At 30.8% G+C, this 72089-nt stretch overlaps 3 protein-coding genes and 1 long non-coding RNA gene across 6 annotated transcripts; all 4 read right to left on the bottom strand.

Moving 5' to 3' along the window:
* Positions 1 to 15188: 15188 nt before the first annotated feature.
* Positions 15189 to 17562, bottom strand: LOC108487891 (phospholipase A1 PLIP1, chloroplastic-like). 2 transcript variants are annotated; one of them, XM_017792230.2, is made up of 3 exons: positions 17433 to 17562; positions 16911 to 17330; positions 15189 to 15711 (listed from the first exon to the last, which is right to left on the bottom strand). In XM_017792230.2, exons 2-3 carry the CDS (start codon positions 17298 to 17300, stop codon positions 15382 to 15384), a joined length of 720 nt encoding a protein of 239 aa, XP_017647719.2. In that variant the 5' UTR covers positions 17301 to 17330; positions 17433 to 17562; the 3' UTR covers positions 15189 to 15381. The 2 variants fall into 2 exon arrangements, with proteins under 2 accessions (XP_017647719.2, XP_052876568.1); XM_053020608.1 differs by lacking the exon at positions 17433 to 17562 and having other exon boundaries at positions 16911 to 17417.
* Positions 17563 to 26731: 9169 nt separating this feature from the next.
* On the bottom strand, positions 26732 to 27930 carry LOC108488856 (uncharacterized). Its single transcript, XR_008272699.1, has 3 exons — positions 27750 to 27930; positions 27060 to 27465; positions 26732 to 26956 (listed from the first exon to the last, which is right to left on the bottom strand). It is a non-coding gene; the product is annotated as an uncharacterized LOC108488856 (long non-coding RNA).
* An 18907-nt stretch (positions 27931 to 46837) lies between these two features.
* LOC108486920 (aspartyl protease AED3) lies at positions 46838 to 48752 on the bottom strand. Its single transcript, XM_017791083.2, has 3 exons — positions 48185 to 48752; positions 47533 to 48007; positions 46838 to 47443 (listed from the first exon to the last, which is right to left on the bottom strand). The coding sequence occupies exons 1-3, from the start codon at positions 48644 to 48646 to the stop codon at positions 47103 to 47105; spliced, it is 1278 nt and encodes a 425-aa protein (XP_017646572.1). The 5' UTR covers positions 48647 to 48752; the 3' UTR covers positions 46838 to 47102.
* A 10958-nt stretch (positions 48753 to 59710) lies between these two features.
* Positions 59711 to 64640, bottom strand: LOC108488778 (hydroxyproline O-arabinosyltransferase RDN2-like). Of its 2 annotated transcripts, none has more exons than XM_053020604.1 (9): positions 64410 to 64640; positions 62947 to 63539; positions 62689 to 62756; positions 62389 to 62590; positions 62009 to 62106; positions 61814 to 61913; positions 61657 to 61728; positions 61417 to 61530; positions 59711 to 59944 (listed from the first exon to the last, which is right to left on the bottom strand). In XM_053020604.1, the coding sequence occupies exons 2-9, from the start codon at positions 63364 to 63366 to the stop codon at positions 59885 to 59887; spliced, it is 1134 nt and encodes a 377-aa protein (XP_052876564.1). In that variant the 5' UTR covers positions 63367 to 63539; positions 64410 to 64640; the 3' UTR covers positions 59711 to 59884. The 2 variants fall into 2 exon arrangements, with proteins under 2 accessions (XP_052876564.1, XP_017648553.1); XM_017793064.2 differs by having other exon boundaries at positions 61844 to 61913.
* Positions 64641 to 72089: the final 7449 nt, after the last annotated feature.

The following is a 72089-nucleotide window of genomic DNA, read 5'->3' as shown; positions in this document are numbered from 1 at the left end:
ATGGCAATATTGGTTATGCATGACATATGTAAATCATGCCACTATTGTGATAATTGAGATATGATTCGCATCTTAAGCATGTCAATTGTATTAATTATAAATCTAATTTGCATGTTAAGCATGCCGACTATGTTGATTATAAATTCGATTTACATGTTAATCATGTCATTGAAAATATTACTCATATGTCATATCACATGCATGGGGTTAGGATGATTATTAAAGGAAGAAGACTCTGACAGTTTTACTGCAATGTTAGGCGGCTTGACCACAACGTTATTAAGTGGCTTGGCCACAACACTATTGAGTGGCTTGTCCACAACATTATTGTAACGCCCCAATTTTCGGGAATCCTGTGAATGTTGGAATAGGTTTAATTATGTTAGTGGGCCTCTAGAAGGCCCAAGCTTAAGATAGAACCCGATAATTTTAGTTAATTTTTGTTCCATAAGAAAAAGGGAGTGAAATTATGAAATAGGACCTATGTGAAAATGTTTGAAAATGCTATAGGCTAAATTGAAGTGGCCAAATAAATAGGAGTGCAAAATAGGAGGATTTGCATGACAAACCTCCCATTTTACATGAAGTGGCCAGCCATCATGTTGTTGTAGACAAAATGTGCACTTGATATCCATAATTTATGGTACAAATTGATACAAATTGATAATAAGTTAGGTAAATGTTCCATGATAATGGGTTAGGTAAATGTTTCATGATAATGGGTTAGGTAAATGTTTCATGATAAGAATTTCATGTCTTTTGTATTAAAGAATTAAATGGATGAAATATGAAGTTTTATTAAAAGAAAAAGGGTGAAAAGAGCAAAGTTTTGTCCATCTTTGTTCATCATAGCTGAAAGTTAGAGAAGAGAAAGGAGAGGAGAAAGCTCTTGAGTATTCAAATCATTAGGAGGAGGAAAATTGAAGGTAAGTTCTTGGTACCTTACTTCTATTTTGAGGTTCATGAGTTCTTCTTGATTCTACCTTAACTCTTGAAGTATATTTTGATTTTTAGTTGTGTTGTGAGCATTTAGTCATGAATTAAAATGAAGGAAATGGTTGTTGTTTCATGTTCTTTTGATGAAAAATGGAAGATAGGTGAAGTTGAGCCAAACAAATGAGCATGCATGTGCCTTAGATGTTAAAGGGAAAAATCAGCTAACATGTTGTGCTTTAAAATGATGAAATGGAGATTATACTTAAGTAAAATCATAGATATGTGATGATTGATTGGTGATATACATGTTTAAATAACATGCATGCAAGGTATGTGTGAAAGAGTGATTTGGTAATAAATCTGCTTGAGACAGCAGCAGTAACGTGACTTTGGAAAATCACCACAAATTGTGGGAGAAGAATTAGAAGCTGAATAAATTATGTAATTAAATCTTATTGAGTCTAGTTTCTAATGAAATAAACAAGAACATATTTTAAATTCTGTACAATGAGAAATTTGATTCGTAATGAAGAGTGGTCAGATTAGTCAAACAGTGAAACATGGGAAACTTTGAGAAAAATCTGGTATTGATTGACTAAACCAAAAATTCTAAAAATTTTATGGATAGAAGATATATGAGTCTATTTTCAGGGAAAATTAACGGAACTTGATTTGGAGTTTCGTAGCTCCAGTTATAAATGATTTAGTGACTGTTGCTCAGGAAGACAGCTTGCAGTGAAATTATGATTATGTGGTAAACATTGACAAAAATTTGTTAATGAGTTGCTTATTGATTTCTTATAAGCTTACTATGATCTGTAGGTGTGGTTGGCCGAACATTGTAAGGGGTTAATACGTAGTTTGTATTTGAATAGTTAGATTAACGTGTTAGTAATCCAATTGTAGGCGGTTCGTGTGTGGATCAGCATATCGTCGCAAACAGGTGTGTAACTAACACCCTCTTTCTTAGTCTAGATCGGCAAAAGCCAAAAAGCCGAAATGTCGAAAACCGGTATTTTGTAGATTTGCGAGTGTGCGAATGCTCGTGAGGTAAATAGATTAATGTTTTTGGTAAGCTGCAAAATTTGGATTGCAAAGTGCATGATTTCTGTGCCCTCGATATTTTTGGGCTTAATGGGCTAAAATTGGAATGATGGGCCAACGGGCCCAATTCGGTAAGAACCCTCGGTACGTGATTCTGTAGTACGTGAAAGGTAGGAATATGCATGAAAATCCCTAAAATAGATAAATTACTGAAATACCTTTAAAAGTGGAAAATTTACAGTTTTACCCCTAGTAGATAAATTACCGAAATACCCCTAGGGTTAAATTGACCTAAATGCATGTTTGATTGTTGCTATTTATCGCATGCCATGTTGTTATTATCGATGCATGGGATGGGATATTGACGGAGGAAGTACTGAAAGTGGCTTGTCCACGTCTTGGAGGCTTTGCCTCAATTCTTCGATAATCGAGCAATCTTGCCGCAACTGTGGAGTGTTGGGCTGGGTGGGTTGAGCTATCCCCACATGGAGTGTATGGCTGGTACAGGTGGAGTGTAGTGGTTGGTGGGTTGAGTAGTCTCCCCAAATGGGCTTGCATATGTTATTGATGTTGCATGTATTTTGAAATGGGCCTATGGGCCATCTTCATTATCTGAATAAGGGCTAAGGCCCGGTTTATTGTAATCTGAAAAGGGCTCGCCCAGACCATTGTTACTGAATGGGCTTAGGCCCAATAGGCTTGAGTGACTTGGGCTTTGAATGGGTTTTCCTTACACACCGAGTTTCCCAAACTCACCCTTTTATTTTCATCCACACAGAAATCCCCAACCATAGTGGGCTTGGAGTCATGAGGGAATTTGGAGTGGCCACCTGTTCTGAAAGTTTGATTTTCTTCTGGTGAACTGGACATCCTTTTATTTACGTTTGAAGTTTTGGGTTTTTAAATGTAATAAGGCCGCTTATTTATTTTTGATGGTTTTTTTATATGTATTACTAAGATAGGTAATACTTATTTTAACTGTTGAAATTGGATAGCTTTAGGGCGCGTTTTCAAAAACAACAGTTGATTTCAAAATAACACGACAACAAGCAAAGCTTCCGCAATGAAAGTATTTTCCAAAATTAATCACTTTTCCTAAAAATGACTTAATCAAATCGGTTTCCTAGAAATATCCATGACGTTAAAGTGTGGCAATGGCGGTATGCATGTCTAGGATTGGATCCGAAGGACCTTGGTATAAGCAATCCGATGGACTCACCACCTCTTTCCGGTTTCCTACCGGTGCACGACTTCCATTCACTTTAACCTTTAATGAATTAATCTTTTGAACATCAAGTACGATTTTCTGGACTTAGAATGGAAATTTTTTTTTTACGTTTTTGATGTGGCATGCCGGATCCAGCCATAACTTCTGGGCCGGGTTTGGGGAGCTACAATTATTGAGTGGCTTGACCACAACAATGCAGCTTCACTGCGATATTGAGTGGCTTGGTCACAACGTGGTGTGTTATTGGATGGACGAGTTTTGGGGAACTCTTTATTGGTGTGTAATGGAGTTGGGTAGGAATGTTTTTGAAAAACTTGCATTGATTTCTAAAAAAAGTTCTACGTTGACTTTCTCATGCACCTTGATGTATGTGAGATGATGATGAATATAAGTTTTGCTATATTCATGAAATGTATGGCTTAAATACTGTTCTCTTTTATGTTAAATTCACACTGGGCTTTAAAAGCTCATCCTGTAATAGCCTGCTTTTCAGTGGTTTCGAGACCACAAATTTGACGAGTAAATTCGTATAGTTAGTATTTAAATTATATGAGGCAATAATAATTTTTAGATTGAATTTGGACTTGAGGAATTTTAACTAATTGAATTAAAAGTTAGTATAAGTGGTTCAGTTCAAAAGTCAAGTGGTTTATAAAAATAAGGTATTGGGACCTTGTTTCCATAATTTATGGTTGTAAATATTTTTATTAAATATTTATAGAATCGTACCATAGGTGTATTGAAGTCTGATCCGAAAATTTTTAGTGATTCGATAGTAAATTAAGGTAAAAGGATTAAATTGTAAAAGAGGCAAAAGTGAATTACTATAGATTTAAAATACTATAGGGACCAAAATGGTGGTTAAACATTGGTCAAAAAGTCCAAGCGGTGATGACATGATTAAATCTACTAACTTTCGGGTTATTTATTCATTAAGTCCTAATTAGTTTAAGATTAAATTGAAATAAAGTTTGTTTAGTTGGAACTTAAAATAATTGAAGGACCAATTGGGTAATCAAACCCTCCTTAAACGGCCAAATGGTAGGAATGATGTGGAATTCTCTAGATTGGGGTAAATTGCACTTAAATCCTAATTAATTAAGGATTTACTAATTAGTCCATTTTTTGGTATTGTTGGAAATGGTGGTTTCGGTGCTACAACTCTAATGTGTTGGTCCATAAATATTAAATAATTAATATTTACGAGGTCATTAATGTCGTTTTAAAATTTAGTTATGAAATTTTATCGTTTAGATAGTTAATTAACTAAAAATAACTAAATCGTAAAAATTGCAAAAGTTTATTATATTAATCGAAGGTACTTAATGAAAATTTGAAGGTAAATTAAGGGATCTAATAAGTAAATATACCATGTGTGTATCAAGTGGACGGTAATGGGCTTGAAATTATGAGATTTTATTTGTTTTAAAAGGGTAAATATATAATGTATTATAATACATAAAAAGATATGAATTGAGTTGTCTTTCTCCTAGTTTCTTCTAGAGGAATACATAAAAAGATATGAATTGAGTTGTCTTTCTCCTAGTTTCTTCTAGAGGAAGCCAATACTCCATTTTTAAGGCTTGGGAGCTTCGACCAAGATTTAGTTCCTTGATTTGGTGAGTAAATCTTGTTTGTTTTTAGCAATTTTTATGTTTTTGAGCTCATATTAGTTTAATCTAGCTAACCCGAGGACTAATTTGTAAAAATGTAAAATGTTTTGGATTATGCCATTAATGAGTTTGAGTTTTTCTTTAAGTTTATTGAAAAATTATTAAGCTTGGTTGTTAAATAGGATTATTTTGTGAAGTAGTTTTTGTTAATTTTAATGTTAAAGGACTAAAATGTTAAAGGGATAAAATTATGAGGACTTGATATGAAATAATAATAAATATGGGTTGTAATATGGTCCCAAAAAATTTGACTAAGCTTGAATTCAATTGAAAATGGTTAAATTGCATAATTTGGACTTAAGGACTAAATTGCATAAAAAGTAAAATGTTAGGGGAAATTTTATAAAAATGTCTAAAAGGATTTAGTTGCATAAAAATAATTAATTTTAATGATGGAATTAGTTAATTCAATGAAATTTTTATTCTAGATCAAGAATGGGTTGAAAATCAAGGCATAGAGAAGTTATTGAATAATCCTTGTACTTTTGTTATTGTTGCAGTTTAGTCAGGTAAGTTTGTTCTGTTTAATTTTAGTACATTTTTAAATGTATTATATGAACCTAATTACATAGTGTTGGATTGTATTGATGTGTGTAATTGAATATGGAAATAATGAATTGATGTAATGTCGATTACTGATTGAGATACTCTAAACCATTATTGCAAATCAGTCATGTAAGTTCATTTATATAAGTATGTTATAGATAATTTCCTTAACACTTGTTTTACTTTAGTAATTGTAGTGTTTCGTGATTACTGAATGTTTGATTTAACGGAGGTCAATAGTGAAATTGAAATGTATTGAGTGTATTGAATTAGCTCTTTGTGCCTACCAGGCTTTATACCAGTGTACTGTAATGTATTGGGCCTTATGCCTAGCAGGTTTTATGCCGGTGTACTGTAATGTATCGAGCCTTGTGCCTAGCAGGCTTCATACTGGTGTATCTATCGAGCTTAATGCCTAGCAGGCTTCGTGCCGGTGTAATTGTCGGGCTTAATGCCCTAGTAGGCTTCTGGTCGGTATAATAATCTGTACTGGATATTGGTGATTGGAGATCTTACTAAACGATAACTTGGAATATGATTTTAATTGTTGTAGTGTGCAATACTCACCTATTGTGAGCTGTGATTGACAGAAATTTTGCTAATAACCTTGTGACAGGAACTTTACTCTTTAATCTTGTCATTTGATTTATTGTGTTTAAATTCGAAAGATTATCGTTTTATCTATGAACTTACTAAGCTTTATAAAAGCTTGCTCTTGTATTTGTCTTGCTTCATTGTAGATAATGTTTTATGGATAATCAGGCAGTCGAATCAACTCAAAGAATCACACTATCCAGGGATCTTTTGGTAGATTTTGGATTCTATTTGGCTTATATGGCATGTAATAGGAGAAATTGATTAGTTTGTAAATGTTTATAAGTACTTGTTGGTGTTGTTGTTAATGTGCATATGATGATGTGATATAAGTAATTAAGTGAGATGTTCACATTTGATTCTATGGTAAAGCATTAGAGGTCAAGCATAAGATGCTAAGTTTGGCTTGAATTTTGGTATAACATTTTGGGATACAAAATAAGTTAGTTTAATGTGTTTGTAGCTTGTATACTTAATTAAGAAAATGAATTGTGTAAATACTTGAAATATTGTGTCATTGATGACACATTGGTTAGACTTTAGGATGATTGTTTTGGCATGTTTTGGGTGTCATGAAATTGCATTTTAAAGTCTTATAATTATGTGTTGAGAATTGGTTTAGGTGTCTAAGCATTTGGATGTGAATTAAGTATGTTTTGGGTCATTTTTGGGTACAAACAGCCTGAGACATTGGTCATCACACAGTTGTGTTTTACACAAGGGTGTGTGCCCTGAACATGTTAGGTGCAGTTTTCACACGGGCTGACACTTGGTCTGCAACACGACCGTGTGAGGGTATTTTGAATGCTAAACGGGCTAGCATACGACCTGCAACACGACCGTGTGGATTTATTTCAAAAGGTACATGGTCTATCACATGGTTGGCTACACGACCATGTTCCTGCACCACACGGCCTGTGCTGTGTCACACAACTTGGCCACACGTGTGACCCCTGTTTTGAAAATTTTTAATTTTCCCTGAACTTTCTAATTTGTTTCGAATTGGTCCCTGATTGTTTCTAAATTAATTTTAAGGCATCGTAGGCTCTATTTAATGCCTGTAAATGTATGTATTGCTTCAATTTGAATTATTAAGAAATTCTATTAATTAATTTGACAACTTGATTCTATTTGTTTTAGGTTGTTCTGTAAAGTACGATAATACGCTGTAACCTTAAATCTGATGATGAAATAGAGTTATGGGTGTGAAACATCCCTTTAAATTTTCCTACTTTTCAAATAAACCACAAGGTTAGGACCTGGATACAACTATCGGAGGAGTTTCTCGTATGTTTTCATACATAAGTATTTTAAATTAAGTTTAATACTTACTTTGGGACTGTAATAAGTTTGTTTATGGATTGTGGCATGGGACATTACTTTGGAAATTTTTATTCTGTTCTGCATGATTTGATTGCATGACATTAAGTTTTAATAACTACATAAATTAGTGTTTAATAAGATTATGCATGAAACTTGGTTTTTATTAAAACCTGCCAAAAATACTCTTTTCTGCTGCAACAACGAAATTAAGTTTTAGACAAATATATGACTTTTTTTTAGGTTTAAATTATCTATTGATGTTTTATCAAATCTACATGAAATATTGATTTTAACAAAATATGGTTTTAGTAAAAATTTCATTGAGATTTTTATAAAAATCATCAATATTACATTTTCCATTCCAATTATGAGAAATGAGTTTTAATAAAATTAGACTTAGTTTTCAAAATTATTAATGTTTACAAATGAGATTTTAAAACATTTGATTTATGAAGTTAATATGTTTTTCAAATAATGACGAATAACCAAATTCCTAGTTTTGAATAAATAAATGAATGATTTTGAAATATGATTGAAATTATGAAAGTTATTAATAGTGATCAAACTTTTACAAAATACCGAAATCATTGATTTCTAAAATTTCTCATGTTTTTGAGAAATTAAGTTGAACATTCGATTTCACTAATTTTGAAGGATTTACGCAAATGGTTTAAAAAGTATGTTTGAAAACTACGAAAAATTTTCTGGGTCATTTTGATCCAATGTGGCTTTCTAAATTCGGTCATAACGACTAGGCCGGGTTTGGGAGGTTACACATCATCTCCAAGTATGCGAAAAGCTTGAACTGGTGACTGCTTAATGACTATCAACTGACCCCCGAGTTATGCTTTAACCCGTGATTGCATAACGACCATTTGTGTTATTTTGAAAATTATTTTTTTTCAACATTTTTGGCTAATTTAGCCAATTTAATGACCATTGTTTGGGTTATGATTAAATTTTCAAATTTTAAAGAATAAATAGATTAAAAATGACCAAATTAGAATATAAAGAATAAACCTGCAATCTACGCATAGTATAAAAACTAATAGCAAAATTTGAGATAAAAGTACTATAGATGCCCTTGTATTAGGAGTCGAATTGCATTTTGCTTCTCTACTAAAAAATAGGCAAATTAGTGCTTGACATTAAATTAAAAAGCATACTAGTCCTTCTGTTAAAAATTCTATCTATTTTTACTGTTAAAATATGGTCCTTGTACACCAAAATAAGGTACACATGGCACGCCATGTGTAACTTTTTGGTTACTTTGTTAGCCATATCAGTTTTTAATAGTAGAAATAGATTTTTAACAGAAATGACTAGTTTTCTTTAATCTAACGTATATGGATTAATTTTTCTATTTTTTGAGTAAAGGAAAAAAATATAATATGACTCTAATCTGAGGACCTTCATGTTACTTTTACCCAAAATTTGACTTTTTTTAAAGAAAATGTTTAAATTTATTTGTTATCAATGGTTTGTGTATTTATACAATTATTTAAACTTTTACAAAATAAAAAAAACTAAAACAAAGGCATTTTTTCGTGTTTCTATATTCCTTTTTATAAAATTTTACTATGGTAGGATTTGAACTTAAAACACATTATTTTCAAATTCCTTTTGTCAATTTGACACTTAATTTTTTAACTAACTTTGGCTATTAATATATCAAAAAGAGTCAAATTATTTTTAACAAAAATGCTAGCTAAAATATTAATTGATAACAATGTTGGCATGACAATTCACGTGGTAGTCCATATTTACTTCATGCTAACACAACATTATTTATCTGTATGCCACATTAATAATTAATTTAAAATTATAAAAGTATTTAAAAAAATCACAATTCACAGTTCAAAAAATTATATAAAGTTCATAAATATTCAAAAAAATTAGCACGAACTACATGTGGATTACCATGCGGGTTATCACATTAAAAAAAAAATTATTAGTAAGTATTTTTGTTAAAAAAAGCAATTAGGCTCATTTTAAAAGGTTGCTGGTCAATTTCGTCTTTTTAAAAATATTAAGAGATCAAATTTAACTAAAAAAACCATATTTACAAAAATATAAATATTAAAAACTAAATCTTGTTATAAAATAAATAGAGATGTAGAGAATAAAGAACAAAGAAAATATGAAAGCAATACAGAATGTACTTTATTGATCAAAAGGGATGATTACAATGCTTCATCAGAGTCTCTATTTATAGGCATAAGAAGTATAAAAGAAATAAAGATCTAATTCTAATAACTATTAAAATTTAAAGTGCATTAAAACTTTATCTTAATCATGATGGACATCCACTTAATAACATATTCATAACACTACTCCCCCTTGAATGTCCATTGATAGATAATGTGCATAGTTAAAACCTTATTAAGAAAAATCCTATGAGATAAAAACCTAATGAAGGAAAAAGAATACACAATCTATAATACGCATAATATGCTGCCTCATTAAAAACCTTACTAGGAAAACCCAATGAGACAAAACCTCGATTAAGGGAAAAAGAGTGTAACGCGTATTTACTACCCCTCATGAAAACATCATATATTTTCTCATATTCTACATATTCAATCTTGAATACTAATTTTTCAAATGACTATTTGAATGTATTTGCTAAGCATTTATATTACCATTCTTTTAAAAGTCATGAGTGAGGGAAATTTGGGAAAATATATTTTGATTTCTTCAGGATATTCAACAATAATCATAACAACCTTTAATCATGATTCTTTTATAAAAACACAAATAGGTATTTTGGATAATTTTATAATCCTCCTTCAACTACTATTCACTAAGTCAAATTTACCACATATGTTCAAATTATTTCAATTCATATAAATGAACAATTTCTCGAGAATTTCAATATGCTTCTAGCATCCTAAATTCTTTAAGGATTTTAATATAAACTTTACTATATAGTGATTCATAAAAGGTTGTAACAATAACCATTAGACCAAGTTAAATCTTTTATGAATTGTTAATTTAATAATATATATAAAGGTTATTGCATCCACCACAAAAAAAATATTATATCTTTTCATAATCAATGCTAGGACTAAGCGAAAAATTTCATATTTTTATTCCGCTTTTGCAAAACTATTTCAATTGCACCCTCACTGGCTTTATACCTTTAGATATTTGGACTATTGGTCCAAAACCTCCACGAATTTAATTGTACTTGAGTTGCGTCTTTCTATTTTGATCAATTTATTCCATATTTATATTTCTCAATAGATTAGTTCAAGATCTTTCTTTTATTTCATTATTTCAATAATAACATTGCATGCAAATCATTGTCAACCACATTTATTATTCGGTTTCACATTTTCTCGAATTGACGTAACTTATCGAGATCTCTTATTTTCATTATTTTAAAATTCAGTTTCAGGTACCTGAATCTCTTTTGAAGTTTTACTTATTAGTTATGTCTTAGGTCTCTTTTGGAGCACTCGCCTCCACTATATGACCATCTAGAAGAATTTTCATCTTTGGAACCGATCAATCTATTATTTATTCTAACTGATTGTCCTATTGGGACTTTGATTCAAATTAAAATATTAGATGATATATAACACTTGGTTTTTGTCATTAAGTTGGGAAATACATCTAACAGTTAACTTGTAATGAGTTTTCCTTATTGAACTTCTGGTTCAAATTACTCTCCCTCTAACTTATTACAAGTTATTATTTCTCTCCCCCTAATGTCGGGAAAACTATCGAATCAAAATTGTAATCACAAATCATGTCATAATTGAATATCGAATACATTCAAAACATTTAATAATATAAAGAAACTTGTACTTAATATATATTCTCAACTTTCTTTGAGTATTCACTCATCTTTTTATATTGTGGTGGAGCAATTGGAACATATATGCAAATACAAAAATTCAAAGATGAGAAATGTTTAGCTCTTGATCAAAAACCAATTGTAATGGGGAGTATTTATAATTGATTGGCTTGTGCGTACAACATGTAAATCAACATAATTTCATGTTGAAATAGGAAGTTTAATTTTCATAAGTAGTTTAGGCATTAATCAGAGGTGTTCAATCAATAATTTCTCTAAACCATTATACGCAAACTTTTACAAAAGTTTTTCCAACTCAATCAATAAAATATTGAGATATAAACTCATCAGTATTAGAAAGATGAATTGTCTTAATTGCATGATCTGAAATTAATTATTTAAACAAACAATCTTGCAAATGACAAATTGCAAATTGATAACACATATGTGATTATTTTGTAGATGCATCTACCAAAATCATATAATATCAAAACTATCCACATGGTGGAAGAATGGACCCATATTCGTTTCAGAAATGCAAGAAATTAAATCTTAACTTTAGCTAGTGAGTTTCTAATAATTAATTTTTATTGAGAACAAGCAACTATGAGACTTCTTTTAAATTAAAGAATCTTCTGATTCTTTAATGAATGTTTATATGAATTCTTAATTATTTTTCGCATTATATATGATCTAGGATGGTCTAATTGGTCACACCAAGTAGTAAATGCATTTGTATTAGTAAACTTCTGGTTTACTTTAACATGTGTTTCAATTGTACTAAATTGTAACAAATTAATAATTTTACTATTATTCTTTTACTTTGTATCCACATATAAGTGCTATTGTGACATTTACTAGTGGAAATGTCTAAATCAATGTGAATGTTATAATATCACTAAGTCAACAAAATATATATAATTTCCAAACAATTATATGCAATATTCGCTTTAAGGAATATGCCAAAATATTCAAATATCTATAATAAAAAATTTAACTTTAGGTGCATCCAACCATAACGAGCTTTAGATAGAATTATCATATTTAATTGCTTATAAATAGATCTTTCACAATTAAATATTTTGCTTCCACCCTTAATGAGGATGATGATAAAAGAATATCACAAAGATTATAAAATAAATATAAATTAATAACACAATCCTCTCTTTTCATCCTTTCAAAATAAATATTTATAGAAATAGTGATTCATATGAAATATAATATTTTCCTCATTCACAATCTCAATATAAGATCCATTATAAATATATTTGAAAACTAATGGATTAATCATCACAAGATATTAATATATTAGCTCTTCTAGAGCTTTCGACTAATTTTGTACTATCAAATATTAGAACAATATTTGTTTGTTTTAGTACCAAATAAGATAAATACTTTCTATTTATAATGATAGAATTTATTACTATATTCTCATATCCTTCCTCAAAGAATATTAACAAAACAAAATATTTAGGCATATGCCACATATGTGGCCAATAATCTTTCATATCACATTGATAACATAAGTTGTCTTTATCCTTTAAAGAGTTATCTTGAAAACTCTCATTGTTCTCTTATTTTTTACTATGTTTCTACTTTTAGTGGTCCATGATTATATTTTTAATTTTCTTTATGTTTGCATTCACTTCAAAGAATGCAACAAATCTGGTAGGACAGACTTCTAAATGTCTCTATTGATTCTTTATTTCATAATCACCATCGCAAAACATGCGTGGATTTCAAATTAAAATATATCTATTCATGAAGTCATGATTAGTCTCCAATTATAATAAACATGATATAATAAATAAAATATACTTGAAAATCTTTAACATCATTATCATCACCATGATCCATTATGAGATTGAATCTTTCAACATCCTGAAGGTGAAGTTGTAAGGGTGAAAGTTTAAGATGAAAGAGGAATTGCATTTGGGGGACGACTTTGAAAGATTTTAAAAGAGAGATGGAGAAAATAAAGAACAAAAAAAAATATGAAAGCAATAGAAAATGTACTTTATTGATAAAAAAAGATGATTATAATGCTTCATCAGAATCTCTATTTATTGGCATAAAAATATAAAAGAAGTAGAGAGCTAATTCTAACAACTATTAGAATCTAAAGTATATTAAAACTTTATCTTAATTATGATAAACATCCAGTTAATAAGATATTCATAACAAATATACCATTATATCTTTTAAATTATAAAAAATTACTTTAGATATTTCATTTTAACTTTTAAAAGGAAAACTCTTTAAATATTTAATTGCACCTTACCATAATTATTTTCTTAAAATCATTTAAAACCTGTGTTGGCTAAGAAATTTAGTCATGTCCAACTTTCAATCAAGCTATCCCTTTGGATAGCTTTTATAATTGAAATATATATATATATATTAGTAAGAGTGTATTTATATTTATATTTTAATTATATATTTTATATAGCTTTATGGATATACAAGATTAGCCCTACTGTTAATAAAAAATTAATTAAACCCCTTTATTATTGATTTTCGTCTTTTGACTATGTGGATGGTCAAAATTAATTGAAAACCCAATCCATAAAAAGTATAAAAGAACAAAATATTATAAAATTATAAAAAGAAAGCATGAAAATAAAATTAAAATATCAAAAATCAAAATTTTATATAAACTTGTAAATTATAAAAATTCAAAAAACTTATAAATATTATAAAAATTCTAATATATTATAAAATAATATAAAACATATTTAAAATATTTAAAACTTTCTATAAACTTATAAAAATTATAAAAATTCATAAAAGCTTATAAATTTTATAAAACTTATAAAAATTCTAATAAATTATAAATAATCCCAATTTTTAATAAAATTATAAAATATTAAAATATATAAAAATTCATTTATTGGTTGCTTATTTTGGAAACTAAACTCCTAAAATCAAAGTGAATATGTGACATTAAACCAACGGTTGGATAATTGGTATAGTTGTCAGAACCAATGTTGTTTGAATTGGACCGGATCTGTTGATCGGATCAAGACTCTGCAAGGGTACTTGTCCGAAAAAAGCCATTAGATTGGTTGAACCCAAGAATTGGTACGGATCAGTTGAACCAAAATTTTTATTTTTAATATTTTTAATGATTTTTATAATTAAACAAGACGAACCGATCAAACCATCAAATAGTGGCTTGACCGATTTGACCATTGGTCTAGTTTTGAAAACCTTAGTTAGAATATTCATGCTGACACATGCTAATATTTGTAACCGATGCATAATGAAATTTTGGTTTGACAGTATCTAACTATACAAAAAATGATTTATATCATACAATACTTAGCAAACAATTTTCAAATTTTAAGATTCAAACTATTGCACTATACTTAAAAAATTAGAGATAAAAATTTGAAAAATTAATTTATCAATAAAAGGAGAGGGTCGTACAATTATCGCTTTATTTGTGAAAGATGGAGAACATTTTCTTCAACATGAAATGACCCTAACGATTTAACAACTATTCCCATTATCCAGCAGATGGTCTGATGTCGTGTTAATTATGATTTTAAGGGTTTAAATGACTTTTTTTATAAATTTTATAATTTGTTAGATATTTTTATATTATTTATAAGTTTTATAAGTCATTATAAAATTTTAAATATGTTTTACTAATTTTATAAAATTTTATAATTTATTATAAATTTTAATATTTTAATTTGTTATAAATTTTATGAGAAAAATATAAGATTGAACTGATTTGTCACGTGTCACCATTTAATCGGTTCATCAAATGATTTTAATGGTCGATGTGATCAAAATGAAAATCATTAATAAAAGAGCTTGATTAATTTTTTAATTAACGATAAAAATTCAATTGAATGCAAATTTAGTGTAAAAGTTAAATTGTTTTTTTTTTCTTAAAGGCATTTTGTAACTATAAGCTTTTTATATAAAAGTTATAAAAATCAATACTCCAACATTAGGGATATGAACTTAAGTTGTCTACAAAACTTTAACGTTCTCATTTCAATTAAAGTTTAATTTATTTTCTACATAAAAATTTTTAAATATTTACTTATATAAAAATAAAATATAACCGGATGAAAATAAAGTAAACATTTATATATTAATACCAACTCTAGCTAGTATACAAACCCCTATAAGATTCGTCTTTAATATCATAAAACCTAATTTGTTGGTTTTGGATTTCTTTCATGCTGCCATGAATGCGGAGATGGTGACACAAGCAATGGCTATAACAAGCTTTTCTTTTCTCTTAGCTTTGGGACAATCGTGGCCGTTATATGGAGCCTTAAAACCCCATTAATGGCTTTTAAATAGCTGCTAGAGTCATGATTCAATGATACAGTTCCATCATCTCCATAGGCTTTTGGATCAAATAGAGTTTGAAGTGGGCGAGGAGAATTAAGGAAGCCATTGATGGCAGCATTGGAAGTGTCTTTACATCCGGTGGTGTCTAAAGCATAAAAAGCAGTCCCAGGAGGAAGCAATGGATGCCCAGGTGATGATTTTGCATTTGGTTGGAGAATCAACAGATTTCCTAGCGGAGAGTACATAAATTTCTGCATCAAATTAAATAAAAATAAACTGTCTTTATAACAGCTACGCTCCACAAAATTTCGTTATAACAATCAAGTTTTTAGTAGAACTAATTTTTATATTTTATTTTAATAATTTATAACAGTTTTTCACTTGTTAAAGTAACAAACATAATTATAAAATTCATTCTTTATTAAATTAGTTCTCTATAATAACATATTATCTAAAATTTTAGCTAAAATTATAGCTATTTCATATAAGTGTATTAATTATAATTTATTAAATAAAATGATCTTAATTAAAATGTTATTTCAATAAAATATTTAAATGTCACATAAAAAATCTATTAATCATATTTTCTTAAATGAAATAATCTTCAATGATTGGAATAAATATATAAATTCAATAAATTATTAAGTTTGTTAATTAAATATTCTACATCATAAACTTATAAATTGATTACTTGAATTTAACAACTTATTGTAAATAAATTAATTTAATTTGATAACTTAGCCTAATTAATTTGAATTTATTAGATTTATGAACTTCATAATTAGTTATGTGAAAGAATGTAAACTAAAATATGCATAAAAGTAATAAACATGCACTTGTTATATGTCTTTTAATTTTGTTGATTTGATTCTCATTTTCTTTCTTTTTTGAGCATATTCTCATTTTCTTCATTAGATGAAAATTTACGATATGAGTTTCATGGTAAATTTACAATAATGATCTCTGTTATTATAGATCTATAACAGACAAATAGAATCACTCTATTTAAACCAACATTTGAAGTCACTAAATTTGAATATTAAATATGAATATAATTTGTATTTATTAATTTTAAATACAATCTACCACACCTCAACATGAAATGTTTACTAAACTGTCTTTCTCTAATTTTATAACTATTAATTAGGATTGCTTATTTTTACAATACTTAATCTAATAACTATCAAGAAAGAAATATCTATAAGAAACTCAAATTGTATTAGTTGCCAAGTATATTTTCATTAATTGAATAAAAGAGTATTATATTATAACTACCAGAATTTGGATAACTCCATTCTCCTTTTCAATTATAAGAAAGCTTTGAGTTTCACAACTGTAAAATTATGTACGAATTTTTTCTAAATATTCAGACTAGTTAATTATTGTAATGATTGATTTTAACCAAAACTGTTTATGATGTTGTTGGGAAAAAAAATGTATTTATACTTACATTTTCATTTAGACAAGTGTGTGAATGTAAGGAACGCTTGAAAAGCTTGAGAACTGAGATAAGAAAACCAGGAATATTGCAGGAGAAGCCTCTAGGGACAATGTCTCGATGCATTATGACATTGTAAATCTGGGCATCATCCAACTTCAATTCATCAAGTAACTTTCGGCCTCCACATAACACAAATGGTGACCCAAAGGTCACAACGGGCTCAACCATCGAACATCTCACCACATTCCTGATTAACAGCATCAAGCTAACGAGTACAGCAATGCTTCCGCCTAGCGAATGACCGGTGAATTGAAACCTAGCTTGCTCACCATGTGTTTGTAAAAAGTCCACAACGTGTGGGATCACTTTTTCATATATAACCTTTGCGGCTTCATACATTCCTCTGTGAACAAACACGTCTAGTTTCCCCTGCAAGGAAGAAATAGATTGAAAATGATTTAAATTTTGTTGGGGGGCTAAGTGATTAAGTTCTCATTCAATGTTGTGTGATGAGATTAGAGTAATGTTTACCTTAAATTTAGTTGGATGAAAGAAGAGGACTCGCCACCAAGATGTCAAGGAGTCTGGGCCCTGCAAGTTTTAGGTATCATGGTAGTTACTATGTCTTTGTTTCCCCATTGATAAATATTTTTTATATAACAATAGATACTAAAATATATATTTGATATTTTTAATTAAATATTCATATTTTAAATTAAAAATTCAAATATAAAAAAGAAAAAAAGGTTATTGTTAAATTGCTTATCGATGACTTTGTATTTATGCTAAAAATTAAAATAAAAAATTTCATAACTTCTCCAATCATGTCTTGATGTGTTTTACTTTTAATTATATCTGATTTTATTTTATGTATTTTAATGTGATTTTATTGTTAGAGAAAGTTAAAAGTATATGTTTTATAAAGAGTTAAAAGCGGTACATACAAATCACACATCAAATAAAATTATTGATGAGACTCGAATATGATGTTTCTTAGAGTATTATAATAAAATGTTTTCATCTATTCAATATATATTTCATGTTGTCAAATATTTGGTTAATTCTCATATACCTCTTAATCATAAAATGCATATTCATATGAAGTAGGACTTAAATACCAATCATAATGTAATATTCACTGTAATTGACTGTTATAACATTTGTTACATCCGAATAATGATGCGTCAATGAATACCATTTAAATTGTTGAGAGTTTTTTCCGACTAAGATAAATAGAAGGGTAAAGGGAAATACCTGAATCACAAAAATCCTAGTATGCCTGATTGGATCATCGCAAATAATCCATTCGAACGGAGATGAATGAAATGATTGATGGGCGGCCATTGATAATAATTGGTCCTTCGGTGAGTGGATTCGATGGTGCTTTCGCTCAAAACCCATGGCTTTCTCTGAACCAAATTCCTCAAGCTTTGCTTTAGTGCTTGATGTTGCCTCTGTTTTAGTTTCTAAAGAGGACGCTATCAAGTATAGGCCATAGTACCTTCTCAAATAAATACCCTGAAAAGTTTGAGATTTCCATACTTCGCTTACTTGACAAGCCTATCATGTTTGAATTTCTAGAGTATGTGAGCCTAAAAGATTAAAATTTAGGAATCCATGTAACAAGTTTAGTGAACACCCAAATAATATTGTGAAATATAATTTCAAAAGAAGAAAAAGCACACCTCGATTTTTAGAATCACATAAGCTATGTTACACAAGAAGGCAAGTTTAGACAAAAACTTCATCTCAGAAATGGGTACTTGGAACAGTAATTTTGAGAAGGATTCAGGATCATATTTCGCTTCACTTCCATCTCTACCATCATCTTTAAACGTCATCAGCATTGCAGTCAATTGTGATAAATATTGACGGCGAAAAGAACCGACATTCCAAAATATCGTCTTGCAATCTCTGTTTAATCCTTTGCTATTGGTAGAGAAACGGGAGCTCTTTTTGGAATAAGAACAATGTACACTTGCTGAGCTCCATGAATCTTTTGTCGAGCTTGCTAGCAGGGAAAGAGGTCTGGGTATTGTTATAAAAGCCATGGTTTGAATCATATTCCTGCAATACAAATTGTTGCAGAATTATATATTGATAATAAAGGGGCTATCCTTTATGATATAGCCTAAAAAAAAGTAAAAAAACATCATATCTAATGTAAAATATCAGGTTTAGGATTAGAACATAAATGATATTGATACAAACAAGGAACATTGTAAGAATCGAAAGAGAAAAATATGTTGAAGTACGGATCGAGTTTATGTTGGTAATAACGAGTTATGGATAAATGCAAAATTATATAGCTATATGGTCACTAGTAGAAAACAAACCTCCAACCAATGTTTCTAAAACCTTCTAGCACCTTTCATCTCTTCTCCATCTTCTTGTTGCAATTTGCCATTAATATTCATGGGGTAGCTACAGACTTGCTATTAAGCATGCCAAATTTACTTAGCAGGTCCCTGGCATATCTCCTTTATGAAATAAAATTTCTATAGTATCTTGTTGGACTTCAAGGCCAAGGAAATAATGCAATAAACCTATGTCCGAATTCATGATTTGATTCATCATTTGAGTCCTAAACTCATCTTCAAGAGAGCTAGATGAGATAGTGTAAATGATATCATTAACATTAAGGCAAACAATGATGAAATCATTTGTACTTTCTATTTTCACATACAAGGTGGGCTTATTCACACTTCTCATGTACCTTTTTTTATAAAAATACCCATTGGTCTTATTATACATTGCTCGAGAGGGGCCTGCTTTGATCCATACAACACTTTCTTTTTTTAGCTTGTACACATTTATTTCGTTGCCTTTATTGATGAAATCTTCTGATTGTGCTACATAGACCTCTTCTTATAATTCTCCATTGAAAAAGGCCAACTTGACACCAAATTGATAAACATGCCATTATAACTGTATAGCAAATGCAAGAGCAAGCCTCAAGGTTTCAAATCGAGCTACTAGAATAAAGTTTCCTTTGAAATCAACACCATATTGTTGCATATAACCTTTTTCCACAAGACAAGTTTGTGCTTTTATATGCTTCCATTTGCAACAAATATGATTTTAAACACCCACTTCAAGCTAATTGCTTTACCTTTTGGTAAATCAACTATCTCTCAAGTGTTGAAAAAGGAAACGTGAAAGAGACAATTACAATATGCATCAAAGTTGTTCTATTATTGATGAACACTGAATTGATAAAAACAAAGCATAAATGCCTATATTTATAGGCTTACAAATAAACTACCTTAACACAAAAATAGCTAACAACTTATTCAATTAAACTGAAAATAAAATCTGGAACTAACAAAGATTCTACCAAAGTACTTGGTCAACTAAACAACCCACTACTTTGAATTAATCCTCAACACTCTCCCTTAATTCAAAGTTGCAGACACCAAGTAGACTTCTAAAATAGCTAAACTTCAAGTGATCACCCCTGAACCTAGAGTGAAAATATTTGCTAATACACTTCTTCTATCATCTAAAGAACTTGCCCAATCAATATCTGTGAACCCACACAGTCTAAAATTTGAAGTTTTTGAGTACCAAATGCCATACTCCAAAGTTCTAGCAATGTACCGCAAGACCCGTTTTGCTGCTCCATAAATGCACCTTTCACATAAATCAAGAGAGCCAATTTTTGGTAGTCCAAGAATCATATCTTTTTCATTTAGCAATTTCTGGCCTTTAATGTCCATACCTCAAATGCCATAGCTTCGAGTCATCCTTTGCACTTGTAGCAAGAACAAAGTTCTCCATATGTTTGAAACATCCAACGGAAACATCTTGTTCATGGACTTGTTTGCCTGACTTTTTGTTTTTGATGATACATGCATCATCATCAAATATGACAGAATATCTACCAGTCATTAGTTGTCCAACCCTCAATAAATTGTATCCTAAATCAGGAACAAATTGAACATTGTCTAAAATTTTTCCTTCTCCATAGCTAGTAAAAAATTTCACCGTGCATTTTCCTTCAACTTGCATCTCCCTTTTGTTCCTAAGCTGCACCTTTATCTTTTGTGACTCATCAAGCACCCTGAACAAGGATTTGGTGCCTGTCATATGATTCGAACAGCCCCTATCCACAAACCACAAATCACTTGGCTTATGGTTAGCATCAATACAAGCCATAAAAAGCTTGTTTTCCTCATCACTTTCTGCTGCAAAGTTAATTTTTTTATCCTTATACCAACAATCAGTTTTTATATGCCCATATATGTTGCAATGATAACATTTTATGCCATATTTTATGTTACCTTGCTCATTGTATTGCTTCTGTCCATCATTCCATCCTCTCCCTCTGCCTCTACCATAACCACAGCCACGACAACCACGAAATCCTCCTCTTCCTCAATCATTGTTTGTTGAATGGTCATTGTTGCCTTGATTTGTGAATGTCTCCTTAACTTGAAATGCCTACTCTTTGCTCTTTTCTGTTGTTTGTTGATTCTTGCCTCATGAGATTAAAGAGACCCCATCAGTTCGTCAACTGAGAGAACTGACAGATCTTTGGATTCTTTTATAACAGCCACAACATAATCAAATTTTATCGTCAAGCTTCGCAAAACTTTCACTACAATTATCTCATCTGAAATTTATTCGCCGTAAAAGCGCAATTGGTAGACTATTGCTCTTGTTTGTGATAAAAAATCAACAATTGATTCACCATTCTTCATCATCAAGGTTTCAAAATCACGACGTAGTGATTGTAATTTCACCACTGTAACCTTTGAATCACTTTGATACTCTTTCTACAAAATTGACCATGCTTCATTCGATGTGGTTGCTGCAGCAAATTGTGAGAAAATAGAGTCATGAATCGCTTGTTGAATAATGAACAATGCCTTAGCATCGTTTTTCTTAGTCTCTTTCAATCTCTTTTCTTCTTCTTCATCAGGTTCAAATACGTCAGCGAACTCGTACTCGACCAAGTCCCATAGCTCTTGTGATCTGAGCAATGCATTCACTTTGATATTCCACCATTGATATTTCTCACCATTGAAAATGGGTATGAGTGGTTGAAAGGAAGAAAAACCAGCTGATGCCATTGCAAGAACACACACTCTCTTCTTTTGTGTTTCTCAAAGACCCAAAAAAGGTGTTTCTCTCAAATACCCATGGACCCAAACCTAACTTTCACTCAATTGCCTAAAAGATCGAACCTTGCTCTAATTCCAAATTTGTTGAAGAAAGAAACGTGAAAGATACAATTATAATATGCATCAAAGTTGTCCTATTATTGATGAACACTGAATTGATAAAAACAAAGCATAAATGCCTATATTTATAGGCTTACAAAGAAACTACGTTAACACAAAAATAGCTAACAACTTATTCAATTAAACTAAAAATAAAATCTGGAACTAACAAAGATTCTACCAAGATACTTGGCCAACTAAACAACCTACTACTTTGAATTAATCCTCAACATCAAGTTTCATTCTTCTCGATAGCTTTCATCTCACTATATTGCTATCTGCTATTTTTCTTCTTCAGCTTCTTTTTCATAATGTATAGGATTTGAATTAGCAAAAGCAAATTGACAACATGCATAAATTCCATAAGCATATTTGGGATTTGGCTTTCTAGCCCTCACTGATCTTCTTTGTGGGATTGGCTTAGTTGAAAACTCTTAAAGAGTTGTAGATGAAGAGTTTTTGCTTGGTGTTGTTGAACTTGTTGTCTTTGTTGGTGAGGATTTGACTCTTGTCTTTTGTCTTGAGAGATTTCAAAAGGCATGTGAATCTCTTGTTTTTCCTGTCCTTCACCCTAATCCCAACTGGCGTTTTTATCAAATACTACATCCTTTTAATAAATAAACTTGCCAGTAAGACGGTTGTACAACCTATATGCTTTTGATTGAGTACAATAACTAATATTTAAAATTTATTAAAAATTAAAAAATATAAAATAAAAATTGTGGAAAATATAAAATTTTATAAAAATAATAAAAAAATTATAAAATGCATCAAAAAGACACTTTATGTAACACCCCCAACCCGTATCCCTAGTCGGAACTGAGTTATGAAGCATTACCGAAGTTAACAGATCAAACAGACAGAATTTTCAAACATTTCATATCATCAAAACAAGTCATCAAAGCATCATTTTAATCCAAATTATAAACATACCAAATCCAAATCAATTTGTCTAGTTCATGAGCACTTAAACATAGAATTAAATTCACATGCACCTATCTAGATTTAGTTCAATTTACCATGTCATAATATGGCTTCAAAAATAAACACATATTTATATGTATAAAACCAACCAAAATTAAACTTATAACTTCATTTACAATCAAACCACAAAATGATTAATATTTAGACACCCTAGGTACATGCCGACACAAAGGATAAACATCACCACATTTGAGTTCGAGATTGTTGTTGGATGCTGAATTGGCGATCAAAACTTAGTACCTAATCTGCGCACGGAAAACAAAACCATATGCTGACTAAAACTCAGTGGTATTTCTATAATCCGAATATTTAAAATAAGAAATTAACAAATATACAATTAAAATATAAATATTACAATAACTTATCATATTTTATTTGTTTCACAAATATCTCAATTTTCGTACTTGCTATATAAAATAACTCTTCACATTTCCTTATACAATTTCATTATCCATTCCATAATCATTTCATGAGTATATCACTCATATATTCCATATATTTCATAATATATTTCACATTCTATCTTCAATTCACTATTTCATTTCCATTTCTCATATCATATCATTTCAATATCAATTATAATACTTTATTATTCATTTACCCCTATTAACACGACTCAAACTCGGATGGATACACGGATCCAACCAAAACACACCAGTTTGGCACCCAATGCCTCATCGGATAATTCGAAGTACTAAATTGACACTCAATGTCTCATCAGCTAAACCGAAGTAAATTGGCACCCAGTGCATCATTGAATTAATTCGAAGTAGTAAATTGACACTCAGTGTCTCATCGACTCGAAGTCGAAGAAATCCCTGAACTCTTCCAATCCTATGGCATGTCATCTATATCTGACTCAGCCCGATATACTTAATAGGGTTTAATTTACATTTCAGATATAATCAATATCCAATACTAATTTTTCATATAATCACATAATTACACATATATTCATTTCAATTCAACAGTCAATCCATTCAATATATATATCTTATCAAACTATCAACTACTCACCTCAACACTTACCATATACATTAAATAAAATTTTCAACAATTAATAACTAGATTCGGATTATAGAAATACAAACTAGGAATTCCAAGCTATTCGATGTCGACTTTATCTTTCCCCTTTTTAATCGAGGATTCCAGTATGACATTAGATAAAGAATTAAAACAATTAAAATTCATCAATATAACACAATTCAATTTCATATTGAATATTTCAATTTTTACTCAATATTTGCCTAATTTCCAATTTAGTCCCTGAACCAAGACTAACTTTTATTCATCACCTTTAATTCTTTATTTTCTTGCAAACTCCACTTTGGACTAAATTCAACTCGCTATTTTCACATAATTCCCTAAATTTTGAAATTTTCATAATTTAGTCCCTATTACTCAAAATTACAATTTATTCTATAATTCAATTCTTTTCATTTCTAACTTGAAAATCTATCAATTTAATCCCTAATACTCAAATTATTCAACATAAACAACATTTAAAAACTTAATAATTTCTAAAATTTTGACATGGGTCGTGTAGTATTTAATACCGAGATTTTAAAAACATAAAAATTACAAGAAAAAAGGGACTAAGGGTGAGTTTGGATAGGCGGTGCATTTACCTGCAGTTAGTGTAAAAACAGTAGTGGCGGTGAGATTAGATACTATAGCGATACTGTAGCGTGAGACAAAAAATAAGCTAAATGCAACGCACCGCACCGCACCGCATCGTCGACCCAAACCCGCCCTAAATTGACTAACCAATTGAGCTTTAAACAATTGAAACCCTTACATTTTCTTTCTCCTTTTGTATCTTTTTCCCATCTTTTTCGTTTCACTTTCTATTTCTTTTTCTTTCATTTATTTGTTTTATGATACATTATTATATTATTATTTTGTTTTATTATAATATAATATAATACAATAAATATACTTAATACTTAAGTAAATATTATAATATATATTAACTTAAAGTTTTATAATGATTTCACAAAAAAAAATTCTACCTTATGCCGCTTGATAAAGAAACAATGGCATAATTAATTTTATAGTCTTTTTAGTTTTTCTTTAATCTATAATTCAACTTTTACCCTTTATGCAATTTAGTCCTTATACCTAATTACTCTTAGTTTATGCAAATTCACCTAACCAAAACCTAATTAACTACACAACTAGCTTCGTAAATATTTCTAATTTACAGGAATAGAGTCTCGAGAATGCACTTTTTTTAATTTGGTTCTTTTTAATTAATTAACTATCGAAATGTTAAAATTTCTTAACAAAACTTTAATACCACCTTAATGAAACTCATAAATATTTATAAAAATATTTACGGCTCGGTTTATAAAAACAAAGTCTCGATACCTCATCTTCTAAAACCACTTGAACTCAATAAATCACTTATTTAACATAAATTATCAAATCAAAAACTTTTTTTTAAATCACATTTGACTCGTAAATATTAAATAATAATATTTACAAATTTACTCGTCGGGTTTGGTGGCCTCGAAACCACTGTTTCCAACACCACTATTTCCAACACTACTGAAAAACGGGTTGTTACACTTTAACAATTAACTTAAATGTTGACCGTTAAAGTTAACGGCCCCAATTTCTTTTCGTTAAAGTCATCACGTGTCATAATACAAACATGACATGTGGCAAAAATAATAAAAATAAAAATTAATAAAGTTATAGAAAAATTATAAAATATTTCTTTTGGTACAATAATTTTATAATTTTTTTACTTAATTTTATATTTCTTTACATTTTTTAATTTTCGAGGACTTTGTAAAATTTTATAATTTTTTATGTTTCTATATATTTTACGATTTTTATAAAAAGTCTAATTTTTAAAAAAATTAAATAATTTTATATTTTATTTAAAATTTAATAACTTTTATAACTTTTATTTTTATCTTTTTTTGCCACACGTCTCACAATGGTTGTGACACGTGGTGGCTTTAATTAAAAAAAATTAAGAGTAGTTAACTTTAACGATCAACTTTTAAAGTTAAAGATTAAATGACCTTTTTTATATATTTTGGTCGTTCAAGTATTCAATTGAATGCAAAAAAAAGAAGAGCAAGGGATTAACTGGTTTTCTTTTTTAAAAAAGTTTGGGGGCCTTTTTAATACATTTTAAAAGTTCAAGTACCTAATTGAATACAAAAAAGAAAAAAGAGCAGTGCTTATATATATATATATATTTGAAAAAGTTTGAGGGCCTTTTTTATGTATTTTGAAAGTTCAAATACCCAATTGAGTGAAAAAGAAAAACAAGAATTTAATTATTTTTTTAAAAAAGTTTGAGGGCTTAAACCTTAAATGAAATATTTTGTTAAAGTTGAAAATTACACTTTGTAATAATGATAAAATACAATTTAATTATCATTTAATTTATTCAGAATTGAGAGTATTCCAATCATATAACATTCAACATTTTGGTATTTTTATTCAAACTTTAATCCGTTTGAGGTAGCAAAGTCTGAATAACAAACGCAATTAGCACGACTTGAATCCAATCTATACCTGGGATGATGAATATCTTTGACCATCAGACCATCACGTATGATTTAAGTTTTTTTAATATTTTAATTATCAATAATTAATACATTTTAATTATATTTAATCATTTAAATAATATTATTTTACATCACTAAAAAAATATTATCCAATGAATTAAAAAGATAAAGAGATAAATCCATTCCACATTAAAAATTAGTATATATGTAAATTACTGTAAAACCCGCTGTATTGCCAATCTCATCCAACATGAATTGATCAAGTAACTTTCGGCCTCAACATAGCCGAAATGACGAGTCCAACATTCACAACCAGCTGCACCATATTATGATCAGCCAACAATTCTAGTTATCAGCCCAAAGTCCAACAATGCTTCCACCAAGAAAATGCCCAGAGATTTGAAGGTTAGATTGCTCACCATGTGTTTGTAAAAAGTCCTCAACATTTGACATAACTTTTTCATGTATATCCTGTGCAGTTTCACAAATTTGTGAACAAACAAGACTAGTTTTCCCTGCAAGAAAGTAATGGATTGAGCATGGTTTAATTTCTTTGTGTAGGGCCCAATTTTAATCTGGGCCCAAGACCCACAAACAAAAAAACATAAATAAAAGTTTTTTTACAGTCCAAATTACAGGCCCAGTTATTTTAATCCAAATCTAAACCCCAAAATAAAACTTAAACCTAAACCCTTCAACAAAAAACCCCTAACCCCCAATACTTGCAACAGCCGCCGCTCCACCAACGACCTCCGCGTCCCACTCCACTCGGGCCTCCAAGGCCGCACTACTCGCGGCACGTCAGAGGCGTGCTCGCCCACGTACCTACAAACATGTAGAAAAACAATTGTAAAAAGGCTATAAAAGCCTCGTGAAAATCCATTTGAAGGGACCTTTTTTTTTTTTTTACTTTTATCTTTTCCAGAGAAATCGGTTACAGATTGTATACAAATTTCAAGCAAAAATCAGTAGAAAGCAACCAAAGAATATTTTTAAAGGTGATTATTTACTACATCTTTATTTTATTTCTTTTTTTTTTTCATTTTTTTCCCTTCCCATTCAAATCCACAACACAAACTAAAGGATAGGAGAGAAGGAGAGGGACTCACCGCGCATCGTGCTCGCACTGTCTGAGAGCCCTGCTTCGCTGGTCGCAGGCGACTTTTGGGGTGGTTGAAGGCCTAGGCATAGGCCTTTCGGCGAAGAGCAGAGAGAAGAGTAAGGGGATTTCAAAACTTTAAAGGTTTTTTTAAAAATCAAAGTTAAAATGTTTTTAAGCAAAAAGTATTTTAAAACAGGTTTTAATATTTGGAGTAATAAGACAAAAACAGCATTGGGGGGAGGGGGGTAAGAATCAGTACGCGTTTTGACTGGACCCACACGCATTTTACCTTTAAATGAGTAATTTGCGCAATCAGTCCCCCTCTTTCACGCTAGCGCTCAATCGAGCCATGTTTTTTTTAAATTCTTTTAAATTGTCCCTGTAATCTGCACGCTATTTCAATTTGGCCCTCCCCTTAGCGCAGTATTTTGAGATTTGGGGCATTTTCGGTTTTAGTCCTCGAACATTTGTGCGCATTTGATTTCGGCCCAAAATTCTATTTTAATGATTTGTTTTGTTCATAAATTATCCCTTGGATTTTGTTTTTCTCTCAATTAAGTTTTAGTTATTTATTTTTTTTAGAATAAACATGTTGTTTTAATATATTATTTTGGAACTATTTTGATTTCACATTTTATTTATTTATTTTATTTTCATGTGCATACTTGTCTATCTGAAACACCTTCATACATTATTATTACTACTATATATATTATTTATATTAAGTTTTTCATGTATATATATATTACTTTGTATATCATTAACTTTTAATCTTTTATGCATATTATTTATTTTTGAATTTCATTTACGTGTTACACATATTATCTATTTTAATTTTTAATTTTTGGTACAGTTCAAACTTTCATTTAAACTATTTACTTTATAATATTTATTTTAAAATTTATTTCTACATTACTATTTAATATATTATTTCTTTTAATTTTTTATTTATCTTTAAATTCTTATATCTATTACATGTTTTAAAATTTTCGTATAGTTTGTCTAGTAATATTTCCAAATTCTCTTTTTCCCATTATTCATTTTATTTTATTTTAAAACTTGTCATATTTCATTTGTGTGATTTATTTGAAATTTCTTTTAAAATTGGTTTCTTATTCATTAGCCATTGGTTATAAATGGTGGTATTTTTATAATATACGATGTGCTGCTATTGCATGTATTCTAAGTTGTTCCTTTGCATTTCCTTATTATTTTAGATTATTCATGAAATGTTATTGCCACGTGTTTTATTCCTTATGTTATCGAATTATCCCTTTTTAATAAAAATATATTTCATTTATTCATTACATTTTATTCGAAATTTTAAACAAGGCAATACTCGGTACTTGGGAGCTTTGAGGAAATTGTGCCCTAACTTATTGGGTTCCGATTTTCCTCGTCGAATCTAAGTAATCGAGTACCCTTCCTTAAATCAAAACAAATAAGTTTCAAATGAAAGCTTATTCTTGTGAATTCAAGATATTGTGTCCTAACTTATTGGATATGACACTTTATTTTCTCGATGTAAGGATTTCTAAAAAATAAATGCAATATTTTGTATTTGAAATTTTGAGAGATTGTACCCTAACTTACTGAGTTCCGATTTTTCATTTGACCCAAATAACCGAATATCATTTTTTTTCATTTAAGTGCATGACTTTTGAAAATTAAAAGACAAGCTTATTTTCGAGGGTTTGAAATGTTGTATCCTAACTTACTAGGTGTGACATTTTATTTCTTCGAGATAAGAGGGTCTTAGCATTCCATTTAATTTATTCAAGTGTTCTTTTTAAAAAAAAAATAAAAGGATCGTATTCTAAAATCTTTTCAAACATTCAACGTTAAAACATTAACTAATCAATTCGGTACCAATTTTGGGCGTTACGAGGGTGCTAACCCTTTCTCGTGTGTAACCGACTCCTGAACCTTTATTCTCGAATTTCGTAGATCAAAATCATCGTTTTAATAAATTAAAATGTTTTATTAAAATGATCAAACTCAAGGTGATCTGATCACACCTCGAAAAAGATCGGTGGCGACTCCATTTTTGTTTTTAAGTCGACTCCCATTATTCAAATTTAAAATGGTTTCGACACTTTGTTTGACTAAGGATTTGATTGTTTAAAAGAAGAGGATTCGCCATCAAAGAATTTGGGTGTTGAGTTTTTTAAAGGCTTAATTCACGATTTTATTTTGGTATTAATTTTTTTTTTCACTTAAGCACCTAAATCATGCCATATGTTTTTATTTATATTATTTCAATACAATATTTTCTTAAAATTATTTTTAACATATTATAATTAAATTATTTTTTATAAATCCAACTTCATCTTTCTCCAAATGTTAGGATTTTCAAACCCATTTGAACCAAAAATGGTATGTTGGTTTTCATTGCTCAGTGACCTTCATGGCATGAACCTGTCGCAGATGTCAGCATCGACTGGAATATTAGTGTTATGAGTTAAAATATTTACTGTTCATCTTTCTTTAATTGCTATTAGGGTAGTTTTGTTTTCCTTAATTGTTATGATGTAAACGCGCCGTTTAGAGAAGGGATTCAGAAGTTAAACGGTAAGTATTGGGTAGAAGTAAAATACACCGTTTTGGGAAAGAATAGTAGATAACTAATGCCAGCTGTAATGGGTTACTTGTCCTCTATATTCTAACAAAAAGAGGGAGCAAATCAGTTATGAAATGAAAAACAGAATTCTTCTATCTTTCTCCTCTCAATTTCTCTAGATTTTCTCTTTTCTCTCTGTCAACATTCTCTATCTTTTCTTGGTTCATCACAAAGGTATCAGAGACAGTACATTCCTCATGGCTAATGATGGCGTCACCACCAGACTTCAAAAGGAGATGAGTCAACTTCAACAAGAGCTCTCCTAGTTGTGTACCAACATGGATGCCAAACTAGACACACGCCTCAAGGAGTTTCAAGAAAGATTTAAGGGCGATATGCGTTCTGAGTTGTACTCTGTGCTTGAGCAATTTCTCGATCAACCACAGCATGAGGGTCCTAGTAGTACCCTTCAGCATAAAGGGAAGAGAATCCTTGGTGAATCTCTTCCTAGTTTTCCACCTCGTGATTCTCTTCTACTGTCTCCTAAAGAAAATCTCGATCCACTTGGCCACTTTGCACGTTATTCCTCCTTGGAGACTAGGGTTAAGAAGTTTCGATATGATTGCCCTCGGTTTAACGGTACTGACTTCCGGGGTTGGTGGTCTAAACTAGAACAGTTTTTTGAAACTGAAGATATCGAGGACCATACCAAAGTCCGGCTGATTATGCTTCATTTGGAGGGTAAAACCTTAGATTGGTATCATTTATTTGCATAACGGTACGGAGGGTTGCATCAATTAACGTGGGAACTTTATGCTCGGGGAATACAAGCAAGATTCAGCTCCAATATTTATCAGGATCCCATAGAGGAACCCGTTTCTCTTAAACACCAAAGCACCGTGGACCAGTTCCATGATCGTTTTGTAAGTATTCTCAACCAAATACATCTTCCAGAACGTCATGCTTTGAGTATTTTCATTAGCAACTTACAACCTGAGGTCAGCCAATATCTTAAGCTATTTAAGCCCCCAAATCTTGTTGATGGATACTTGGTAGCTAAACAGGTTGAAAGCATTTTGAAAGGGACTTCTAAGAAGCACACTACATGGAATGAAGGGTTTGTATACTATGTTTCCTAGCTCTAACAACAAGGGTACTGGATTTGGCCATTCCAATATTTCAGGGTCGAAACCTCTTAGCTCTAATGTTAACACACCTGCTATAGGAGGAACAGTTGTTAATCATTCTTCTAAACTTCCTATTAAATCCTTGTCCCAATCGGACATGAACGATCGGAAGAAACGAAGTCTGTATTTTTGGTGCTCTTCTAAGTACACATCAGGCCATCGATGTACCAAGGCACAACTCTACCAACTTGAGATTGATCCCATGATCACTTCTGTTGACATGTTACCGAGTCCAACAACTGAGGAGTTTCAGGACTGTTCGGACCAACTGGAGACGGACGGATGCCATTTCCTCTTTCCCAGTCCTTTCATTACATGCATTGCAAGGCACTCAAGGATCCCACGCTATGAGACTGGCAGCCTACATTGCTCAACTGGAGGTGATTTTGTTAGTAGATATAGGGAGTACTCACAATTTTATTGATGCTCGATTAGCTAAGAAATTGAAGCTTCCAATAGTTGCTGCAGATCGCCTACAGGTGCTCACTGCTAGTGGTGACAAATTATTTACTCAAGGATTGTATCATTCGGTTAACTGGACAATTCAAGACTTCCAATTCAGCACAAATTTTTTACTTCTACCGATCAAAGGTTGTGACTTAGTACTTGGGACTCAATGGCTGCTTTCTTTAGGACCTGTTGTTTGGGATTTTAACCATCTGACCATGCAATTTAACTACCAGAATCAATGATGTGTGCTCAATGGAATACAACCTAGACATCTTCAACTGGTCTCGGGTGCTCAATTTTCTAAGAATTTTAGTTTGCTACACACTGGTCCCTATCCTATGCTATTGTCCGTTTCGACCCAATTGGCATTACCATTACCACCCTCCAACTCAAGTTCTGCATTAACCAGACTCCTGCGGTATTTTGATGAAGTTTTTTCAACCTCCTAAGAGTCTTCCCCCACATAGACCATAAGACCATCGAATTCCCCTACATGATGAAACTAAGGTGGTTCGTGTTTGACCCTATCGGTACCCTGCTATACAAAAGACTGAAGTTGAGAAGTTAATCCACAAAATGTTACAGGCTAGTGTGATACAGGACAGTATTAGTCCCTTTGCATCTCTCATTGTTATGGTCAAGAAGAAAGATGGGAGTTGGCGACTATGTGTTGATTATAGGCAACTTAATCAACTCACAATCAAGGATAAGTTTCCGATTCCAGTTATTGAAGAGCTCTTGGATGAATTGAGAAGTGCCACTATTTTCTCCAAATTGGACCTTCGCTCTGGTTATCATAAAGTCCGTATGTGTGAAATTCATAATACCACTTTTCAAACCCATGAAGGACACTATGAGTTCCTCGTCATGCCGTTCAGTCTCACCAATGCACCCTCAAGTTTTTAAGCCTTAATGAACTAAGTATTCAAACCATTTCTCTGGAAATTTGTTTTGGATTTCTTTGACGACATCTTCGTCTATTCCAAAGATTGGCCTGAGCATTTGCATCATTTAAGAACGGTCCTTCAACTCTTACAACTTCATCAGTTGTTTGCAAAAAAATCCAAATGTAATTTTGGTACAAACCAAATTGAATATTTGGGGCATCTCATAGCAGCTGGTTCTATCAGTATGGATCAGTCTAAAGTTGATGGGGTTCTTAATTGGATAGCCCCACAATCTGTGAAGGATTTAAGAGGGTTTCTTGGTCTTTCGGGTTACTACAAACGTTTTATCAAAGGTTATGGGATTATAGTTACCCCCCTTACGGCTCTCCTTAGGAAAGAGGTGCCTTGGAAATGGACGGACCTGACTCAATCTGCCTTTCAAACTCTTAAAGAAGCTGTTTGTAGCGTGCCAGTTCTAGCTCTTCCAGATTTCACCGAACAGTTTTGCGTCGAAACTGATGCATGCGGTCAGGGCATTAGGGTAGTTCTACAGTAAAAAGGGAAACCGATAGCTTATTTTAGCAAGGCTCTCGGTGTTACTCACTAAGCTTTGTCTATCTACGATAATGAGATGTTGGCAGTTATTATGGCCGTTAAAAAATGGCACCCTTGTTTGGTTGGTCGTCATTTCTTGATCTGAATCGATCATCAAAGTCTAAAATTTTTTACTAACAATCAAGCAATCACACCTTATCAGCAAAAATGGGTGACCAAAATGCTCAGGTATGATTTTTCTATTGCTTACAAAAAGGGAATTCACAACACGGTAGCAGACGCCCTGTCACGTCGGCCTCTCATGAAAGAAGGACAGTTGTTTCAATGTACTGGTCAATCGTCTCTTACTAGGTCTGACATTTGGCCCCATATATTTGAGTCTTATGCTCACGATTCTGGGCTCCAACTACTCTGTCAAGCGCTACAATCTCAATCACAAAATCATCCTAAATATTCTTGGGATAGTTTACTTCTTTATAGAAAAGGGAAAATTGTAATCGGTAGCAATATAACCCTTCGAAGACAACTATTTGACATGTTTCATAGTGGTGCCATAGGGGGACATTCGGGAATGCAAGCCACTCGTCAAAGGTTGTCCAGCATGGTCTATTGGAAGGGCCTTTCTAAGGATGTCCGACGTTGGACAAGAGAGTGCATAGTTTGCCAGACCTATAAAAGTGATAATTTCGCTTACCCTGGATTGTTACAGTCGTTACCAATTCCTGATAAAGCTTGGGCTGCCATTAGTATAGACTTTATGGAGGGGCTCCCTAATTCCCAAGGAAAAACCACTATCCTGATAGTGGTGGACCGCATGACCAAGTACGACCACTTCATAGCTTTGAGTCACCCTTTTTGGTAGGTTTAGTAGCGACTGAATATTTCCAGCAGATATACAAACTCCATGGGGTCCCTGAATCTATAGTAGCAGATCGGGACAAGGTTTTCTTGAGCCACTTTTGGCAAGAGCTGTTCAAAAACTTTGGTACGCAGTTGCATTTATCCACAGCTTACCACCCGCAAACGGATGGCCAGACGGAAGCGTTGAACAAATGTCTTGAAGGGTACTTGCGATGTATGTCGGGGGAGAAACCTTCAGAGTGGGCCACTTGGTTACCTTCCGCTGAATGGTGGTACAACACTAATTATCATACGGCCATCCATATAACGCCATATGAAGCCCTGTATGAGCAAGAGCTGCCCATCCATTTACCTTACTTGGCAGGATTGTCTAGAGTAGCTGCTATTGAAAAATGCCTTCAGTATAAGAAAATTGTTAATGACTTATTGCGGTTTCATTTGAAAAGAACACAGGAGCGAGTAAAGCAGATAGCTGATCGTAAGCACTCTGATATGGAGTTTACAGTTGGGGACTTAGTCTATGTGAAGCTTCAACCTTATCGACAACATTCGTTGAAGAAATTTCGGAATCAAAAGCTTTATTTTGGGCCATTTCCAGTCAAGTCTTGCATAGGTAAGGTTGCTTATAAGCTAACACTCCCTTCCACTGCCAGAATACATCCAACTTTTCATGTATCCCAGCTCAAGAAGCATGTAGGCACAGCTACCATCTCAGTTCAATTACCAGTTACCCATCCGGATGGTTCTCTAATCAAAGAACCAATTCGCGTGTTGGATCGACGTTGGTCAAGAAGGGTAATACAGCTGCTACTGAAGTTTTAGTAGAATGGGCAGATACTTTTCTAGAAGATTCTACATGGGAAGATTGGAATGATCTTATTCGTCATTTTCCATAATTTGATTCTTGAGGACAATGATCTACTGCAAAGGGAGGTTAACTGTTATGAGTTAAAATATTTACTGTTCATCTTTAAAATATTTACTGTTTATCTTTCTTTAATTGCTATTAGGGTAGTTTTGTTTTCCTTAATTGTTATGATGTAAATGCACCGTTTAGAGGAGGGATTCAGAAATTAAACGGTGAGTATTGGGTAGAAGTAAAATACACCGTTTTGGGAAAGAATAGCAGAAAACTAATGCCAGCTGTAATGGGTTACTTATCCTCTATATTCTGACGAAAAGAGGCAGCAAATCAGTTATGAAATGAAAAACAGAATTCTTCTATCTTTCTCCTTTCAATTTCTCTAGATTCTCTCTTTTCTCTCTGTCAACATTCTTTATCTTTTCTTGGTTCATCACAATTGAAATCGTCGAGTTCTTGTATTAAGCTTCCTAACAAACCGACAAACATAGTAGTTGAGAGGTAAAATCAGGAGATTTTGCCTGAGCAAACCCACCTTTGTTGAAGTCGTTAGATATAGTCCAAAGAACAAGAGAGGTTTTTGCTTTTTGGGTCGTTGAAATTAAGGGATTTGGTGATAAAAAGAGTTAAGTATTTTTTATTTTTTTTTGATAAGAATCTTAGAAACCCAAAAATCTTGAAACCTTTTTTAAATGATAAGAATCTTGAAACACAAATCTTTTTATGATAAAGAATCTTGATTCTTAAACCTACAAATTATCCATTTTTAAAAATTATTTGAGATAAAATATCTAATTATATATATAGATGAAGATGAAGAATTATCCAGAACTACCCATAATTTGAAGAAGATGAAGAATTTGATTTTTATATATTTAATTATTATATATATAAATTTAAAGTTTAAATATAATTTTTGTTATAAAAGGTAACTCACTAAGAAGGACTCTTATTAGATTCATTCAAAGGTTGGTTCTCTAAAAAGTTATTCTTGGGTTTCGTTTTTATGGATAAATGGAGAATGGATTAGGGAGAGGCAGAAGAGGGAGACCGTGGGAAGGGAAAATTTAAAAAAAAATCATTTTCATTTGATTAAAAAAATTTAATTTTAGAAAATGTATTTTTTATGTTAAAATGGATTTAATCAAAATTATTTAATGAAAATATACAAGCCTTTGATGTGGCATTGTGTGATTGGCTCAATGTTTTTTCTTTCAATTTAGATTTAGACTAAAAACTTTAACGTTTTGATATTTATTGGTTTTAAAAAAATAGATATTAAGGTGAGAAAAATTACATATTTTAAACGTCAAATTGTGAATTAATTTTTTTAAATTAAAAAATAAGGTAAATTACACTTAAGGTCACAATCTATTAATAAGTTTACGTTTTGGTTATTTAACTTCAAAAAATTATAAAATAGCCACAGAATTATTTAAAAGTTTTCATTTAAGTTACTAGTCTGTTAAAACGATTGTTGTATAATTTTCTCTGTTTACGCCACCTGCATCAATCAAAAGTTCACATTTTCCTTCCTTCTACAGTTTAGTGTTTTTTTTTATGAAACAACTTTGAATCACGAATCTGCAAATCAAAATCCAAACAGCTTTCTTCTCCAATCTCCAATATTGATCATTAGATCAACTTGGATCTAAAGTATGTTCTTCTACTTATTATTAGGTATTGATCTGCTGTACTGATTATCGAATAGTCGCTTAGAACGTAATCTAATAGATTTTTTTAAAAAAAAAAACTTAACAACCCAATGACTTAAATAAAAATGTTTGACTAGTTCAATAACTTAAATGAAAACTTTTGAATAGTTAAGTCATTGTTTTATAACTTTTAAAATTGGATGATCAAAATGTAGAAAAAGGGCCACGAAAAAACAAACAAAAGAGTTGGGGCTCAAAATAGGCTCTCTCCCAACCACGAGAGAACAAACCCTAGACTCCTGTAATCCACTTAGCAGTCACCGTGATTTATATGCCGGCCCCTGATATGCCCGTCACCGACGAAGAGGCAATAACATGAAAAAGCATTAAAAAAAGCTTTAATGTCATCTTAAACCCTAAACCTAAAACCTCCGAATGATGGAGCCCCACAACCATGAGAACAACATCAACCACTAGACATAGGAGGCCAAAGCAGTGATGATGCTCTCCCAACAGCACAAAAGGGCCTTATCAGAGCGAGAGAGCTAATGAACAAGACCGAGGCAACCCCTCACCGGAGAAAGGAGTCAAGCTCCAAGGAAAAGGTAGGATAGATCCACAAAAAGGATGAGAAACCAACCACCCACCATTTTGGAGTTCAGAGGTTAAAAGGAGATAGGGGGAGGTTCGTAGGGTTTATATGCTAAAGAACGGAAGGAAAGAGAAAAAGGGAAAAGTTTGAGTAGCTCATGGCAGTCGGCAACAAAGAAAAACTTGTTTTTAGAGAGAAGGCAAAGGGAAAAGTTCTAGAGAGAGAAATCATACGTAGAAAATGTTAGATCAAGCTTTGAAATAAATACGGATACAGACATAGGATACCAATATGAATTAACACGGAGAGCAGTTTGAGAAGTTTTAGAAAAATAAGAACATGGGATTAGGGTCCAATGTTGATTATATATGTTTTGATTGTAGTATATGTGCCCGACCACTTGAACACTTCCCAAACATGAGTGTTGGTGCTTGAAAGGTTTTGAATTGACGCTACATATGTTATTTTGTGGTTTTTAACCTTTTTTTATCGTCCAAATTTACTGTTTATAATATTGATTATGTGAATATAGTAACTTGTGGCTAAAAGGAAATACCTGGATAACAAAAATCAGAGTATGACTGCTTGGATCATCATAAGTAAACAACTGGAAAGGAGATGAATGAAATGAGTGAAGGTCGGGCGTTAATGAAAGGTCCTTTGATCGTAACCAAATATAAAAAGCAGCTGCAGCCATAGTTTTAGATGCCGTAGATGGGTGTATTCGGAATTTTCGCTCACAATCCATGGCTTCCTCTGAATTAAATACCTCAAGTTTCGCTCCAGTGTTGGGTTTTGCCTCTGCTTTGCTTCCTGAAGATGTGAAAAGGTGCAGGCCATCCATGGCCTGAAAATTCATAGCATCAAGTCATTTTTTTGTATATTATTTTAGGTTTTTTTTTTTTTTTTACCAACTCAAGTTGGAAAGAGGAATAACCCTGATCATTAAAGTATCGACTAGAGTTTTAATCTAAATGTATATTATTTTAAGAATACTACTTTCATATTTCAACATTATAACTTATGTTATCTAAATATAGGTGAATGTTGGACATAAATATAGAAAGACGGATTACCATACTTTTTCAAACTATACATCTTTAAGCGCAAAGACTAACATAGGGATTGAAATCCAGGAAACCATATAAAAATTTGCTTAAAATCCCTATGTAAAAATTCTATAACATACCTTGAAATTTGGAAGCACATATGCCATGTTACACAAGAAACCAAGTTTAGAAAAAAGCTGGACTTGGAAAAGTAATTTCGAATTTGATTTCGATTTCAAGATGGATTCCCAATCATATTTTGTTTCATTTCCATCTTTGTCATCATCTTTAAATGCCACCACGGTCAACTGAGGTAAATATGGACGGTAAGTAGAACCAAAATCCAAAAATAACGACTGTAATATCCTCTTGCGATCTCTGTTTAAACCCTTGCTACCGATACAGCAACGGAAGCTCTTCCCAGAATAAGAACAATGAATACCAACCGAGTTCCATGATTCTTTTGCCGAGCTTGCCTGACTGAGCTTGCATGTTGATGTTAAGGCAACCAGGTAGGGAGGTCTTGGTATTGTTCTAAAAGCGAAGGTTTGATTCATAGTCTTGCAATGGAAATTGTTGCAGAATTATATGGATAATAAACGGACTATCCCTTGAGATAGCCTTAGAAAACAACATTGTGAATGTAAAATGTCAGGTTCTGAGGATTAAAACGGCAACTAAACCTCGTAAGAATCGAAAGACAGAATATATTGAACTATGAAATTTATGCTGGTAGCAACGAGTAATGATAAGATGACAAATCGTCCTGCTTTTAAAATTATATTTGGATTATATTGTCTTCTACTCAAGCAATTTTTTTCTCCTGTTGGAGATTACTAATCAAGATAAACTTTAGGTTGAAGATCCACGATAATGAATAATTGATGGTCTATTGGTTATGGGTTCATCCTACAGCTCACATCATAGATTCGAATCTGTAGTATGCCCATGACATGATTTGCTTCTATCAAGGGTTTGCAAAACTCATCTACAGGTCTTCTAATCCGTGTTGTAAGTGTGCTAAACCTCTGCAAACAACGATTCAGGGTGTAAATGGCAAACAAAGAAAAAGAAAGGGTCGTACGAGTGCTATAGTTGGCCATGAAAGACCATTTAAGCAAAATTTTATAACATTAGGAGTTGAATCTAACATATTAAAAGGTCTTTCAGGGATTAGAACTGACTTAATTTTCAATAACAGTTTTAACCTTTTAATAATCGCCCAAAAAGTCAAATCAGACAAGTTGGCCTTGGAGAATTTCAGGTCAACTCCTTCAAGTGAAACGAGCTTGTGAAAAAGCCTCTATTCCCCCCAAAGAGTCTGCCATGTTTTAAATGATCAAGGCCTTCCATTTTAAATTGCAATACTCTTTCTTTACTTTAGAAGGTTAAAATATGTTATTAGTATCAGTATTTATCTAAAATTAGAGAGTATTCAATTCTTTCTTTTCTTTTTCTTCTTTTTAATTTAAAATTTTGGTTCAATCATTATCATTATTAGTAATTTCTATCAAAATTTATCGTCTTAACTCTGTATGCCAAATTATACAAGAAAAGTTAAATCAACATGCAACCTAGAAATTTTAAATCAAGAAAATACAGAAACTAAATTTTAACAATTTTAACAATTAGATTAAGATTTTTAAATCAAGAAAATAAAATAACTTAATTTGCAACTTTTAAATACGAAACTAAATTTTAAATTTTGTCTAAACATTTTTTAATCAACTAACCACTAGAAAGGTGATATGAAGGCCAAGGAAGGTTTTCCAATATCAGTAAGGGTTTTTAACTTGACATAAGAAATATTAATTAGGAATAAGAGAGCTTATTCATAATTAGAACATTCTAAATGTTACAATTAAACTAAGAGGCATTTGCAAAATTGTCATACACTTGGGACATTCTCTTATTGGATATCTGCCAAATTCCTCTAGATAACAGACTTTATCACTTTGACATCATTACGCTGTTTTCTCATATTTGAGACAATAACTTGCAAGAACAAACAATGAAGGTGTCTTCAAAAACTGCAATGATGGATCATAAGCTTTCAACTTTTATGTGTCCAATTAGCTAACAAAAGAAACTAGAGCATACCCATCCTAAACCCTTTTTTTCTAGTTATGAAATAAAGGAAAATGCTTCATTGTATACTCTTGAAGATGTAAAACGTACGCTATAGTTGTAAATAATAAAAAGTAAAAAAGAATATTGTCTTATAACAAAAAAAAAAAAAGTTAATAAATATATTACCACTAGTAATTAAATATGTTGACATGAGAGCAATTGCTAACAACAAACAAAGTATTGAGAGAAATGTCTACGGAAGTTGTAACTTCTCCTAACACTACTACGAAAATCACAAAGTAAATAAGGTGTAATCAAGTTTGTTTATGCAGTTCGGTTTTCTTACTTCTGCGGAGCTTACTTCAGTGAGAAGTTATCACTATCTTCAAACACTTACAACTAATAAACCTAAATTTATCATACCCAATGATAATTTCCTCATTCTTGTATCTTTGAAGACTACTTATAACAGTTCGTTTTTCAGTGGTGTAGGGGTCACAAATCCACAAGCAAGTTCGTAAATATTATTATTTAATATTTACGAGTCAAATATAGAGTTATAATAAATTTTGATTTGATAATTTATGTTATTTGAACGAATAATTATATTCAAGTGATATATCCCTAAAGTCAAGTGGTTTTAGAAAAACGGGTATCGGGACCTCGTTTCTATAAACCAAGTCCGTAATTACGGAGTGTTATTAGGGTCATATTAAAATTTAGTTAAAAAATTTAACGTTTCAATAGTTAATTAATTAAAAAAGACTAAATCGTAAAAGTTGCAAAAGTGAATTCTATTAGTTAATTAGCTTAAATGGTTAAAGAAAGATAAAGTAATGGACTTAGATGGTAATTAAACTATATAAATGTGTAGTGGACATTTATGGAGAAAGAATTATTGTTTATTAATTAAATTATTAAGGTTAAAAGGTAATTTAATAATTAACAACATAAACAAATAAGGAATTAGCTATCATCATTTTCATTTTTTCTTTTGTTTGCTGAAACCATCATTGTTAAGTAAAGAAACATTCAGCCAAGCTTTGTCTTGTATGCATGGTACGTAATTTGTCTCATTTTTAGTCATTTTTATGTTTTTGAGTTTGTATTAGCTTAATCTGGCTAACTCGAAGGTCAAATTATAAAATTGTTAAAAGTTATAGATTATGACATGGATGAGTTTGATATGTTTTTGAAGTTTCATGGTAGATTGTTAAGCTTGATTATTAAATAGACATATTTTGTTAAAAGAAATTTGATGATTTTAAGGTTTAGGGATTTATTTATGAAAATAGTAAAATTCAAGGAAGATATTGTGAATTGATGATAAATATGGGCTGTTATAAGATTAGGTAAAAATTGGCTAATATGAATTTTAGCTAAAAGTGATAAATTTGCAAGATTTGGGTATATGGACTAAATTATATAAAAGTTAAAATATTGGGGGTAAATTTTTAAATTGATAATAGAAGAGTTTAACTGCATAAAGCTACTTTTTAGAAATTTGGAAATGTATTAATTGGGTTGAATTATTATTTAGATCAAAAAATGCCGTAATCGGATTTAAATCGGGGAAAAATTAAAGTTTTTGACTAGTTGTCGACTCTGTTTTAGTAACCGTTTCAGTCGAGGTAAGTTCATATAATGGTGAAATAGTTAATTTCTAATTTGAATGAATGATTATTTAACGTTATGCTTTGTTTAATTATTATTGAATTTACACATGTTAATTAGTGATTTGGATTAATTTGTAATGTTTATGCAATTGGCAGATATTTGTGAAAAATGTGAGTTGTATGGATGTATATAATTGAAATTATATAAATGGAAGAAGTTAAAGGATTGATATATAAAAGTGTCTCGTTCAAACCTTAAGAATTCTTAGGATACAAATGACATGTCATTAGAGACTATACGATTTTGGATGCTAGTCCTGGATATTCTACTGATGGTTAAGGTCATGCATTTGTTGTGAATTCTCCACAGCTCACGTGAGTAGCATCATGTAGCTAACATCCCAACCCATAGCTCGTGTGAGCAGACCCATTTCACAGCCCGTGTGAGCATTATAGAGACATTTACAGTTACATGTAAAAACACACTTTGTACAAGTATTTACCAAGTATCCGATGTTATTCTATTTGGTTCAACAAACAATTAAAGTTTAAAACGAAAAGGTACATATATGGAATGAGATATGTTATTGAAAATATGGAATGAAAATGTAATATATGTAATTGAATAGAAATTAAGGCATAAAATGAAAAGGTGTATGTATGCATTGGTTCATGTTATTGAACATATGAAAAGGAAAAGTATGGATAGAAAAGGGAACAAATTGAACATCTGATGAATTGTTGTATATTGAAATTCATTTCTTGATATGTACCATGTTTCATAGGTTTATACTTTTTTAAGTATATTTACTAACCATGTGGAATGTTGTGAATAGGAAAAGAAAGTATTCATATGATTTGTGATCAATGATTAAATGTTTTAATCATTTTATGTTTGGTACGTTTAAGTTCCTTTTATACAAGCTTACTAAGCACTAGTTACTTATGTAATTACTTTGTCTATTTTGTAGATCACCGGAAGCTCGATCGGTTGGAATCGCGTCGGAGCACGATCACACTATCAAGTCATCATTTTGGTAGACTTTAGTTATTATGTTAATGGTTATAAATGTCATGTAATTGTGTATTATGCTATTCGGCTAATGTGATGTGATTTGAGAGTTCTTGTTCATATGTTTTGATTTTGGCTTGTTAATATATATGCAAATATGTCATTTGGTTATTTGTTAATAGGGTATTCAGATGCTAGTTGGATTACAAGTTTAGAAGATCATGCTTGTATTAGTGGATGGATCTTCATTCTTGGTAGATGAGCCATTTCTTGAGGTTCGAAGAAACAAACATGTATTACTGATTCCACCATGGCAACCGAATTTATTGCATTAACCGCTGCATTTAAAGAAGCAGAATGGTTAAGAAATTTGCTTTATGATGTACCTTTATAGCTTAAACCAATTTCACCTATTTTTATTCATTGTGATAGTGAGGCTACTCTAGTAAAGGCATATAGCCAAGTATATAATGGAAAGTCTAGACATATTGGATTAAGACATAACTATGTCCGACAATTAATCTCTAATTGAGTGATCACTATTAATTATGTGAGGTCAAGTAAATATTTGATAGATCCTTTGACAAAAAGTCTTGCTAGAGATGTAGTCAACAAGACCTCAAAAGGGTTGGGACACAAGCCCATTAATTAGAGTTACCATGATGGAAACTCGACTCAACGCTTGGTATAATGTCAAGTCTTGAATTCAATGAGACAAAGTACATCATTATAAATAAATGTATCCTAAATTTAAAATGCTAGGTACCCGTAATGATAAGGGAAGGATGAGTAATATACTCTTAATATACCCATAACATAAATATGTTAGAGTGTTATAATTACGAGGATACTCTTGATGAGATCTACCTATGTGAGTAGAAATGTGACCGCTTCTAAGAGCTCATGGGCTTGGCTCTGACAACATTCATGAAAAGAGGACATAGACACATAGCCATAATAGTGTTATTGGATACTATGCAATAACCAATGTTGAAATCATTGTATGATATGTGTTTGGTTAATCAAATGGAATAGCTGGTTCAAAGCTTAGTCTACCAGGTGATTAACTTTAACATGTTTTCATTAAGTGAACGTTCAATCATAAGAAACCTTTATTTATGCAAATTGATTTCCAATGATACTAAATTCTAAAATATTTTGAAAATTGAGGAGATTCTTGGAACATTTTCAACAATATTTATAGTATTCAATACCTATAAATGAAAAAGTGTAATTAATCCAAAGTTATATCTTTTTGGTTATTGACAAAGAATTATGACTATTCAAACAATATTATTTGAATGGTTATGTTTAATTAAGAGATATTAGATGAATAATTATGTCTCTTTTAAAGATACTGTTATTCAAAAAGACACATAATGAAATATGTTTCTATGAAGAGATACGAGAATTCCTATAAATAGGAATGAGATTTCATTTAGAAATTATACCAACAAGTTCTAAAAATTCTTTCTATCTTTCTTCCTTCTTCTAATATTATTAGATTCTTCTACAAAGAGTTACTGCAAAAATTCTTTATAGAAATTAATTTTCTTGTTATATATTACTCTGTGCTTAGTGGGCTATTTTCGTTAGTGTAAAATGCAAATAGTTATAAGGCTTAATTTTATTCTCAAGGTCCATTTGCTTAAAACTCATTTGCACGCCTTGGAATCTTATCTTATTTTTATTTTTATTTTCTTTTCACATTGTTGTTCATGTCCCGTTCGTATGTTTAAGATTTTCTTCACCAAAGATTTGTATTAACACTAAACAGCCCAATTTGTCAAGCAGAAAATCAAAGAGCGTGGAGACAACAACTTCCCGTACAGTGGATAGGGCCGCAAGCAAGGACATGGCTGTGTTCTTGCAAGAAACTGGAGGAAGAAATGAGAATAGAGGAAGTTGGAAAATGAGTAAAGATAACTGTTTGTTTTGCAAATATGAAAAAAAGGAAATGGTAATGACGAGTGACGATACTTGTCTGTCTTTATATTTTCGACACTTGAAATTGGAAACCATAGAATTTGCAACGTAATGGTAATGATTTAATTGAAGTTGGTGAGGACACTAACCACCAAGGTCTTTCCTACTCTTGTATTTTTTTCACATTATGTTTTAATAATAGAAAGTTTAATATATTAAAAAGTCCTTGTAAAATAATTTAATAATTAATTCAACTTTCAATAGAAAGAGTGTAATAAATTAATTAAACTTAAGTTGGTGAAATCAGATAAATTCACTTAAAAATGTTTTGGAAACATAAAAATCATTAAAAATTATAAAATCATTGATACAACTTTCAAAAATTTTAAAATTTAGAATTTTCAAAAATAAAAAATTTTAAAAATTCAAATTTATTAAAAATAGAAAATTTAAAAAAAAGTTAGAATTTTTCAAAAATTATAAAAAGTTTAGAAGTTTAGAAAATTATAAAACCATAAAATTGCAAAATTATAAAACATTATTAAAATTTGTTAAACATAATATAAAATTATTAAAAATTAAAAATAGAATTTTGAAAAATATAAAATTTACAAAGAATTATTAAAAATAATGTAAAGTTATTAAAATTATATAAAATTATGAAAAAGAATTTGTATTGTTCACTAATGTGAGTTGACCATTGAAAAAAATGAACCAAAATTAGGTTAAGATGGAGGGCGAGAGGTTTAGGTTTCCCAACAATGGCACCCTATTCCCATCCGGTGTTAATGTTTACATTGATGATATTAAAAAATTTGATCAATCTCAAAATAGCTCCATAAAAAATGTATATATTTTTTTTATATCTTCATAGCTTTTTATAATTTTCCATTATTTTAATAATCTTGGTATACTGCATGGTAAATATAACGGTTGACAGGGATGTACATATGGAATTTGGTTGTTAGATAGCTTACTTAACCACATACATTCAATTAAATGTTATTTTACATAACTTTATATGATATTTTACTGTTGTGTATAATATTGGCAGAATTATTATTATAATATCAGCAGCTTCTATAATGCTAAATCCTCGGTTGCTGAGAATATTAATTAAAGTAGTTAATTTTGTATTAGTCATTATAACCATATGTAACGTGAGCAAGTATTGTTTGACTAAGGGGAAATAGCAGTCAATGATGAAAATTCCAAACAATAATTTGAACCAATCAACCCTACTACAACACAAATTTGAATATCCAGAAAAGATTTATGGACACAATTTTACTGTTTTCTTTATAATGAAAGGATTGTTAACGAGTCAATAGAAATTTATCTTAAACCCATTGTAGTTTAGAAATACTCTAGTCTACACACACAAAAGTGAAAAACTTTGATAAATTTTTGTACTAAAAGTTAGATTTTTTTTCTTTTTTACTTAAAAATAAATAAATAAATTTTATAATTAGATTAAAAAGTAAATTGGTTCTTTCTATTAAAATTTTTATCTGTTTCTATTGTTAAAAACGAGTTGAATAATAAGATAATTACATGTGAAGTGCCACGTATATCTTATAGTGACGTACAATGACAAACCTTTAACAATAAAAATAAACAGAATTTTTAACAAAAGAATCAATTTATGCATAAATCTAACATATAGAAAACAAGAAATAATATGATACTTTCTTGAAGCAGGGAACGTTTTAAACAGGTTGATAGGCCGAAATCAAGAACTAAGATCTCCTAGCCCAAGTAGAAAGTTGTAGTGTTTATTTATTCTTTTTCATAGAAAAATAGAAAACCTGGATTTCACCCTTATTTTAGTATATCAAACTAGATTGTGTGAAAGCACAATTATAATAATAGTAACAGGATTCGAAATTTTGGATATTAAAACCTAAAAACAAGACATAATAAAAGTAAGGGAAAGCCCGTGACTAGGACCAGAGCCTCCAGTACAAAGTAATATATAACTACAAAAATTTGACTTTCATTATTAATCAGATATATTCTGCTTTTAATCAACACCAACACTGTTTCCCAAAAGTTAGAAGAAAAAGACCCCACACTTTTTAAGAACATCGCTCACGGGCGACCCCCACCCTCGAATTTGGCACATCGAAAACCACCCTATGGTTCTGCTGCTGCATATTGGCGATCACATTCAGCGCTGGTGCCGATGCCATCGCCAGACATGTGATGCTGCCTGCTGTGCTGTGGAGCAGTAGGTTCTCTTGTGGCAATGTCACGTTCATGCCCGAAAACATAAATGTTATGGTCGGTGCATTGATTGGGACCGAGTAACATGTGTCGAACCCACCCAGAGATGTCACGTTCGCCACCCTTACTCGTCTCCGGAATGCGTCCCGGACAGCTACATAGGCTGGTTCAACTAGCCGGGTGAAGACGGTACCTAAATTGGAATACACTGGTTAAATCAATTCATATAATGCTTTAGTTCAATTCATTTAATTGACTGATCCAATTACGAAGACACGTTACCAGAATCAATAATGGTGCCAGCACCAGTGGAAGGATTGAAAGCAATGGCACTTGGTGGGATATCAACAATCCTTCTTCCAACCCTAATTCCAATCAAATTGACGTAATAAAGTGAGGGTCTCCTAGGGTTCTTGAGCAACGGGGTGTATTTGATCCTCACAGGTTGCCCACTTGGTCCAAGTCTCAATGACCCAGAAAAGTTAGGTGACCTAATGCTAGGCAAGCAATATGAAAATGTTGATTGGTACAAATTTTGGGATTGGGAAAGGAGGGATAATGGGCCTCGGCCCAAGCCCAATACGCCCTGTGGTGGCACTGAGCTGCCTGCTGTCTTTTGGAGGCAACCGAAAGTGTAGTTTGGGATTGGGTCAGTGGCTAAGGTTATGATGTCCTGTGAAAGGTTACCGGCTATGGTTGAGCCACCGTAGGTCATGTTGAATGCGCACGCGCTTCCACCGCAAGTGGGGTTTGGCACCTGAAAAAAGTTATCACATGATGCAAATGTTAAAAAGGTATCCGTTAAAGATGCACCGAAACACCTGTGATGTCTCATATTGTACCGACTTCCTAACTTTATGATGAAATACAATTACTTAACCAGCCAAGCGCGTGGCTAAGCAGGTAATATATGAAAGCTTGGCAGCTTAATTACCTGCTTGCATTGAGCAGCTTGGCAGCCAAGGGTCTTGAAAGTGGTGGATTTAGCAAAGTCAAAAGCAGTAGAAGAGCAGCCAATGCAGCCAGTGCAAGGCACCCAAGCAGCATCACTGCTTGTATCCATGGCCATAAGCATGGTTTGAGGTGGGGTTCCAATATTGGCCTTCACAATGTAAGTTGGACTTTGCACAATCTGCCTGCCTGAAGCTATAGGCACCACAGATTTCTTAGCCACGAGGCTGGACAAAAACTGCACCCTGGCTTGGTCCTTGGCTAGCGTTTGCAGCACATCCTCTTCCCATGAGAGTGGTTTTGAGGGTTTGAAGGGCGAGCATGGACTGTAAACATGGAACACTTGCAGGTTTGAGCCATGGTCTTGGATGTCACATTTGGGGTTCAGACCTTGGGCTAAGGAAAAAATGAGGAGAAAAACCAGGGGAAAAAAGTGGGTTTTCATTGTTTCGTGTGAATAATTCAAAGTTTTATTTGCTTTGAAGGTTGAGGTGCTGCTGAGACAGAGTGGGGAGTGAACGTATATATAACTGGGGAAGCAAGTTTAAGTGTATGTACTATGGCAACTTTGCACATTTACCCTATCAAGATTAAAAAGAATAATTAAAATATAAAAATAATATGAAATAATTACGTCATTATTGTAAGTGGAGTGATAAAAATTTCATATATACTTTAATTTTAAATAATATGATTTATCATAAAAAATGTATGAATTGATGTCAGATTAATTTGTAATATCAACTCATTTACACTTATATTATAAATATATAAATATTTCAAAATTTAAAGTAAAATAAATTATAAAAATAGGATGGAACGATATACGATATGGAGATATTAGTTGAGTGGGTTGTTTTTGGTAACAGTCTGTATTCCATTTACTTTTGTAGGGTTATGAATCTTTTGTCCAATTCTACTGAGAAACAGTATCTAATTGTCCTACTATTCTTCTTTCTCTTTTACATTATTTAGAACCTTTTTTATTGGAAAATCCATCGATCGGATTTTATTCATTTTCTTATGAATTTAATTAGTTAAGATATGTTATTTGTATCATATTTAGAATTTAATGGTTACATGTTTTTTTATCTAAATTTGTTTTCTCCATTCAGTTGCATCGTTGTTTTTCTAACCTTTTGGAGGCAAATTTGAGTGTATTTAAGTAGGGGTGAAATCAAAAAAAAATTTAAGGGTTGAAATTAAATTGTAATTTTTACAATAGAAAAAATACAATTCTACTATTTTAATAAACTATATATTTATAATTTTTAAAGGATTAAATTAAATTTTTATATTTTTAAGGAGGTAAAAGTGTAATTTTACTTTTACTAATTTTAAATAGGCCATATGAAAAAATTTTATTTTAGGAAGGCCGAGGCCCCTACCAACCCCCTAATTTCACCACTATATTTAAGTATATTTATTTTTCGATTTAAGCATTAAAAAGGAGTTATAAGTAGAGGTGGGCATTGTATTAAAAAATTACATGATTTGAGTGAGAAAAAATTATGTATATCTTAAATGAATTTTTAGTAAAAATGGTAAAGTTAAAGGTGTGAGAACTATAGTTTTTTTTTTAATTCTTTGTATGTAAGAATGTAAAACGATAAAAATACTCTAAAAATAATATAATTTTTTTTTTATTTCTCAAGGTATCTATTGGAGTAAGCCTAATAATTAATCCTCTCATTTTGTAGGTCCATTAAGAAATAGATGCTAGCCACGAGTTTTAAAACTGATCCATACCCAAAACAAGAATTGAACCCTCGACTACTTATTAAAATAGGAGAGACTCTTACCATCTAACCTAACACCCGTGGTCATTTTACAAATATATTTTTAATCATTACTAAAATAAGTTAATATTAGATTCACTCTTTAACACTTTAATAAATATATATATATATATACATATATATATATATAATTATATGTAAACCTACCTTAATAGATGGAGAATACCCTAAGTGGTTTGAAATTGTTTTTGTTGGATAAAAGGTGGGATGTGTAGTGTTGTTGTCAAAGCATCCCCGTATTGGAAAAAGATTATAGTGATTTCCTTTTTAATATTGTCAACTAATCTTATAGCTTTTGAGACTATAAATTCAACATGATATAAAAGTTAATTTAATTATGTACCAAAAACTTAATTTTATTTAAACTATGAAATAAAAATGTACTAATGTAGTTTAAATTAAATAATATGAATTTTAGTATGTAAAACTTTATATAATATTTTGTTGAATGAAAAAATATAATAATAAAATATTTTGAAGAGAAATATCTATTTACATTAGTGTAAAATTAAACATTTTCATAACTTTTTGTATTTGATAGTAATATTTAATGGTCTATTCACGTATACTATGCATGTCAAGTTTTGAGTAAAATAAAATATCTTTCTACTTGTTTTATATTATTATATGTTCCACTTCACCTAAAATACCTAGCCAAGTCAACCTCTTTGACTAGTGTAAGACCAAGAGGAGCTCACTCGAAGCACCTCGCTAATACTCTTATCCTTTCCTTATCCCTCCTAGAAACTTAAAATCTATCAATTAATGACTTATCTACCTTCAAGCCCAACCTAATACGTAAATAAATAAAAACCTTCTTAATCTTTCACCATACTCTGGATCCTCAACATGCACTACTCTCTCTAAAGAATTACTGATCACTATAACATTAGCCATCATCATCACTAATAAAAGAGCATTATGTACCTGAACCCAAAAAATAACCTTACTAAAATCAATCTCTCCAACAACAAATTTAGGCATCCATTCTTTCAGTATCAAAGAATGCCCCATAGAAATCCACGAGTCATTCTCAAAATCTCTCTTCATCAATTCTCTAGATCTAAAAGAAATGATATACAAATTAACCTCTAAACTCCTAATTACAAGCACTTCACTCTTCGGACACAAATTCCTCAAAATATTTAAAACACCTATGTGATTTGAAAGCTTATTTGTAGAATTTCTACCAATTTGAGTAAATCTAGAGATCGAATTCTCTCAATCTTTAAATTCTTTTAAATTAATCTCAAGATCTTCAACCTCCTTGGCCATCTTAAACACCAAACACCTCAACAATCACCAAAAACTCAAATCCTACACAACAACACTCAAGATAGAATATCAACAAACAGAAAGATACAAAATCAAGATGTAGAAAGGTCTACACAGAAATCATAAACTCTGATCATTAGGAAAATTAAACAGAAATATCATATTCAATTTCAAAAATACAATCAAAACAAAATAAAAGAAATCCTAACCTCTATTACGTTGAAACACCACGAAATATATCCTAAGGCACAATCAGTTGATTAAACAAATTCAAAGCAATACCTAAAAGAACAAGAAAAACAAAAGAAAGATTGGAGAACAAAATCTCCTTAAGGAGAATGAAATCTCATGATCGATAAAAAACTCTCACCATTCAAGAGAAAACAAGGTTTGTTCTTAAACTTAATCGACAGAATATCGTATTAAAATATTATTTACTTATAAATATTTAAAATTTATATTTCATATATCAAAATAATAATAATTAGTTACAATAATTTATTTTTTATATTCTCACTAAAATATCATAAATATTTAAATTAAAAATTAAAAATTTAAAATCACTTTTAATAAACATTTTTCACAACACTAAGGATTTGTATACAAACTTACTATTAAATATACCGATAGTTAGTTGTAGCAATTAGATTAGTTATTACCTAGCAGTTAGTTGAAGAACGTAAGCTATAAAATTATCTTACTATCGTAATTCAATGAAATTACAAATATATTTTTCATTCGGATTCAATATTGGTATTGCTTTGTAATTTATCAATTATTCCTCATCTCCCACACTTTCAACACTTAGTAATGGAAAGATTTATTTTCCCACCACGCCATTTCACATCATGATGATAAAAGAATGTCATTTTTCTTCGCCGTAGACCTTAGTATGGTACCCATTTTGGTGGAAAGCTGACACTATCCTCTCCCACACTTCCTCTGAGATCACCTTTACAAATATTATATTACCTTGCTATTAACCTATTCATATAAATTTTGGATCTAAATAATGTGCCTCACTTGCATGTGGTCCAAATTGCACAATTAAAATATTCCAAATAGAAAATAGCAATATTTGAGCATTGTTGGTCGATTCATTTTTTTTTAAAAAAAATTAAAATTAAATAAACTGGACTAAACATAGGGAATTAATAAATCAATCGAAATATATAAAAGAAGAAACTGAAGTTACTGAAATTATTGAACCAGATTCATTTGGTTCAGTCAATTATTTTGAAATTAATGGAATCCAATTCTGGATGCAAATAAAATCAAAGCTCAACAAATAAATATTTTAATAATTAAAATAGATCGTTAATGTGGATTAGGTGAATCAATAAAATACTAAATATTTAATCACAATAGCACTTACTCACATAATTATATAATCGGGGTTTGATCTCTGCTCATAAAAATGGAATGGAGTACATTTTATGATTAACTGTTTATTTTTTAGAAAATACTCACAACAATAAAATTAATCACTACTATTAACGATAGATACTGTGACTCACTTAATAATAGTGTAATTAAAAAATAAGTGTACAACAATTAAATTTTAAATTTACAAAGATTATATGTAACCATTTCATGATCCCATTTTTTTATTTTATTAATCAATTTGAATAAACCATCATTTCATGATCCGGTGATCATATGACCGACAATGATTTACATTATTCTGTTTCTCTCCTAAAATGGAAACCAAAAGGGGGCACTTAGGTTAGGTGTCTACCTTATTATATATTTTGCTTTAAATTCATGATAATATATTTAATTTAAAGTAAGATCTTGGTTTACTTTAAGTTATTTTAAAAATGCAAAAAAAATAATAGAGGCTGAAAGCTCTTTTGCTTCTATGGGTGGTTCGTATCATGGGGTGTTTGTATATAGTATTTGATTTTATGTTAGAAATTTTATTATGGTTTAAAGGTAAATTTGGCCATTAATGTTTGTATATTTTGTTAAAATAATTTTAATTATATTTTTAGTTTTTTATTAATCTTTGTTCTTTTCTTCAATCTACTTTTTCTACTAGATTTAATAAAAGTAAGGTTAAAAAATTAACAGGATGATGTAAATTTTCATATGTGGAATATTTTTAAAGAGGTGTAAGTTATTACTTAGATAACCTAATAAGATAATTACATGTGAAAATAATAAAATAAATAAATAATATATTAAATTAAAAAACAACTCTTAATTTAAAGAAAAATAAACGTAATCATCTAAAAAATTAACTCTGTAAAAAAGTACGAAAGATTAAAACCTTTTGAAAGAAAAGAAAATTTGAAACATTGAATTTATTTATTAAATCTGCTAGAAAAAACAGAACAAAGGTTGATGGAAAAAAAACTCAAAAATACAATTAGGGCAATTTTAACAAAACATGCAAACATTAATGACCAAATTTATTATTAAGCTTTTTATTATTAGTCTTTATATTTTATCTAAATTATGAATTTAATATCTATATTTTAATTTGATGGTATTTAATTTTTATATTTTTAAATTTTAAATTAGACATGAAATTTATTAAGCAAAAGATGTATCTTTTTGTAAGAATTATGTGAAACTAACAAGCTAAATGGTATTGGACTTGTTATAATATATTTATCATATAAAATTTTAAAAGTTATAGAATTTAATAGATATTATTTGATCAAATTTGAAAATTTAAAATTTAAGTACAATGATTAAATTAATTTACAACTCGTGCATAACACATGAACTAATAACATAATTTGATCTAATTTTATAAGTTTGAATATGTCAAAACTTTATACTCTTTTTAATTTTAAAATTTAATCTTATATTTTAATTTTAGAAATATTAAGTATCCATACTTTTTTTAATTTAAAAGTATTGATCTTTTCACAAACTTCTGTCCAATTTTACACTTGGCAGCCTTCAATTCTTTTTTCAATTTAACACTTATTCTTTAAAAATACATAAATTTAAAAATAAATGTTGTTCATATTTCAATAAAAATTCTAAAAATTTTATATTTTTAAAAATAAAAAATTATTAAAAATTAAATCTCTTCTGTATTCAAATATAAAAATAGAATTTTTATAAATCCTTTCAATAATTATAGAAAATATAAAAAAATCCAAAATGTCAAAAGAAATTTTTTTATTTGCCCTTAAATGATAATAAAATCTCTTTACGGTTTGAGTTATTTGTTTAGTTCATATTAAATTGATGAATTCAAACAAATATTTTTAATTTAATTTAAATTTATTATATATAAAAATTATTTTTACAATTTAATTCTAAAATATATAAAATACAAATGTATACATATTTTTTAAATAATTACAAAATAATTTGAATTAAATTTAACTATACATTATTATTATTAAAATACACTATATAAAAATCTCAAAGACTTAATTATGAATTTTGGGAGCTCCAGTTTGGAGAGCAGTGAGGCAAGTGGATGACCAAAATTTATGATGGGTGTAATAAATAAAGAAAGCAAATATTATTTATTTTAAAAGATTGAAATAAATTTAAGGGATGAATAGAGTTATGTGGGATATTCAATATAGATGCTCACACATCCTTAATTCATTCCTATATTTATTTAACTCTTTGTTTAGATAAGTTATTTATTTGTAGACCAATCATGAATTTTAGTGATTTAAGGAGAGAAGCCTCATCTCATAAACTCCTACTTTGCTCTTTTTATATACTCTTTTCCAATAAAATAATTTATATAGTGTTATTTTATATTTATAATTAATTTGGTTTGGATTTAATAAAGTGATTGATAAACTAGTTAGATTGACTGTGCATTTCATTAGGGGTGTATCTAGGGGCTGACAGGAGCCCGACTCCTTTAAAATAGAAAAATTTTCATTTAAACTTTTTAAAATTTTTAAAATTCTAAATTAGTGAATATAAAATTGTAACTTTTAACTCCCTAAAATGATAAATTTTTATCTAATCCTTTAAAAATAATATTATTGCTTTGCCCTGCATTCCACCACTTATCACATAAATTTGATGTTTCTCTTGTTATTGACTATAATTTATTTGTAATAGAGAAAATTGTAGGTCTGAATGTCAAATTTAATCAATAGAATACACAAACAGAATTATAATTATATATATTTATATAATTATGATTAGAATGAATCATTACAATGGGAACTAATAATCAAAAAATTATAAAAATATTTTATCATAAAACATAAACTAAACCACACATAATATGGAGACATAAACCAAACATGAGATGATAAAACTCCTAGTCACTAATCATTCAATCAGTTGTTTATATATACAAATTCTTAAATTTAGAAAATATCAAAAAAAAAAAATCTTATCTTCTTTGAGTGTCCCCATTAAGCCACAAAGTAAAATTGATTGAAGCATGAAGCATCCTATAAAGTAACCAATATCAAGACAAACACAAAACATGAGGGGATAAATTTTCACCCTACTTTACTATTATTTTATCCATTTTTAACTTCAAAATTATTAAATACAGCATTTTAAAATTATTTAAAAATTAAATAAGTTTGTGATATAATGATAAAAAAAAAAAAAGAAAGAAGGATTTTGGTTAAATTGTAAATAACTTATTGGATGAGAAAAATGACGGAAGGATTGTCACGTGAGCACATTACAAATGCCTGAGCGGTGAGGTTTCCTATTTACTTTACCCGACATCTCTTCACATGCAATGGAAGTTCGTACATTACATCGCACTTTATTAGTTTCCATATTTTTATTTAAATATCAGTTAATTAATATGAAATAAGTACTGTCTCTCTATGTACATGAAACTTCCTAAATTAATTATGACATTACTGTTGGTTGCTCCACTTTGAATCACCTTTTAAGCCTATAATTATTTTAGGTTAAACTTCCTGATTAATTTATTTTGGGTTTAATTCTTATATTTTTATTTCATCATTTTAAATTTTTGTACTTTTTTTAACATTTTTAAGTCTCAATTTTCACTAAACAATAACAGTTAAATTCATCAAGTTTTTCTATTTCTAAAATTTAATGTGCCAAATATATTATCATACTTGTAATGTTATGTCACTTATTATTTTCATATACTACTCATTAAAAAATAGTTAATAGACTAACGACTGTCATTTGCATCAAGACTGTAATTTTAAAATTCAAAAAGTATAAGAACTTACAATGATCCAATTAGAGAAAATGGACTAAATCTATAATTGTATGTATAGTATAGAATTAATAATTAAATTTAACCAAACAAATTTAATTGTTACTACTCGAGGCAGGACAAAATTTTCAATTTTAAAAAAGTCCAGGAGCTAAAATGATCAATTCAAAAATAAATAAACTAAAAGTGATCAAATAAAAACAAAGGGGTAAAACTATAATTTTCATAAAATACAAAAATTAATAGTAAAATTTAACCTTTATTTTATGTAAATTTATGAATTCTAATTAAAATTTATCCTCGTTAGTTATTTAATGCAATGCTTATAATAATTAATTATAATTGAAACAGTAATAACTTATAACTTAAAAACAAACACTCTCTTTTACATTCTTCTTAATTAAAAGTTCTAGTATTGAACCTGGTTTCAATTATTTTTATCCAATTAGGTATTTGAACTTAGTTTTCAAGGTTCAATTTAGTATTTTTTATTTTTATTTTTATTTTTGTTCAATTGGATAGCTAAACTTGGCTTTTAAGTTCAAATTGGTACCTAAATTTGGCTTTTTTCTCCAAATTAATACTTATAGTAAATGATTTTTTAAACCAATTTAAATTATGAAGCCAATTTAGGTACTAATTTGAACAAAAAAAACAAGTTCAGGTACTTAATTTGAAACTTGAGGCCAAAGTTAAATATTAAAATAGACCAAAAGAAATTCAAGTACAAATTTGAAACTTAAACCAAGTCCGGACTAAGTGGAATAAACATTTAATAGAATATTCGGCTCTATTCCACCCCACTTTGGATGTATAAAACGGATGGGGTTTTTCCATCAATACCGATGGCAGTGTTGGGGAGGGACCATCTAAGCATGGACATAAGAATTGATGGAATTTGAGGAAGGTTTTAAGTTCAACGGATCACGAGCAATAATATCCCATAACGGGGCCCTTACCTTTCAAACATATTCCAGTGGCTTGGTCCCGCATTAATCCTCCAAACCCATGTGATCAACACCCTTTGCTTTACAATTATTTTTACTCTTAGTTTTTCTTTTTCTTCAAATTTTAAACAATTTTATAATTTAAATGATTTGAGCAAAATAACTTATTGTATACTTGTAAATATTTAATATTTATTTACGTGAGATTTTAAATTTTTAGAAATTAAATAAGCATTATATAGAATTAATTTTTGTGTATATATTAATATATAAAATACATGTAATGGATGTGTATGTTTATATAAACTATGATTAAATATTAAATAATGTCTGAAAATTGAAATGATATGTCGAAAATTTTGCAATGTTATAATAAATTTTAACCCACGAATGAGAATATATGATTGTTGATTTGGGTAACAATTTATTGTTCTGTTGTGAAAAGCCAAATTTTAGCCATTTATTATATATATATATGAAAATATTGTGTGGAATGGGAGGGGATGAACATGGAAAACCACACTATATTTGGTGGAGGAAATTTTGTTTTAATTTTTTAAGAATAAAATTATGTTGTATTAGAATATGCGGTCAAGGTCACCCGAAACAAAACTACTATCACTTATTATTAATAATATGTTTTCTAACTCTATCGTATCAAATCACATATTTAACGTAACCAGAAATCTACACTACATGATTTAAATAACAAGCTGCCAACTAAAAGAAGACTAGTAGCCTATAACCGTCTCCCTTCAAGGCCTCACTAAAGCCAATGGAAGGGGGCTACTTTAATAGTATCAACTTTCAACCGTCTTAACACTATTACTGCGAATTTTATCTACTAACTATAACCTCAAGTGCAACTTGAGGAATAATTGGTAGTAAGATATAGAATTTTAATTTGATGAATTTTTTAAGTTTAACAATGACTTATTTGTGGAGCTTAAATGTACAAGACCAAATAAAGTAATGACCAATTAGAAACTTTCAATCGAATCCAACTTCCCTTATATACAAAGTTATTTTAAAATACACTAAATACTTTTATATGTAGCTATTTTAGTAGAATAAGTGATACTAATTAATTGTAATTTAACAAGCTTTTTCACTCTTTATATAATTCGCTTGTTTAGGTTAGTAAAATATATTGAGAGAGTAAGTATTTCATTTGTTTATATGAAAATCGAGTGCAAAACTTTACAATTAAACTGAATTGAGTCAAGCAGATTACATTTAAGTTCTTTGAGGAAAGCTAAAAAGAGTTATATGTTTTGAGTATAGAAGTAAAATTACTACTTAGTAAGTAGAACTTAAATCACAATTTATTCTCATTAAATATGTTTTTTTTTTGTAATATTTCCTTTTTGAAAAATTTTCATATAATGAAAAATTGAATTTTTTATATTAGAATATATTTGAAATATAAGTTGAGGAATTATTGGGTCGGAAATAGAAAAAACAAAAAATCAACATAAAACTGGTAGTGTGTTTGACTATTGACAGATGACACACCATTTTGTTTGTCAGACTCGTGACTTTGGTCACAACTTACAACACACCTCTTACCTCACCGACACATCAAACAAAATGGAAACAAAAGATGACAATGGAAATGTACCCATTTTATTTTATTTTTATATATATCTTTGCAAACGAAAAAAATTTGTCCTCAAGTTTTACGAATCCAAGGACACTCATTTTTGTCTATATCTGTTCCTAAGTTTTGATTATATGTGAATTAGAACATTAATGGTGGATCTCATGCGTCAATTCATGTTATTCAACTTGATGATTGATGCCCAATACTATGGTCGACCCACATAATAAATAATTTTTACAGATTCAATAGTTAGTGTATAGATCTGTTTATGAATCAAGCCATTCGTCTAAAATTTAAAATAGTTTAGACAAAAAAATATTAAACTTAGAAAATGAATTCAAACAAAAAATTTACACCTCTTTAAAATTTAAGTCAAAATTACTCAAAAATCCAAAGCGAAACTTGGCCCAACCTGTTTTTTATATTTATATATAATATATTATGTTATTTTGTTATAATATATAATTTACTTACGAATAACTAAATCTATAATAATATAAACATAAAACATATCAACACAAACTTGAATAAACATAAAATATGTTAACATTATACTTAACCTCGATTTATAGACCCTTTATTCATGTGTACTTAGTTTTTTTTGGTAAATTTTGTAAACATAAATTGAACAACTATATTTAATAAAAAATATTATAGAATTTTAAGCATATTGAGTACATTATTTTCATTTGTTTATATTAATTATATTTAGGAATGATCATATCCGAAATTACTAAATTAAATCTATAGCTTGAATTTTTAATTAAGCTGATGAGGTATTTATACATGAAATATTCAAAGAGTTTACTAAATAAATAAACAAAATTTCCTTTTTACCCCCACAAAGAAAGATTTCCATAAATGCTATGTATTTTTCCCCTCCTTTTGTCACATCTGGCGTTTATTAAGCCTCCCAATTGGGAATGTTTGCAGTTGCTTCATTCACCATTTTCACAAGGGTCACCTGCACACAAGTTATGAGACAGAAATAGCACATTACTTGAAAAATGGTGGGGTTTCATATTATTTAACCATGCTTCCCATGGCAGAAAGCTGTGAATTTTAAAAAATCATCGTAATTAAATCATTTCAGATAAAAAGAAGCTTCAACTCTTCATTTCATTTTCACTGCTCATGACCTTCAAAGACCCACCCTCTAAACATAAGGGAATAAAAATAAAGTAAAAGTTGAGACTACTCGTATCAAACATATACTTGTACCCCGCATCAAAACCCGAATCCAAGTAACAGAGTTTGGGTTTAAAATGAAGAAATGGGGTGTAGTAGCAGAGGTTGTGGTTTGACAATATATTCAAGTTGCCTCAACCCAGATGCTAGGATTTGAACCTTAAACTCATTGGATGCAACCTCTTAAATTGCACGCATGAACCAATGGACTAAAAACCTTGGTTCAAATTTGCTAGGTTTTGACCTGACCGATCTTGAACTTGGCCAAGCCCAAGCTCAAGCAATCCACCATATGGCTTGGTTTAGCTTTAATAAAGCAGCATAGTCACCAAGAAACCAAAGACTATCTCAAACTAAATAGTAAATACAAACTGCAATACATGCTAAGAAGGAATGGTACGGAAAAGATAGAATTGCATTCTCGTACTGAAAATCAAGTCAGAACTTAGTTCAGCTGGTTCATCCAGCAATCCTTAAAAGCAGGCATCTATTGAGTCTGAAGTTCAAATTCCAGCATTTTTAACCCTTTCCTTATCCCCAAGCTAAGACCTTTGTACCAAAAGAAGGTTTCCCTAAGATATATGAGCTCAAAACTTTCCTTGAAGCCTAGAATCTCTAATTGCAATCACACATTAGCAATGGTACTTTCACATATGAGCTTTTCTCACAAAGCTCAAACACCTGCACCAATGTACTTTTATCTAATTCATAAATTTTTAATGCTTTGCACCCAGAGTAAGACTAAGAGTGCATCTAAAACGAATGCTTTTGAGGACGTCTATAGCAGCATCATAGTCCAATTAAAAGTAGTTAATTCAGCCTCAAAGTAAAGAAGGTTTGCCTGCAACATATGACAAGGATAAACTACCAGCAAATTAGCTCTCGAGAATGCCACAGGAGCAAGATTAACAAATTTATGCTTTGCAAATTAGAACTCTAGTTCCTAGCTTTACTGTAAGAGCTAATACCTCTTCGAGCAATGATAGCATACATATTCTTCCTACAAATAGGAAACTCATTTCTGATCAGTACTCCTCAACCATCTGGCTAGTTTCTGATAGCACAAAGTCCATACTAAGCATCAAGTTGAGATTCACAAACCTAACAGAAAATAATCTCCAAGCTTCATGCTCATCAAAATCCAGGAGAGCAAACTACCCATACTACATATGATACATTCTCCCCAACCCTGAGGCAACATATTATAACAGGCAGCAGTTGTTAATATCGATATTTATAAAGACATACCACACTTTCTGGGACCCCTGGAGGAGGCAATGAGAGATTTCGTGGTGGAGGTCCGCGTAGAAATGATCTCTTGTCAAATCGCCATTCGCCAATTTCACCATACATTAACTCGCCCTGCATGACAAAGAAATAAAGTTAAAGCAATCTGGAAATAAGATTAAAATTAATGTCAATGATGTCAGTGGTTATATTTAGAAAGTAAGAACAATTTATTCAATAAAATACATAAAAACAGTTCACCTTCATGTTGTAGTCACATCCATAGGTGTAATGAATTATAAACTTTTTTCCGATTTCAAAATCCCATGGTGGCTGAAATATATAAAAAGCATAAAGTCTCATCAATGTCAAACCTAAATCTAATCAAAACTACACAGAAAACAACTGCAAGGAAAACCTTTGAAAAATAAGGTTCCAATTGCCAAACCTGCAGCATGAAGTCCTTCCGAAGTATATGTTGCACGCCATGCAAAGCAGAGCCCACAGCATAAGCATACCTTAGGTTTTAAAAAAAATCATGTTAGCATGGATAATCATGCAAATGGGCCAAAAATTTTGTAAAAGCAATGGCCATTTAGACACCAATACTTACATTTCTAGCACCCATCCAAAAGCTTCATCAGTCTCAGGGTCGTCCTTCATTTTTAAAGAAACATTCATCCAAGTAGGAGCGATTTTTTTAAGTAAATCCTGTATAAGAAAATCGAATCAACATAGAAAGCATCTTAGTTTAATATAATAGAAATCTTGCAATGTCAAAATGCAAATCAATGAGAAAACAATAACAATATAAAAGGAATGACATTAAGAGGTGAAAAGAGGAATAAGCACAATCATTTGAGCACGGATCTAATAACACATTTGTAGTGAATATCATCCAAGTGGAAAACTCGACTTTTGATACTACTAACTGTCACTCAACAAAATTGGCATCAAGTCCAACTTATGGATCGGTTAATAGGAGAATTTCACCTTCTTGATAATGACAGGTGAATTGCCAATTGGATCAATATTTGTCACAGGTCCCATCTCCTCGGGGAAAAACTTCCTCAACACTTTTTCGTAGTCAGCCGGCTTAATATAGAAAAAGGGGAATGCAGCTGGGAATCCTCCACTTGCCAGATTAGGCAGCGGATTGATAAAAATATGATCAGGTTCTGCCATCAATATATAGCTGCATCAAAGGGGGAAAAAATGGGATAGCATGCTTAAAAATACTGACTACGGTATAGTGAAATTGATAATGAAATCATGATATGTAACAACACTCACTCTTCTTCAATTGTAGCCTTTTCCAGCCACTGCACAAAAGCCCATGGTCTATTTAAGACAATGTATCCCTGATATGAGAGAGGAATCTTTTCAGAAAATGTGGCACAATGCCGATTCTAGAAACGAATACAATGCAAGAATGCAGTTGACCATGAAAATCTACGACCATCCTAAGCCCTTTAACACACATTATTGAAGTGAAAGAAAATGAATGAAATGGTTAGTGATAACCAAAATATGGTAAAGCGAAAAGCTCACTCGATCCAACCCTTCCGGAAGAGGATCAACTACAATAGTAGGAATCTCATCCATGAAGTTGTCGGGACTTCCGGAGTGCAAAATACGTGTGAAATCTCCCATATCTGAGCCAGGCAAGTCCTTCTTCTTCTTATACCAATAGTACATAATGCGACACTGCCATTGGCTGTATGTCGCATCAGTAGCTGTTACGGCAACATGGAAAGGCAATCTGGCATTCTTCGGTTTCCTCACATTTTCAGGCATCTTAATGACCGGATCAAAAAATATCCCACCGTTGGCATCATCCTCAACCCATTTTGAAATAGCTCTATTGTGCATTATCATCGTTACCAGATTATAAGTTGCAAAGGAAAAGCCAAGAACTAATGTAACCAGAACAAGTGGTGAAGCACGTCCCATGTTCTTTCTCACTATCATTGACAGTTCTAGTTAAATAAGGACTCTAATCCACCAAATGATAACGAAACCGTCCTCTTTCAAATTGCTTTAAAAACAAGACCTTTACCCCCAACCGGTTAATGATAAACAGGCCCCTAATCCATTAGTTTCCAAACATTATTGAAGTTCCAATATAAAGAGTAGCCAGGAATCTACATAAAATAGACAAGATATTAATTGATATGAAACACCAAAAGAAAGGCTCACATGGCATATCAAAATTCAAGAAACGTTTCAAGGTAAAATAACAGAATTCCTACAACCAAAAAGAAAAAGTGGGGATCCATATTCCATTAAACCAAACACAACCTTTAACTTCATCAATATCAATCTAAAGAACAATGATGTTACCATAATTAAACACTGTTTCTACGAGTATGAGGATCAAACTTCAAACAAAAGGCTACGAAACATATTAAACAAAATTCAAGGCCCCTGAGATTGATCAAGCCATCCTTAGACTTACCAGAACTAATGAGAAACCATACATTAAAGTTAAAACAAAACACAACCAGCAAACTAGAATTAAAAAACCCACTTACGGGCAGCGTTTTCAGAATTGATATCAAATAAACTAAATAAGTGAATAAATAACATTAATAACAAAATTTATCATTAATATAAAAAACGGTTTACTAGTGACAAGTAAAAAAAACAATAAAAGATAACATAAATGAGCCCCTTTTTCTGCATTTTCCTGAAATTCACCTAAAGAGAAAAGAATGAGTATCCATTAAAATTGGATTAGAATGAGAATTAGACAGAAAAGCAACGATTTTTAATGAAAACAGGGTAAAATAAGAAAAATCCAGATGCAAGTTAAGATTTTTGTGAGTGAATATAGCCTTTTTTTTTTTTTTTGAAACGTGAGAGACTATAGCATTAAAACCACATTAACTCAAAAACCCATGTTCCTGATTCTATGAAAACTTACATGGCATAAAACATGAAAATATAAACAAACCAAATAATAAAACTATTTTACGTTTTACATTAAATGTTAAAAGGAGAGAGAAAGGTACAGCAGTGACGTGATGATAGAGAGAGAGAGAAATGACAAAAACTGAAGGATCTGTGTTTCGTTTTTTTGTGTGTTTGGATCAAGGATCGTATGAGAGGGATTTGTAAAAGTGAAAAAGTTGGATGTTTTAGGTGCTTGGAAAACTCAAAGTAGAAGGGGTTGGTGGGCTTTAGACTGATCTTTTATTTGGTGTGAGAAGAGGAAACAAGGAAATAAAGATCCTTAAACAGTGGAATGGAGTCCATTGAATAAAGTTACTAAATGAATTAAATGAATCGTACTCAATTTCTCAATTTGTTTTAATATTTTTTTATTTAATTGGTATAGTAACTCAATTTAATTTTTTATGGTATTTAATTAACCCGTTAAAATATATTAATGTGGCATTCATAATTAATAGTATAGCGACATATGGTCACATTTTGATATTGGTAAAAATAAAAATATTTAAAATGTATAAATAAATATTATTTTATTTTAAATATTTTTTATTTTTGTTTCGTGTTAGCATGCTATTGGTTGTTAGTGTCATATCAGCACAATGTCAATATATTTTAACAATATTAGTGTAACGCCTCCGTACCCGAGACCGTCTCCAGAGTCGAGTACGAGATGTTAACGGACTTAATTCATTAATTAAACAACTCAAACAATTTATTTTAGAATTTCCAGACAAGCTGGCTAACTGTGTCACAGTCGATAAAAAATCCATATCTCGAGTTACGAAACTCGAAATCCAATTCCGTAATTTTTTCTTGAAACTAGACTCATATATATTTTTTTCTAGAATTTTTGATCGGGCCAATTAGTACAGTTTATTAGTTAAAGTCTCCCCTGTTTTAGGGCTCGGCTACTCTGACCCCTGTGTATTACGAATCAGATATCTCCATGTACAGAGTTTCAATGACTATGTCGTTTGTTTCTCATAAAACTAGACTCAATAAGGATTTCATACATGCAAGGTAAAACTCCTAATTGTTTTTGTACAATTTATGGTGAATTTTTAAAGTCAGAACAGGGGATTCAGAGATCGCTCTGACCCTGTTTCACCAAAACTTAAATACCTCATAAAATATAACTCATTTACCTGTTTCGTTTTTTCCATATGAAAATAGACTCATGAAGCTTCGATTCCATAACTTATTCACCATTTAATTTCATTTCTAATATTTTTAGTGATTTTTCAAATTCACGTCACTGCTGCTGTCTGATTCTATTTTGAGGCCAATTTTACCTTTCCAAGGATTTTCATGGTTTAGTTAAGACATAAAGCATACATGTTATCATATATAAACTTGATTAGCCATTCCAATAGCTAATCATTCTCAAACATTACCATTCCATCCATGGGCCATATCGTAAGATTATACACACAAAATGATTGGAATGCTATACATGTCATATTTCCAAAAATTACAAGTCATTATACCGCGATTGTCCAGTGATAGTGTGAGCGTGCCTCCGATCGTCCCGATCTCCAAATTGACTTGTCAAAACTACAAAGAATGAAAAGAAGGGAGTAAGCATAGATGCTTAGTAAGTCCACATGCAAATAACAAATAACTTAACAAAGCAATTATACCAACCAACATTAGCATAATATCACCAAAACATATATCATATTTCTATTCATCATTCATCATCTTACCATATTATTGTTGCCGTATCAAGTTTCAACCCAAGGGTTAAGTACATACCTGTCTAAAGTGCCCATTCCACAACACTTACCAATGCGTCACTTGCATCTTGAGTATTCTTCCATTTCACTAGAATTTTACCTATTGAACACATCGGAATATAACTCGGATACATGGAAAGTTTGCACATAAGTGCCACATATGTAGCCAAGCTACCATGTAACCCGCCCATAAGCGAACTCGGACTCAACTCAACGAGCTCGGGCGTTCGCATCCATAAGTGAAATCGGGCTCAACTCAATGAGCTTGGATGCCTAGTTACATCTCACGAACTCAGACTCAACTCAACGAGCTCGGACATTCACATCCATAAGTGAACTCGGACTTGACTCAACGAGCTCGGATGCCCAAATATCCTAATCTATTCCTAAGGTTCAATGGGACTTTCCTCGTTTGTACTTCTTTACCATTCTCCTTGGAATACTAATGATGATACTTCGGTAGTCTTTCACATTTTTCACATAATTCATAAAATTTTTGCATGTTGTATAGAATTGCATAGAATTGCATAGAATTGCATAGAATTGCATAGAATTGCATAGAATTGCATAGAATGACCACAAAGCATAGAATTGCATGATAACAATCATAATATCGTATTAATAGCATTAAATGATTTAAAATAACGGTTATATTACAATATTTACATATGAACTTACCTCGATACAAAATGAGAATAGTCGAGCCTATTCCTCGTAAACTTTATTTTTCCCCCGATCTCGACTCGAATCTCTTTTCTCTTGAGCTATAATACCAAATTAATTTATTTAATACACACATTCATCAAAACGGCCCCTAGTACGAGCTTTGGCAAAATTACCATTTTACCCCTAAACTTTCACATATTTACACTTTTGCCCCAAGGCTCGTAAATTAAGCCTCATCCTATTTTCTTATGTTTTATGACATGCTGATCATTTTTCCCTTCTATAGCAACATCAAATTCACACTCTAACATGTGCTTATGAATATTAGGTATTTTTACTGATTACCATTTACCCCTAAACTTTCACATATTTACACTTTTTCCCCAAGGCTCGTAAATTAAACCTCATCCTATTTTCTTATGTTTTATGACATGCTAATCATTTTTACCTTCTATAGCAACATCAAATTCACACTCTAACATGTACTTATGAATATTAGGGATTTTTACCGATAATGTCATTTTACTCGTTTTTACGAAAAATCACTTAGAAAAAGTTGTTTAACACAATATCAAACTTCATATTCTACCATAAAACATCAAAATTCATACATATCATCCATGGGTAAAATTTTAAATATAAACCCTAGCTCAAAATATTGGTAGAAATAGGTAAACCGAGCTACGAGGATTTCAAAACTGTAAATAACATTAAAAACAGGCATAGAAATCACTTACAATCAAGGCTTAAAAGTGTTGAAACCCTAGCTATGGTGGAGAACAAAATTCAGTAGCAACTTATGGAGAAGATGATCATTTTTGTGTTATTTTTCCCATTTTATTTCATTTAATATCCAAATGACCAAAATGCCTTTTTTTACTAAACTTTCAAAAATTCCATCCATGTCCAATTTTTGTCCATAAACTTAGAAATTGGTCAAATTGCTATTGAAGACCTCCTAATTAATATTTCAAAGCAATTTCATACTAGAAACTTCTAGAATGCAAGTTTTGCAACTTATTTAATTTAGTCCCTAACTTCAAATTAAGCACTTTATGTATAGAATTTCTTCACGAAATTTTCACACAATCATGCAATCATATCATAGGCCTCAAAATAATCATAAATAATTATTTCTATCTCGGATTTTGTGGTCCCGAAACCAGTATTCTGATTAGGCCCCAATTTGAGTTATCACAATTAGTCAGGTACTTAAAACAAGTACCAAGTTAACTTACGATTTTCAAGTTTAGGTGCCAGTTAAGTCCAAAAACATTTTGGTTTAGGTGCAAAATATATTAACCCTAAATCAGTGGAACTTACTTGTGAATTTTTTTTATAAGGCAACATCTTTAAATTTTTCATTTTTTTTAATTTGGTCCTTAAACATTTTCGTAGTCCGTATTAGTCCTTGAACTCAACAATTTTTTTCAATTTTAGTTTATGTGATGACATGACACTCTGAGATTATGTTGTATCATCACTTATATTTTAAATAATATTGAGATGATGACATGACACAATCTTAGAGTTTTACATCATCATATAGACCAAAATTACGAAAAAGTTATCAAGTTTATAGACTAATGTGGACAAAAAATTTAGGGACTAAATTTAAAAAAAATTATCAAATTTATAGAGAAGATGTTTCTTTTTACCTTTTTTTTATGGCAATAGACATAGAATTGCTTATCATTTTGTTTTTCTTTTGATAATGGGCACTATTAACAAAAGTCATTTATTTTATATTTTCTCTTTTTTTTTTTAACCAGGAAATCGTTCTATTAGGAAAAAGGTACACCAAAACAAACAAGTCCAATTTATCAAGGGAAAACTATACCCAGATCATTAGGCTTATCTCATACAACTAGACCTAAATCCCTCAATACTGTTGGCTGAATAAGAGACATTATCACATGATGATCCATATGGAATAAGGCCACCATAGCTAACTCGTGAACCACCCTATTAGCAAAACGTCACGTCCACCGAAAAGACAAAAGATGAAAATTAGATTTCAAAAGTAAATAGTCTTGAGGAACAACACAAAACTCAGAAAGATCACACTTAAAAGCCTTGAATGCATTAATAACTTCAAGATAGTCCAACTCCACAATTACTCGATCAAAATGGTAATGCTTCAGCAACAACAGTACCTCCCAATTGGCTACCAACTCCACCATACAAGCCTCCATGAGAAAAGGTAATCATCTTGAATATCCACGAACAAACTCTCTCAAATGATCGAAAATTACAACAGAAAAGGTGGGCTAACTTAATTCGAAAAAAATAGCAATGCCTATATTGCATTTCAATCACCCAGTTGACAACCTTTCCTACTTAACTTGACTACCCCACTGTTCTTGTAAAGTTGATTGTACATAGCTAAAAACACTGTGAGTATCACTCTATTTTGTTTAACCCACGACTTCAACCCATCCATGAAAAAGAAGAATACCTCTTTCTCATTCAAATCTGTGATTTGGAGCATCAGTTCATTGAACTCTTTCATATACTCCCCAATTGTGTCTTGTTGCAAGAACTGGCGTAACTTAGCTCGAGCCTCTTTCTTGGCATATTATAGGCAAAACTACCCTTTGACTCTTTTTAGGGCTCCTCCCAAATCCCAACTATGGCCTGACCACACTTTTCATCTGTTGACCTATGATGCCACCATAAAAGAGCGAATCAGTAAAATATCTAGCAACAATATTTACCTTATCATCATCGTTGAAGCCCACGACACAAAATTATTGCTCTATTTCCCACAAAAAATTGTTCGCATCCCTCATAGACCTTACCCCTTAAAGTTTTCTAATTTGGGGACATTCATCTTATGGTTTAGTGTCGCATTCAACACCCTTTTATCATGGCGGCTCTACACACGATAAACTCTTCCTCAACCTCCTAAATTCTCGTGTTCAAAGCCTTTATCATGGCTTCATTTTCTGCCTTTATAGGTTTAAAATCATCATTATTCAATGTTAGCTTATCCATAGTGGAATTGAGCACCCTTGACATCACTTCCACATTCGAGAACCTCCATCACAAATTCCTTGAGTTTCACTTTCATCAAGTCCAACTCTGCGATGCATCCCTCAACTACCTCGAGTGTTTATTTTACATCCGTTATGCATTTATCAAGGTTTATCACTAGATTTTCCAATGTCGACTGTATATCCCTTGATTTGCTAGCTTTCTTGCCTGCACCATGAATCTCCTTAGGCTCAATCTGCTTGTCTACTTCTTTCATCATCTCAACTGGCACATTCAAACCTTAGCTTTGATGCCAACTATCATGAAGTTAAAACTTTAGCCTCGCATACCACGCAGTCTTAGGCGATTCCTTTGTTTCGAATCCACCAAAGTTAGCCTTACTTTTGAAATATGAGAATTCACAAAAAAAATTCTCTAAGGCACCGAAATATAGCAGAAGCAAACTCAAAACTCAAAATCCACAAGAAAGTAATGCAAATGAGGTGTTTGAGTAAATGATCTAAAATATATTCAATAATTATGAATGAGATGATTACAAAAGAGGAGGAAAACATCTATTTATAGTTAAGCTCCTCTAAATCCAACAATATAATTTGAATTACATTGACAATCGAAATCAAAGTCAATCTACAAATTGAGATTCTTAAGGGATTTCCCAAGATCTCCTAAGGTTATAAAATCTTCTAAGATTATTTTACATATTTACAATAGTAACCCTAGTTTTATTTGTGTATTTCACTAAGCCACTAAGGCTTCAAGCAGATAGGTTTATCCACATATTCCATGAATTGGGTTAGTTCAAGTGGGCCATATGAGCTCTATTTAATCAATTGACCTTCATGTGACTCTCTATGTGCATTCATCACGCACTTTGATCCACAACCCATGACACAAACGGGTTCAATGGAGGAGCCCTTATTCTAGAACTTTGATTCTTAACACTTATAATGTGGTATTTATAGTTTACTAACATTGGCCATTATTCCCTTAAATGAAAACAAAAACTTAAGCTTGTTTGGACACAAAATTTCCCCTTTAGTGTTTTCACCTGTTAGGCAATGGTATCGCGATACCCAAGCTCTAGTATTGTGATACCCATGACAGTCTTGAATTGAGGGGTCCTAGGGTGTCTCGGTATCACAATACCCATGCTTGGTATCACAATACCATTGAAGATGGCCTCACTTTTCTTCATTTCAACACTTTCAAGGGTATCACGACTTCCATACTTCGATATTGTGATACCTCTATTTTGGGTGATGTTTTCTTCAAGTTTGGGCCATTATTGACTTTCTACACCACTCAATCAAAATGTTAGGTTCTCCATGGCACGATTGGCTAATATGGGTATTAAAATAGCATAAAACTCATAAAAATAATTTATTAACAACAAAAACTAAGAATCGAAAAAAGTAAATAAAAGACATCTAAATTGCTTGAAAATAAACTTTTTAAGTGTAATGAGAGCCTAATTTGATGTATCAAATTAAGAGAAATCACATCAGTAGGAGATTTGATTCGAGACGGTAGAGGCGATTGGATTATATGTTTTATGTTAAAAATTAGTAAGACAGACAACTTGTAAGTAGAGATTTGGGGTATCTGAGAAGGTTTATAACTTGCGAAAAATTTAAATATCTAACAGCTTATTGTTGAGTTAGATGACATGGTGGTTGTTACTTTTCTTACTAGGCATTTCGATGACATTTATCCTTTGAGTACATTGGTTCAAGATTGTTTGACATACATAGAAGAAGGTTGGGTACTCAAGATGTATCATGTCTTCAGGAAGGGTAATAAGTGTGTTTGATCAACTCGCTAATATGGCGCAAAACATAAAAGTGAGAAAGATGGTCCTTGATACACCATCGTCGAAATTGACCCCTCTTATTCAGGATGATGCCGGAGGAAAATGAGTAGTTAGATTATAATTTTGTTCTCTTTTTCGTACCAAAAAAATTATTTTATATTATATTATATTGTGAAAAGATCCACTTTTTCTATGTTTGATATTTTAACAACTTAATCATCACATTGTATGTTCCATTTATATAGATCATGCATGCTAAATTTGAGTAAATTAAAATGTCTAACTATATGTTTTATGTAAAAAAACTTTCAATCGTTAAATATATATTAATAAAACAATGTTTTACATTAATATACTATAGAGATATGAATCAATTTGAAATTTTATATACATGAAAAGTACAGCTATATTAATAAATCCAACAGTTGAATTGTTAAGATATTAATAGTATAAAAAGTTATGCAAGTGTGTAACTACTTGAGTTTTACACCGGTGCAAGTGGGTCCATTCTCGTGTATAAATAATATGTC

Source organism: Gossypium arboreum, chromosome 10 (genome assembly GCF_025698485.1).
Source record: "Gossypium arboreum isolate Shixiya-1 chromosome 10, ASM2569848v2, whole genome shotgun sequence".
Taxonomy (NCBI): Eukaryota; Viridiplantae; Streptophyta; class Magnoliopsida; order Malvales; family Malvaceae; genus Gossypium; species Gossypium arboreum.
Note: the sequence above shows the minus strand (reverse complement) of the source record. Positions and strands in the feature narration are given on the sequence as shown.

Coding starts and splice junctions, on each gene's coding strand:
- LOC108487891 (XM_017792230.2), bottom strand. CDS start 17,300: ATGTATGAAGCCGCAAAGGTTATATATGAAAAAGTGATCCCACACGTT. Junction 15,712..16,910: donor ACACTTGTCTAAATGAAAAT/GTAAGTATAAAT, acceptor AATTTGATGCAG/AAATTTATGTACTCTCCGCT.
- LOC108488778 (XM_053020604.1), bottom strand. CDS start 63,366: ATGATAGTGAGAAAGAACATGGGACGTGCTTCACCACTTGTTCTGGTT. Junction 62,107..62,388: donor CACCTGTCATTATCAAGAAG/GTGAAATTCTCC, acceptor TTTCTTATACAG/GATTTACTTAAAAAAATCGC. Junction 61,531..61,656: donor GATGTGACTACAACATGAAG/GTGAACTGTTTT, acceptor TTTGTCATGCAG/GGCGAGTTAATGTATGGTGA.
- LOC108486920 (XM_017791083.2), bottom strand. CDS start 48,646: ATGAAAACCCACTTTTTTCCCCTGGTTTTTCTCCTCATTTTTTCCTTA. Junction 48,008..48,184: donor AAGCTGCTCAATGCAAGCAG/GTAATTAAGCTG, acceptor AACTTTTTTCAG/GTGCCAAACCCCACTTGCGG. Junction 47,444..47,532: donor TGGCACCATTATTGATTCTG/GTAACGTGTCTT, acceptor ATTCCAATTTAG/GTACCGTCTTCACCCGGCTA.